General features: G+C 37.0%; 1 protein-coding gene across 1 annotated transcript; it reads left to right on the top strand.

The window, feature by feature from the left end:
* The first annotated feature begins 34,185 nt into the window (after positions 1-34,185).
* On the top strand, positions 34,186-68,181 carry LOC127678104 (vomeronasal type-2 receptor 26-like). The gene is made up of 6 exons (XM_052172907.1): positions 34,186-34,400; positions 35,559-35,856; positions 40,934-41,743; positions 54,669-54,893; positions 58,720-58,843; positions 67,289-68,181. Exons 1-6 carry the CDS (start codon positions 34,186-34,188, stop codon positions 68,179-68,181), a joined length of 2,565 nt encoding a protein of 854 aa, XP_052028867.1.
* Positions 68,182-72,089: the final 3,908 nt, after the last annotated feature.

Genomic DNA, 72,089 nt, shown 5'->3' with positions numbered 1-72,089 from the left:
GTTTCCCAGGACCACAGTAAGGACTTGCCCATGGATATCGGTCCTGGAACGTCATTCATTAACCCAGTGCCTGCCTCATTTACAGCGGGGATGGGGACTGATCCCTGGCGGGGCAGCCTTTATGGTTCCTTGGCTGAGGGTGTGATCGATCGGGTGCCTGCCTGGGAGTGCTGCACTCTCTAGCAAAGTGGCCGGGCTGTCCACATCAAAAGCATGTCTTGGTTTTGGGACAATTGGGGTCTCCTGTCTTTTGAAAGACAGCCCCAATGGCCAAACTGATGGATTTAGACACTTGCTGAGCAAAGGGATCCACCTCATTACAGAGCTTAATCATCCCAGAGTTATCTAGGTCCTTAATCATGCCCAGTAGCATGGCTCTACCTGCCGGATTGACATTCTCAAGGGCGAGTTGCCTAGTCAGAAGCCCCTTACTCTCATTTTGACCTAGGATCCTCTCTGCTGCTTCTTGCAGTCTTCCCACAAATTGAGCATATGGCTCTTGGACTCCCTGAATTATTTTGTTCAAGGAGGTTGTGACTACCCCTGCGCCAGGAACCACTGTCCAGGCAGATAAGGCAGCCTGCACTGTCTGAGCGAGGATACCAGGGGATTGTCTGTCCCTGTTGCTTTTCCTCGGAGGTGAATGTGCCCATTCCACATAGCGTATCTGCTGTCCAGTAGGCAGTTTTACTCAAACGGTTTTTCCTGCTGGTTCTGGCAGCAAGATTTTCTGCTCTGTCAATGAATTCTGATTTTCAAGTTAAATATTGTCCTCTGTTAAGGATGGATTGCACTACTTTAATCCATTCTCCAGGTATTAAATACCCGGACCCCGCGAGCCCCTCTAAAATGGACTGAGTAAAGGGAGCATTCATGCCATAGTTTTTCACTGCTGAATGTAATTCTTTAATGCTCTTAAATTGGAGTTTTTTTATACACAGGGTGTGAGGCCTCATAGTCTCCTCGATCAGACCCTTCTCTCTCAGAGTCCTCAGCAACCTCATTATAATCTTGTTCTTCCTCAGTTTCTTGGTCCTCATCGCTATCTCCCTGTTGATCAGGACTAGTGCTGTCTGGTTCAGATTCATTTCTGACTCGTCTAGCACTCGCCCTCGTCATGATTGGGAAAGCTAGCTTAAGTTGGTGTTTCTGTAAGGGGCCGGATGATCTTTTGTTTGGGGGGGACTTTGCCCCTTTCTCATAGTTTCCTGTAAATTCTGAATCTCTAAGGAAAGGTCTCCTAATTCATGTTGCAAATGTAAGACCTGTTTGAGCCCGATGATTTGCGCTTGAAGCGAGGCTTTTGTTTCCGTTAGTCCTTCTATTACTGCCATCAGTAGAGGCACAGAGGGGCCGCCGGCGTTGGACGTAAGTACGGTGGGGGCCAAGTGAATCCGCGCCTTTGAGTAAAGAAGATCGGCATTCTCGGGGTCCATGACCGTACCTCCCCTCCTCGTACCTTGCAGCCTCCTCCTCTAGTTCAGCCTCAGAAGCTGGGTCTAATTTTGAATCTAAAGAGTGGCACGGGTGGTGCCTGTTGGTAGTTTCATTGTGGATTTTTGAAATCTCCTTCAGAGAAGGGTTTATACTCTTAGGAATCTTGGGGTCCTCTTGGAACTGTATAGTTTTCGGAGGAGGGTCCTCCGTGTTCCCGGGCATGTCATTTCCCTAATTTCTTTCTCAGCCTGCTTATCCTTTTAGAATAGGAATGCTACTGATTTCCCTTGTTTATTTTATAAACTGCCACTTTGCTGAAGTTGTTCATCAGCTATAGGAGTTCTCTAGTGGAATCTTTTGAGTAACCTAGATAGATTATCATATCATCTGCAAATAGTGATAGTTTGACTTCTTCCTTTCCAATTTGTATCCCTTTCACCTCCTTATGTTGTCTAATTGCCCAAGCTAGTACCTCAAATACAATATTGAAAAGATAAGGAGAGAGGGGGTAGCCTTGTCTAGTCCCTGATTTAAGTGGGATTGCTTTATTTTTTAATATTTTTATTTTCTATATTCTTTGTTTACATTCCAAATGATTTCCCCTTTCCCGGATCCCCCCTGCCCATATGTCCCATAAACCTTCTTCTCTCCATCCATTCTCCAATCACCTCCCTCCTTTTTTCTCTGTCCTTATATTGCTTTAAGTTTCTCACCATTTAGTTTGATGTTGGCTACCAGTTTGCTATATATTGCTATGTTTAGGATGGGCCTTGAATTCCTGTTCTTTCCAAGACTTTAAGCATGAAAGGATGCTGAATTTTATCAAATGCTTTTTCAGCAGCCAATGAAATGACCATGTGGTTTTTTTCTTTCAGTTTGTTTATGTAGTGAATTGCATTGATGGATTTCCATATATTGAACCATCCCTGCATCCCTGGGATAAAGCCTACTTGATCATGGTGGATGATCATTTTTATGTGTTCTTGGATTCGGTTGGCAAGAATTTTATTGAGTATTTTTGCATCGATGTTCATAAGGGAATTTGTTCTGAAGTTCTCTTTCTTGGTTGGATCTTTGTGTGGTTTTGGTATCAGCATAATTGTGGCTGCATAGAAGGAGTTGGATAGTGTTCCTTACATTTATATTTTGTGGAATAGTTTGAAGAGTATTGGTGTTAGGTCTTCTTTTAAGGTCTGATAAAATTCTGCACTGAAACCATCTGGTCCTGTGCTTTTTTTTGGCTGGAAGACTTTCTATGACCCCTTTTATTTCTTTAGGGGTTATGGGACTGCTTAGATGATCTATTTGGTCCTGATATAATTTTAGTATTAGGTATCTGTCTAGGAAATTGTACATTTCCTCCAGATTCCCCAGTTGTGTTGAGTATAGGCTTTTGTAGCAGGATCTGATGATTTCTTTTGAATTTCCTCAGTTTCTGTTGTTATATCCCTCTTTTAATTTCTAATTTTGTTAATTTGGATACTTTCTCTGTGCCCTTTGGTCAGTCTGGCTAAGGGTTTATCTGTCTTGTTGATTTTCTCAAAGAACCAGCTCCTGGATTCATTGATTCTTTGTATGACTCTCTTTTTTCTCTTGATTGATTTAAGCCCTGAGTGGGACACCATAAAATTACAGTTTCTGTAAGGTATAGGACACCAACAAAAGGACAAATCGGCAACCAACAAATTGGGAAAAGATCTTCACCAACCTTATATCTGATAGAGGGCCAATATCCAACATATACAAAGAACTCAAGTAGTAAGACCCCAGAAAGACAAATAACCCTATTAAAAATGGGGTACAAAACTAAACAAAGAATTTTTACCCGAAGAACTTCAGATGGTTGAGAAGCATCTTAAAAAATGCTCATCTTCATTAGTCATTAGGGAAATGCAAATCAAAACAACCCTGAGATTTCACCTTACACCAGTCAGAATAGCTAAGATAAAAAATTCACAAGACAGCAGGTATTGGCGAGGATATGGAGAAAGAGGAACACTCCTCCACTGCTGGTGGGGTTGTAATTTGTACAACCACTCCGGAGATCAGTCTGGCGGATCCTCAGAAAACTGGGCATGTCACTTCCAGAGGATCCTGCTATACCACTCCACTGGGCATATACCCAGAGGATTCCCCAGCAGGTTATAAGGATACATGCTCCACTATGTTCATAGCAGCCCCATTTATAATAGCCAGAACCTGGAAAGAACCCAGGTATCCCTCAACAGAAGAATGGATACAAAAAAAATGTGGTATATATTCACAATGGAATACTATTCAGCCATTAGAAACAATGAATTCATGAAATTTTTAGACAAATGGATGGAGCTGGAGTACATCATACTAAGTGAGGTAACCCAGTCTCAAAAGATTAATCATGGTATGCACTCACTAATAGGTGGATATTAGCCTAGAAGATTGGAATATCCAGAACATAATCCACACATCAAATGATGTCCAAGAAGAACAGAGGAGTGCCCTGGTTCTGGAAATACTCAGTGTAGCAGTATAGGGTAAAACCAGAACAGGGAAGTGTGAATGGGTAGATGCGAGAACAGGGGGAGGGAAGAGGGCTTATGGGACTTTTTTGGAGTGGGGGCCAGAAAAGTGGAAGTCATTTGAAATGTAAATAAAACGTATCAAATAAAAAAAAAGAAAAACAAAACCAAGAAACAAACAAAAACATTGATCTCAACCTAGTCATTTTTGTTTATTTTTTTGTTTTATTTGCTATGCTGTGTGTATTGATCTCAAATTCCTGTGTTCCAGCAATCCTCCAGGCTGAGCCTCCTAGGTGACTATGACAACAGGAGTGTTCTCCTCTATGTGGTCCAGCTTTGTCTTCTGCACATCTGCTTTGAGTTTAAGTTTCTTTTCTTTGGTTCCCTGCTTTTCACTACTGGTTCTATTACAGCTATAGCAGTATTAATGGGTAAGGTTAGTGCTCTGTGTATATTGTAAACAGTTAGTGCTCCCATATCCTAATGTATGAGATGCATTATAGAGCATGACTTTATGTCATGCTTACAATAAATATTAATATAAGCAATAGTTTTTTAACATGGAAATTAGACTTCCAAGAAACCATATAAAGTGCTAAGGTCATAAAACCTAGAGTAAGTTGAGACAAAATACAGACTTGTCAAGTGAGAGCAACTGCTAAAAAGAATGTATCAGAGTGACATTGATGGTAGATACAGCAGTCCTTTTCTGGAACCTTGTGTCACTGGGACACTGGGACCCAAGGTTTACTTCCTATGGTGAATGGTAGCAAGTCCATAACTATTTGTTCATGATTAAATAAGTATTTCCTGTATGAAATAAAAGTTTCTGTTTGAAATACTTTATTCTTGAGGGAGCTTGTATTATGCATTCCTTGGTATGGTAAGGCAGCTTCAGGCCACAGTATGACTAACCACTGAGAGATCCCAGGGGATGAATAGGCTGTGAGTAATGTTGGGGGCTATGAGTGATGTTGGGGGCTGTAAGTGATGTGCAGGGCTGTGAGTGATGTGCAGGGCTGTGAGTGATGTGCAGGGCTGTGAGTGATGTGCAGGGAGGGCTGTGAATGATTTGCACGTTTACATTTACTGAAAATCAGGATTTTAATTGAGTGATATGATTCTAGTTTACTAAAAATTCTGAGAATAATATTTCTATCATCATCATATGTTTAACATATTTTTGTGCTGGGAATAGAACCTAAAGCCTTATATGCAGCTCTAGACTCAGCTGTATCCACAGATCATGCAATTGTCACCATAAACATTTTTCCAATGATAAACTTCTAATCAATGTTTAATCTAGGATATTAAGGAACTTGTCTAAAACACGAGTTTTTCACCCTAAGCAAAACTATTCACCTAAAATGTATTGGCTTCAGAATTATTTCTAGAACAATGATACATCCTTGGATAAAAACCAAAATGATAGAATCAAAAGAAAATATTACTGTTCCTAAACATAGATATCAGTAAATGCTAGAACGTTTTATTTTCTAGGTGTTCCTGTTAGAGAGCTGCTCTGACAGTCTAGTTCTCTCTTGGAGGTAGCTGAAGTGGTAAAGAGTTGAGTGGTGGTGGATGGAGAACAAGGCTTGGTCTTGTGAGATATTTATAGATGCTTTTCAATAATAAAACATTTACCTGACTTAAGTCTAAGTTAGTTTGCAGTAGTACCTGGCCTGCCTCTCAGTTCTTCTAGGGGCCAGAAACTGTAGCCTCTGGCACTTAGTACCTCATAATAAAACTGTTAGGGATTATGTAAAGCAGCCTTCCTTCTTATCTCTGCCTGAACTTGGAGGCTGAGACTCACAGCCTGCTAAGGAAAGTCTCTGGAAGGAAAAGGGACACTGTCCAAGTTCTCCAAATAATTCTCTACTACAAAAACTCTCTAAAAAATTCTTCCCAATTTCTAAGTTCCTTTTTAATCTCTAATACACTTATAATTTCTAAGTTATTCTACTGTGCTGTTCTTCTCCTTCCCATCTTGTTCTCACCTCTTGCTTTGATGTAGTATTGGCCTTCCTAGTGTTTTGCACTATTTCTAGGCAAATAGAGTACATGATTTTTTTCAACTAAGTCCTTTCTTACAGAAGTTCATTAAAGTACAAATATGAATTAAATTCTCCATTTGAATAACAAGTTTACAAGAGAGATGTTTACATAATATCCTTTAAAATGCAACATATTTTATCTGTCTTTAGCACTATAGGTTCATTGAAATTTAAAATGCATAATTTTTATTAGATATATTTTTTATTTTCATTTCAAATGTTGCCCCTTTCCTGTTTCCCCCCTCACTTGAAAATCCCATAAGCCATGCCCTCTTCTCCAATCAACCCTCCCCTGCTTCCTTGTACTGGTATTCCTCTACACTACTGCATTAAGTCTTTCCAGGACCAAGGGCCTCTCCTCCCTTTGGTATCTAACAAGACTATTCACTGCTGCCTACATCTGGAGTTGTGGGTAACTCCATTTGTATACTTTGGTTGATGGTGTTCTCCCTGGTTGCTCTGATAGTACTGGACGACTCATATTGTTATTCCTCCTGTGGCACTACAAACACCTTCAGGTCTTGGGTCATTTCTCTAGCTACTCCATTGGGGATCCTGTGCTCAATTCAATGGCTGGCTGAGAGTGTGCCTTTCTGTATTTGTCAGTCACTAGGAGAGCCTCCCAGGTGATATCTATATCTTGTTCAGATCAGTCAGCACTTGTGGGCAGCCACAATAGTGTCTCGGTTGTGTAACTGTATATAGGATGGATACCTGGGTGGGGTAGTCTCTGGATGGTCTTTCCCTCAAACTCTGCTCCAACTTTTGTCTCTGTATCTACTTCTGTGTGTATGTTTTCTTCTTTCTATAAAGGACCCAAAATTCCATACTTTGTTCTTCCTCCTTCCTGGGCATGATTTGATATGTGAAATGTGTCTTGGGTATTCCAAGCTTCTGGGCTAATATCCATTTATCAGTGAATGCAGACCATGAGTGTTCTTCTGTGATAGTGTTATGTCACTAAGGATGATACTTTCCAGTTCCATCCATTTGTTTAAGAATTTCATTAATTCATTGTTTTTAATGGCTGAATAGCACTCCATTGTGTATATTTACCACATTTTCTGTATCCATTCCTCTGTTTGGGGACAGCTTGGTTTTTTCCAGCTTCTTGCTATTATAAATAGGACTTCTATGCACATAGGAGAGCATGTGTTCTTATTACATGCTGTAGAATCCTCTGGGTATATGCCCAGGAGTGGTATAGCAGGGTCCTCCAGTAGTATTATGCCTAGTATTTTGAGTAACCACCAAACTAATTTCCAGAGTGGTAATACCACCTTGCAATCCCACCAACAGTGGAGGAGTGTTCCTTTTTCTCCACAACCTCTCCAGCACCTGCTGGTCCTGAGTTTTTGATCTTAACCACCTTGACCAGTGTGAGGTGAAATCTCAATGCTGTTTTGATTTGCATTTCCCCGATGAATAAGGATGTTGAACATTTATTTAGGTGCTTCTCAGCCATACAATATTCCTCAGTTGAAAATTCTTTGTTTAGCTCTTTACCCCATATTTTACCAGTGTTATTTGTTTCTCTGGACTAACATCTTGAATTCTTTGTATATATTAGATATTAGCCCTCTGTTGGGTGTAAGGTTGGTAAAGATCTTTGTTATTTTGGATACTGTCTCTGTGCCCTCTGATTAGTCTGGCTTACCATTTATCTATCTTTGTTGATTTTTTTCAAAGAGCCAGCTCCTAGTTTTGTTGATTCATTGTATCGTTCTTTTTGTTTAAACTTGGTTGATTTTGGCCCTGAGTTTGATGATTTCCTGTCTTCTACTCCTCTTCAGTGTATTAGCTTCTTTTTTTCCAGAACTTTCAGATGTGCCATTAAGAAGCTAGTGTATACTCTCTACAGTTTCTTTTTGGAGGCACTCTTGGTTATAGGTTTTCCTCTTAGCACTGCTTTCATTGTGTCCCATAAGTTTGGGAATGTTGTGCCTTCATTTTCATTAAATTCTGAAAAGTCTTTAATATCTAACCTTATTTCTTCCTTGACCAAGGTATAATTGAGTAGAGCATTGCTTATCTTCCATGTTTATATGGGCTTTCTGTTATTTTTGTTGCTGTTGAAGACAAGCCTTAATCTGTAGTTATCTGATAGGAGGCATGGAATTAGTTCAATCTTCTCATATCTGTTGAGGTCTGTTTTGTGACCAATTATATGTTCGATTTTGAAGAACATACCATGAGGTGGTGAGAAGAAGATATATTCTTATGATTTAGGTTGAAATGTTATATAGATATCTGTTAGATTCATTTGGCCCCAAACTTCAATCTGGTTCACTGTGTCTCTGAATAATTTGTGTTTCCTGATTGGTCCATTGAGGAGAGTGGAGTGTTAAAGTCATCCACAATCATTGTGTGAGGTACAATGTGTGCTTTGGGCTTTCCTAAAGTTTCTTTTATGACTGAGTTTGCCCTTTTGAGTATATATGTTCAGAATTGAGAGTTCTTCTTGGTAGACCTTTCCTTTGATGAGTATGAAGTGTCCTTCTGTGTCTTTTATGATGACTTTAGGTTGAAAGTTGATTTTATCTTGTATTAGAATGGCTACTCAAGCTTATTTACTCACACCATTTTCTTGGAAAATTATTTTCCAGCCTTCTACTCTGAGGTAGTGTTTTTCTTTGACAACATGGTCGTATTCCAGTATGCCTCAAAATTTGGGGTGCTGTTTAAGTCTCCAGTCTTTTAATCTACGTCTTTTTATTGGGGAATTGTGTCCATTGATTTTAAGAGATATTAAGGAATAGTGATGGTTGCTTCCTGTTATTTTTGATGTTATTTTTATGTTTGTGTGGTTATCTTCTTTAGGGTTTGTTGAAATTACATTACTATGTTGCTTTTTGTAGGGTGTAGTTGTCCTCCTTGTATTGGCATTTTCAATCTATTATCCTTTTTAAGGGCTGAATTTGTGGAAGGATATTGTGTAAATTTGGTTTTATCATGGAATATCTTGGTTTCTCCATCTATAGTGATTGAGAGTTTTGCTGGGTATAGTAGTCTGGGCTGGCATTTTTGTTCTTCTAGAGTTTGTGTGAGATCTGCCCAGGATCTTCTGGTTTTCATGGTCTCTGGTGAGAAGTCTGGTGTACTTCTGACAGGTCTTCCTTTATATGCTACTTGGCCTTTTTCTCTTACTGCTTTTAATATTCTTTCTTTCTTGAGTACATTTGGGGTTTTGATTTTTATTTGATGAGGGGTATTTCTGTTATGGTGCAGTCTGTTTTGAGTTCTGTAAGCTCCTTGTCTGCCCATGGGTTTCTATTTCTTTAGATTAGGGGAAAGTTCTTTAATTTTGTTGAAGATTTTTACTGACCCTTTAAGTTGTAACTCTTCATTGTCCTCTATACCTATAATCCTTAGGTTTGGTCTTCTCATTGTGTCTTGTGTTACAAGCTTTTTACATATTGCATTTTCTTTGACTGTTGAGTCAATATTTTCTGTGGGATCTTCAGCACCTCAGAATCTTTTCTCTATCTCTTGTGTTCTATTGTTGATGTTTGCATCCATGGTACCTGATTCCTTTCCAAGGTTTTGTATGTCCAAAGTTGTCTCCCTTTATCATTTCTTATTTGTTTCTACTTCCTTTTTAGATCCTGGATGGTTTTGCTCAGTTCCTTGATTTGTTTGTTTTCGTTTTCCTCTAATTCTTTAAGGGATTTTTGTGTTTCCTCTATCAGGACTTCTGCCTTTGACCCTTGTTCTCTTATATGTCTTTAAGTTATTTTTGTATTTACTCTTTATGGGCTTTTCTATCTATTGACCCATGTTCTCTTGTATTTCTTTAAGCAGTTTTTGTGTTTCCTTTTAAAGGGCTTCTACCTGTTGACTCATGTTCTCTCTTTTTTTTCTTTTTTTTCTTTTCCATATTCTTTGTTTACATTCCAAGTGATTTCCCCTTTCCTGCTTCCCCCCTCCCTATATATCCCATAAAGCTTATTCTTTCCAACCATTCTCCAATCACCTCCCTTCTTTTTCTCTGTCCTGGTACTCCCCTACAATGCATATCAAGTCTTTCCAGAATCAGGGCCCTCTCCTTACTTCTTCATGGGAGTCATTTGTTATGCTAAATGTGTTTTGGGTATTCAGAGCTTTTGAGCTAATTAATATCCACTTATCAGAGATTGCATTCCATGTGTATTCTTTTGTGATTGGGTTACCTCACTTAGGATGATATTTTTCTGTTTCAACCATTTGCCAAAAAATTTCATGAATTCATTGTTTTTAATTGCTGAGTGGTATTCCAATGTGTAAATATACCACATTTTCTGTTTCCATTCTTCCATTTAGGTACATCTGGGTTCTTTGCAGCTTCTGGCTACAATAAATGTGGCTGCTATGAACATAGTGGAGCATGTGTCCTTATTGCATTCTGGGGAATCCTCTGGGTATATGCCCAGGAAAGGTGTAGCAGGGTCCTCCGGGAAGTATCATGTCCAGTTTTCTGAGGAACCACCAGACTGATTTCCATAGTGTTTTACCATCTTACAATCCCACCAGCAGTGGAGGAGTGTTCCTCTTTCTCCACATCCTGGCCAAAACCTGCTGTCTCCTGAGATTTTAACCTTAGCCATTCTGACTGGTGTGTGTTGAAATCTCAGGATTTTGATTTGCGTTTCCCTTATGACTAATGATGTGGAACATTTCTTAAGGTGCTTCTCAGCCATCCATATTTCTTAAGGTGAAAATTCTTTGTTTAAATCTGTACCCCAATTTTAATAGGGTTATTTGACTCATGTTCTCCTGTACTTCTTTAATGGAATTATTTATGTCCTTCTTGAAATACTCTATCAGCATCATCTGTTTGTTCGTTTCAAATATGTGGTCCTGCTCATGCTATGGTAGATGGCTCTATATTGAAATGCATACAGGTAGCATGAAGTAAACTCAGTGGGGGAAAAAAATCCAAAATAGAATTAAAGTTTGGAGAAAGAATTATTTTAGGCACAGAGAGAAGGATTTGCAGTGGGAAGGAATTGGGGTAGATTTGAAAAAATACATGATATGCATATATGATATTCTCAAGTAATAAACAATATTTACTAAACAAATGGAACAAAGAGAAAAATATTAAACTTCAAAGTCAATTTTACTTTCTTTCATAAATAAATATAATTTTCATATTTTGTGATTTCCCCTCAACATTATTTCAACATTTCTCATTCTCTCACATTGTTCAAGTCTACTCATGTTCTGACTATATTATGTATACAGTATATCTGTATTTTTCTCTCAGAAAAAATACCTTATTCATTAATTCTTTTTCAATATCATGTTTCAGTGAATATAACCTCAGACATTTTCTAGAGAATTGAACAATTTCTCTGTGCAAGATATAGGTCTAATAGGTACATTTGGAAATTTATGGGTTGAATGTAATAAAACAATCTGCCTCATTTTCATGTATGGAACAATGCTTCAAATGTTCTGAAGATCAGTATCCAAATAAGTAGAAGAATCAATGTCTCCCTAAAATTATAGCATTTTTATCCCATGAAGATACTCTGGGAGTGGTTTTGGTCTCTGTGACCATTAGTTTATCTGCCATTTCAGCCATGATTTTAGGATTGTTCATTTGCTATTAGGACACACCCATTGTCAGAGCAAATAACAGAAATCTCAGTTATGTCCTCCTTGTTTCTTTAATCCTCTGTTTCTTTTGCTCATTGACATTCATTGGACCACCCAGAACAGTCACTTGTGTCTTGAGATAATAGGTTTTTGGGATTGCATTTTCTGTTGCTGTTTCTGCTATCTTAGCAAAGACCTTCATTGTGGTCATGGCCTTCAAAACCATCAAACCAGGAAGTACCTTACAAATGTGGATAGTTAACCGACTTTCAAATGCTATAGTCTGCTGTGGTTCCACCATTCAAGTGTGTATCTGTGCAGTCTGGCTGAGAACATATCCTCCCTTTCCTGATCCTGACATGCAGTCAGAGTATGGGCAAATCATCCTCTTGTGTGATGAGGGTTCCATCCTTGCTTTCTATTTTGTTCTGGGGTACTTGGGCTTTCTGGCCAGTCTCAGCTTGCTCATTGCTTTTCTGGCTAGAAGGCTACCTGACACCTTCAATGAGGCAAAAAAAAAATCACATTCAGCATGATGATTTTCTGTAGTGTGTGGATTTCTTTTATACCCATTTACCTGAGCTCCACAGGCAAAACCATGGTAGCTGTGGAAATCTTTTCAATTCTGGCCTCCAGTGCTGGTTTACTAGGATGTATGTTTCTTCCCAAATGCTATATGATCCTACTGAGGTCAGGTGGCCATTTCAGAAAAAAAGGTCTTTAAATGAATTCTTTAAGACAAAGGAATTTATTTTGATTTGTGTAAAATGAATCGTGTCAGAATATTCAAAAGAGTGGTGTGAAGCCAATGCATTTCACCAAAGAATGGTGTCTGCAATTTAATCACCTGTCCCTGCAGTCCTTTGAGTCAACTAGACACCATGAAGCCAGCCATCAAAGTTTAGATAGTTGCCTACTACTGGTGACTTTAGGTATGCTTACTAGATGTTTCTTTAAATCACAGTTTTTGTTTTTTTGTTTGTTTGTTTTGTTTTTTTAATTTATTAAACAATGTAACAGGACTGGGAATCTTAACTTTAAGAATGAGAGCTCCACTTATCAGTGAGTGCATACCCAGGACATAATCCACAAATTAAATGATGTCCAAAAAGAATGGAGGAGTGGCCCCTGGTTCTGGAAAGACTCAGTGCAAGTTATTACTTGATGGACATAGATACTTGGATTCAAAGTGTCTGAAACTGTCCACTCATGGGGTTTTACTCCCTTAAAGAGGAAGACATCCCACTCTGAAAAGCTGCCAGGCATATGGACACCATAAGTGTAAAGAAATCCCTGTTTCTTATAACCACTTCCTCTCTTGAAGCCATGTACCATAGTGTTGTAAGCCAAGCACAGCCCAGGGGCATTTCCAAGTGGATGGCAGGAATCTCACATCCTGGTTGAAGTTATCTGAAAGAATATGTAACTGTTCATCAAATATATGTTGCTAACTAAATCTTTAGACATTCAAGTATGTTATAAATTGTTACATTGTGTCAATCACTGTATGGTTAATGGAGACTACTCATCATCCAGTAATTTCTTAAAACCATATAAATTTACTGCTTGATTTTGACTTTTAAGTACATGGAGGAATAATGTATTAAAATCTCATAAATTCTTTAGAGAATTTTCATTATATAAACAATCATTTTGCACAACTTTCCATAGGAAATATTATAATGATTCCAGCCCACCTTTTCCCATCTTTAAACATGTTCCCTTACTTACAGTTCTCAAGAGGGAAGCCTCAGTGTAAGCTATGTGTTGATTCCTTTGCTATGCCTTAAGCAGTTATTTTCATGTCTACATTATCCATTGTACAATTGTCAGTTTTCAGTTCACATAAATATGGCATATTTTATGTATTCTCTGAATATGGGATATTTTATGTATTCTCTTATTTACAGCTTTTCTTTTTGTTCAGTTGACCATGATTATTTATTTTTATTGATTTATTTTTTTATTTACATTTCAAATGATTTCCCCCTTTTCTGGGTCCCCACTCCCCGCAAGTCCCATAAGCCCTCTTCCCTCCCCCTGTTCCTCCATCTACCCATTACCCCTTCCCTGTCCTGGAATTCCCCTATACTGTGGCACTGAGGCTTTCCAGAACCAGGGGCCACACCTCCATTCTTTTTGGACATCATTTGATATGTGGATTATGTCTTGGGTACTCAAAGTTTCTAGGCTAATATCCACTTATCAGTGAGTACATACAATGACTGACCTTTTGAGACTAGGTTACCTCACTTAGTATGATGTTCTCCAGCTCTATCCATTTGTCTAAGAATTTCATGAATTTATTGTTTCTAATGGCTGAATAATACACCATTGTGTAAATATACCACATTTTTTGTATCCATTCCTCTGTTGATGGACACCTAGGTTCTTTCCAGCTTCTGGCTACTACAAATAGGGCTTCTATGAACATAGTGGAGCATGTGTTCTTATTGCATGCTGAAGAATCCTCTGGCTATATGCCCAGGAGCGGTATAACAGGATGCTCAGGAAGTGTCATGCCCAGTTTTCTGAGGAATCGCTAGACTGATTTCCAAAGTGGTTGTACCATCTTGCAATCCCACCAGCAGTGGAGGAATGTTCCTCTTTCTCCACATCCTCACCAACACCTGCTGTATCCTGAGTCTTTGACCTTAGCCATTCTGACTGGTGTGAGGGGAAATCTCAGGGTTGTTTTGATTTGCATTTACCTAATGATTAATGATGTTGAACATTTCTTAAGGTGTTTCTCAGGCCTCCGGAAGTTCTTCGTGTGAAAATACTTTGTTTAGCTCCTTACCCCACTTTTTAATGAGGTCATTTGGTTCTCTGAGTTTTATGTTCTTGAGTTCTTTGTATGTATTAAATATTAGCGTTCTGCCAGATTTACGGTTGGTGAAGATCCTTTCCCAATCAGTTGGTTGATGTTTTGTCCTTTTGATAGTGTCCTTTGCCTTAGGGAAACTTTGTAGTTTTATAAGGTCCCATTTGTCAATTCTTGATCTTAGAGCATAAGCTATTGGTGTTCTATTCAGGAACTTTTCCCCTGTGCCCATGTCCTCACAGGTCTTCCCCAGTTTCTTTTCTGTTAGTTTCAGTTTATCAGGTTTTATGTGTAGGTCCTTGATCCATTTGGAGTTGAGCTTAGTACAAGGAAATAAGAATGGATCAACTTGCATTCTTCTGCATGCTGACCTCCAATTGAACCAGCACGATTTGTTGAAAAGACTATCTTTTTTACACTGGATGCTTTCAGCTCTTTTGTTGAAGATCAAGTGACCACAGGTGTGTTGGTTCGTTTCTGGGTCTTCAATCCTATTCCATTGATCCACTTGCCTGACATTGTACCAATACCATGCAGTTTTTATCACTATTGCTCAGTAGTAAAGTTTACAGTCTGGATACTGAATCCTCCTGAAGTTCTTTTAGTGTTGAGAATAGTTTTAGCTATTCTGGTATTTTTGTTATTCCAGATGAATTTGAGAATTGCTCTTTCTAGCTCTATGAAGATCTGGGTTGGGATTTTTATGGGGATAGCAGTGAATCTGTAGATTGCCTTTGGCAAGATGGCCATTTTAACTATATTAATCCTGCCAATCCACAAGAATGGAAGATTTTTCCATTTTCTGAGATATTCTTCAATTTCCTTCTTCAGAGGTCTCAAGTTCTTGTCATATAGGTCTTTCACTAGCTTGGTTAGAGCAAGCTAAGATACTTTATGCTGTTCGTAGCTATTGTGAAGGGAGTCATTTCCCTAATTTCTTTCTCAGTCTGCTTCTCCTTTGAGTATATACAGGCTATTGATTTGCTTCAGTTGGTTTTGTAGCCAGCCACTTTGCTGAAGTTGTTTATCAGCTGTAGGAGTTCTCTAGTAGAGTTTTTAGGGTCACTTAAGTCTATTATCATATCATCTGCAAATAGTGATAGTTTGACTTTTTCCTTTACAATTTGTATCCCTTTGACTTCCTTATGTTGTCTAATTGCTGTAGCTAGGACTTCAAGAACTATATTGAAAAGATATGAAGAGAGGGGGCAGCCTTGTCTAGTCCCTGATTTTAGTGGGATTGCTTCAAGTTTCTCTCCAATTAGTTTGATGTTGGCTACCAGTTTGCTGTATATTGCTTTTACTATGTTTAGATATGGGCCTTGAATTCCTGTCCTTTCCAAGACTTTTAGCATGAAAGGATGCTGAATTTTGTCAAATGCTTTTACAGCATCCAATGAAATGATCATGTGGTTTTTTTCTTTGAGTTTGTTAATGTAGTGGATAGGATTTATGGATTTCCTTATATTGAGCCATCCTTGCATCCCTGGGATGAAGCCTACTTGATCATAGTGCATGATCGTTTTTGATGTATTCTTGGATTTGGTGGGCAAGAATTTAATTTAGTATTTTTGCATCGATATTCATAAGGGAAATTGGCCTGAAATTCTGTTTCTTAGTTGGATCTTTGTGTGGTTTTTGTATCAGCGTAATAGTGGCATCGCAGAAAGAGTTGGGTAGAGTTCCTTCTGTTTCTATTTGGTGGTAAAGTTTGAAGAGAATTGGTGTTAAGTTTTCTTTGAAGGTCTGATAGAATTCTGCACTGAAACTATCAGGTCCTGTGCTTTTTTTGGTCTGAAGCCTATCTATGACCCCTTCTATTTCTTTAGGAGTTAAGGGTCTGTTTAGATGGTCTATTTGATCCTGGTTTAATCTTGGTAATTGGTATCTGTCTAAGAAAATGTCCATTTCCTTCAGATTCTCCAGATGTGTTGAGTACAGGCTTTTGTAGTAGGATCTGATGATTTTTTGAATTTCCTCGGTTTCTGTTATAATATCTCCATTTTCATTTCTAATTTTGCAAATTTGGATACTTTCTCTGTGCGCTTTGGTTCGTCTGGCTAAGGGTTTATCTATCTTGTTGATTTTTTCAAAGAACCAGCTTTTGGTTTTGTTGATTCTTTGTATGGTTCTCTTGCTTTCTACTTGATTGATTTCAGCTCTGTGTTTGATGATTTCCTGTCTTCTCCTCCTCCTGGGTGAATTAGTTTCTTTTTGTTCCAGGTCTTTCAGTTGTTCCATTAATCTTCTAGTGTATTCTCTCTCGAATTACTTTTTGGAGGCACTCAAAGCTATGAATTTTCCTCTTAGCACTGCTTTAATTTTTCCCATAAATCTGTGTATGTTGTACCTTCATTTTCATTAAATTCTAAGAAATCTTTGATTTCTTTCTTTATTTCTGCCTTCACCAAGGTATCATTGAGTAGAGTATTGTTCAGTTTCCATGTGTATGTGGACTTGCTGTTGTTTTTCTGTTATTAAAAAACAATTTTACTCCATAGTGATCTGATAGGAGGCATGGGATTATTTCAATCTTTTTATATTTGTTGAGGTCTGTCTTGTGACCAACTATATGATCAATTTTGGAGAAAGTACCATGAGGTGCTGAGAAAAAGGTAAATTCTTTTGCTTTGGGATGAAAAGTTCTATATATATATCTGTTAATTCCAATTGGTCCAAAAATTAAATTTGTTTCACTGTCTCCCTGTTTAGTTTCTGTTTTCCTGATCAGTCCATTGGTGAGAGTAGAGTGTTGAAGTCACCCACAATTATTGTGTTAGGTGCAATGTGTGCTTTGAGTTTTAGTAAAGTCTCTTTTATGAATGAGGGCACCCTTGTATTTGGGGTATAGATGTTCAGGATTGAGAGTTCTTCTTGTTGGATTTTTCCTTTGACCAGCACGAAGTGACCTTCCATGTCTCTTTTGATGACATTAGGTTGAAAGTCAATTTTATGTGATATTAGAATGGCAACTCTGGCTTGTTTCCTGGGACCATTTACTTGTAGAATTGTGTTCCAGCCTTTTACTCTAAGGTAGTTTTTGTCTTTGGCACTGAGGTGTGTTTCCTGTATGTAGCAAAATGTAGGGTCCTGTTTACATAACCAGTCTGTTAGTCTATGTCTTTTTATTGGGGAATTGAGTTCATTGATGCTAAGAGATATTAAGGTGTAGTGGTTATTGCTTCCTATCCTTTTTGATTTTAATTTATATGTGTGTGGTTATTTTCTTTGGGTTTTATGAAAGAAGCTTAATATCCTGCTTTTTCCAGAATATAGTTTCCCTCGTTGTAATGGTGTTTTCCCCCTATTATCTTTTGTAGGGCTGGGTTTGTGGAAAGATTGTGTAAATTTGGTGTCATGGAATATCTTGGTTTCTCCATCTATAGTAATTGAGAGTTTCACTGGATATAGTAGTCTCGACTGGCATTTGTGTTCTCTTAGAGTCTGCATGAGCTCAGCCCAGGTTCTTCTAGATTTCATGGTCTCTGGTGAGGAATCTGGTGTAATTCTGATAGGTCTTCCTTTATATGTTACTTGCCCTTTTTCTCTTACTGCCCTAAGTATTCTTTCATTGTTTAGTACATTTGGAATTTTGATTTTTATGTGACAGGAGGTATTTCTGTTCTGGTCCAGTCTGTTTGGAGTTCTGTAGACTTCTTGTATATTCATGGGCATCTCTCTCTTTAGGTTAGGGAAGTTTTCTTCCATAATTTTGTTGAAGATTTTTGCTGGCCCTTTAAGTTGTAAATCTTCACTCTCCTCAATGCGTATAATCCTTAAACTTGGTTTTCTCATTGTGTGCTGGATTTCCTGGATGTTTTGGGTTACAAGCTTGTTGCATTTTGCATATTCTTTAACTGTTGAGTCCATGGTTTCTATGGCATCTTCGGCATCTGAGTTTCTTTCTTCTCTCTTGTATTCTGTTGATATTTGCGTCTATGGTCCCTGATTTCTTCCCAAAGTTTTCTATCTCTAAAGTTGTCTCCCTTTGTGCTTTCTTAGTTGTTTCTACTTCTGTTTTTAGATGCCAGAAATTTTTGCTCAGTTCTGTCATTTGCTTGTTTGTGTTTTCCTCTAATTCTTTAAGATGTTTTTTGTGTTTCCTCTTTCACGACTTCTGCCTGTTGATCAAAGTTCTCCTGTATTTCTTTAAGTATTTTTTGCGTTTCGTCCTTATTGGCTTTTATATTCTTCTGAATTTCTTTCAATGACTTTTGTGTTTCCCTTGTAAGGGCTTCTAATTTTTGATTTATTTTTTCCCGAATTTCTTTAAGTATGTCCTTCATGTTTTCTTGTACCAGCATCATGACCAGTGATTGTAAATCCAAATCTTGTTTTTCTGGTGTGTTGGGGTATCCAGGACTTGCTATTGTTGGAGAATTGGGTTCAGATGCTGCCATAATGCCTTGGTTTCTGTTAGTAACGTTCCTACATTTGCCTTTAGCCATCTAGTTCTCCCAGATGTTAGATGGTCTTATTGTCACTGACTGGTGCATCAACCTACTATGGATCTTTAAGGTTATTTCTGAAACACTGGATGACTGGGTTTCCTCTGGCACAGATTACTGTTATGCTGCTTTCCTCTTTTGTGCCTTTGGAGCTCTGCTCAGTCTTGCCTCAAGCAATGTTATACTTATGTTGTCAAGGTCAACCAGGTGTTCTCTGTCTGCTCTATTATGGAGTGAAGATGGTGTGGTGGGGGTCACTCCCTCTGTTGATTCTCACCTAGGACACAGGTCCCTCTACAGACTGGCTTGCAGATAAACTGCCTATGTGTTCAGTTCCTGAGTGCAGGCAGACTCCTGGAGATTTGCACCCCCCAGAGATCTAAAGCTCAGGATGATCCAATACCTAGTGAATCTTTTCTGTCCCAGCAGGCAGCGATTATGGCCACAGGGAATCTCTTCCTCTGCTGCTCTCTGGGCAGGACCCAGGCTCCATGCCTGGCTGGCTGGCAGACAAACCACCTATGTGCTCAGTTCCTTGGTGCAGGCAGACTCCTGGTGGTTTGCACTACCAGAGATGTAATGCTCAGGGTGATACAGTACCTAATGACCCTTTTCTGTCCTGGCAGGCAGCGAATATGGCTGCAGGGCTTCTCTCCTTCTGCAGCTCTTTGGACACAGGCCTCACTCCTGGCGGGCTGGCAGACAAACTGCCTATGTGCTCAGTTCCTGAGTGCAGGCAGACCCTTGGAAGTTTGCACCAGCAGAGATCTAAAGCTGAGGGTGATACAGTACCTAGTGATCCTTTTCTGTCATAGCAGGCAGTGAATATGGCCACGGTGCTTCTCTCCTTATGCAGCTCTCTGGGCAGAACACAGGGCCCACTCCTGGCGGGCTGGCAGACAGACTGCCTATGTCGATTTGCAGCTTTTCTTAAGACAGCTTTAGGAGTTTACACATGTAATCATCTATAATGTAGCTATATTCAGTCTTTTCCACAGAGGACCAGTAAATCTCTGTACATAAAATTACTTCAAAAAGCACCAGATACTCTTCATGATGGAAATTGGTATGTTTATCATTTTCCCATCACAAGTAAAGTTTATCCTATTTCTCGATTAGTCTATTGGTATATACCTGTACAGATTATCTAGAATTTTACTTTTTAATCATTGTTGTAGTAAGAAATATTAATTTGTCATCACCTACCAAATTATTTCTAAATTGTAGTTGAATAATTTGGTCCCCAATAAAGTCTTTAAAAGATGCCATCCTTATTTAGTCATTGTTACAGTTAACTGCCTTCACATTGTGATTATAAAATGGTATTACAATTTATTTTAATTTATACTGAAATGGTGAACAATCAGATTGCAATTTATAACTTTTTGGGAAATTCTACTGGTGCACAATAATATGAAAATAATTATCTTTATTCATCACATCTATGATTTTCTGGGCTTCCTCAGTATCTCAAATAGTGTTCTCTTTTCATGGCTGTTCTCTGGCTTCATCCTTCAATGTTTTCTTTTCCTTTTTCTCCATCTCCTACCTCACAGGACACAATAATAAATAATATTATTCAATACTTAATGTTTCTTAAATTATACTTCATATTTTATTTGAAGGAAAGAGCATGATTATCTCTATGAATAACGTTAGCCTCCTAGTTTCTTAATACAGTTCTATTCTGAGTCCAAATAAAAGTGTTTGCAGAATATGACATGGTGTTTTTAAATGTCATCTTCTATTTTAGTGAGAAGCCATATGAATTTCAGTTGGAATTCAAGTACTGGGCATGTATGCTCTGTATTTCCATTGCTTTTTAACACTGAATTAGATGCAGGGTCCATTGCATCCCTTCTGTTTTTACAACATCAACATATAAGTACCTACTCCATGTTGAACATATCTTCCCTTCTCCTCCCATCAGTACTTTAGGTTTTTTTTGGGGGGGGCAGATATGACTCTACTTTCAACACTTAGGTTTTACAATTACCAAACTATTAATTTATATGCAATACTCATTTCTGTATTTTAGTATTACTTTTGTTTTAATATTGTTTATTCTAATGGTAAGCAGGATGCCACTGGAATTTGTATGGAGTTACACTGAGCCTGTAGATTGCTTTTGCTACAATAATTTTTTTACAACATTATTTCCTTGAATACACGAGTATAAGAGGTCTTTGCATATTCTGGTGCCTTCCTTAATTTCATTTCTTTCAATGCTTTAAAGTATTTATTATTGAACTCTTCCACTTTCTTGGCTAGGTACAGTCCAAGAAATGTTTTTTTAGGGGTTTATTTTTAAGGAATATTTTCCTGATTTACATTTTAACATATTTGTCATTGGTTATAGGTGATATCAATTTTTATAATATTAGGTTTGTATCTTGACACTTTTCTAGAATTATTTTTCTATATTCTTTGTTTACATTCCAAATGATTTCCCCTTTCCTGGTCCCCCCCGCATGCCCATAAGTCCCATAAGCCCTCTTCCCTTCATCCACACCCCAATCACTCCCCTCACATTTCTCTGTCCTGGTACTCCCATAAAATGCTACATCAAGCCTTTCCAGGACCAGGGCCTTCTCCTTTCTTCTTCTTGGGAATCATATGATATATTAATAGTGTCTGGAGTATTTAGATCTTCTGGGCTAACTAATATCCACTTCTCAGAGACTGCATTCCATGTGTATTCTTTTGTGATTGGGTTACCTCACTTAGGATAATATTTTCCAGTTCAAACAATTTGCCTAAAAATTTCATGAATTCATTGATTTTAATTGTTGAGTAGTACTGCATTGTGTAAATATACCACATTTTCTTTATCCATTCAGGCATTGAGGGTCATCTGTTTTCTTTCCAGCTTCTGACTATTAAAAATAAGGCTGCTATGAACACAGTGGAGCATAAGTCCTTATTGCATGCCAGGGAGTGGTGTAACAGGGTCCTCCAGAAGGGTTATGCCCAGTTTTCTGAGGAACCACGAGACTGATTTCCAGAGTGGTTGTACCAGCTTGCAATCCCACCAGTAGTGGAGGAGTTTTCCTCTTTTACCACATCCTCTCCAACACCTGCAGTCTCCTGAATTTGTAATCTTAGCCATTCTGACTTATGTGAGGTGAAATCTCAGGGTTGTTTTGATTTGCATTTTCCTAATGACTAATGATGTTGAACATTTCTTAAGGTGCTTCTCAGCCATTCAAAATTCTTCAGGTGAAAATTATTTGTTTAGCTCTGTACCAATTTTTAATAGGGTTAATTGGCTCTCTGGAGTCTATCTTCTTGAGTTCTTTATGTTGCATATTAGCCCTCTGTCGGATATAGTGTTGGTGAAGATCTTTTTCCAATTTGTTGGTTGCAGTTTTGTCTGCCTGACAGTGTCCTTTGCCTTACAGAAACTTTGTAATTTTATGAGGTCCAATTTGTCACTTCTTGATCTTAGAGGATAAGTTATTGGTATTCTGTTGAGGAACTTTTTCTCTGTGCCCATGTCCTCAAGGGTCTTCCACAGTTCCTTTTCTATTAGTTACAGTGTGTCTGGTTTTACGTGTAGGTCCTTGATCCACTTGGAGTTGAGCTTAGTACAAGGAGATAAGAATGGATCAATTTGCATTCTCCTGCATACTGACCTCCAGTTGAAGCAGCATCATTTTTTGAAAAGGCTATCTTTGTTTCCACTGGATGGTTGTAGCTCCTTTGTTGAAGATCAAGTGACCATAGGTGTGTGGGTTCATTTCTGGTTCTTCAATTCTATTCCATTGATCTTCCTGCCTGTCACTGTAACAATACCATGCAAATTTTAACACTATTGCTCTGTAGTACTGCTTGAGGTCCTGTATACCAATTCCCCTGATGTTCTTTTACTTTTGAGAATAGTTTTAGCTATTCTGGTTTTTTTTGTTATCCACATGAATTAGAGAATTGCTCTTTCTAACTCTATAAAGAAATGTGTTGGGATTTTGATGGTGATTGCATTAAATCTGTATATTGCTTTTGACAAGATGGCCATTTTTGCTAAATAAATCCTACCAATCCATGAGCACAGAAGATTTTTCTATTTTCTGAGTTCTTCTCTGATTTCCTTTTTCAGAGACTCGAAGTTCTTTCCATACAAATCTTTCATTTGTTTTGTTAGAGTAGCACCAAGATACATTATATTGTTCTTGCCTTTTGTGAAAGGTGTCATTTCTCTAATTTCTTTCTCAGCCTGCTTATGATTATAGAAAGGCTGCTGATTTGCTTGAGTTGATTTTATAACCAGCCACTTTGCTGAAGTTGTTCATCAGCTGTAGGAGTTCTCTGGTGGAATTCTCTGGCAGACATCCTATGTAACCTTGTGAAGTTGGGCTGAATGTACTTTTTCATTATGATATAGATATAGCTACAAGCCTGTAGGAGTCAAGGAGTAGCCTGTGGTAATTTAAATAAGAATAGCTGGCTGGCCTGAGGTGGCAGACCCCTTTAATCTCAGCACTTGGGAGGCAGAGGCAAGTAATCTCTGTGAGTTCAAGGCCAGCCTGGTCTACAGAGTGAATTCCAGGACAGCAAGGGTTCCCAGATAAACTCTGTCTCAAAAGACAAACAAACAAAACAACAACAAAACCAAAGAAAGCCCCTGCTATAGCCTAAAATATTAAATGCTTAAAAATTTTGGTCACTTAAGTATACGATCATATCATCTGTGAATAGTGATTGTTTGAATTCTTCCTCTCCAATTTGTATCCTTTTGACCTCCTTCTGTTGTCTAATTGCTCCAGCTAGAACTTGAAGTACTTTATTGAAAAGATATGGAGAGAAGGGGCAGACTTGTCTAGTCCCTGATTTTAGTGGGATTGCTTCAAGCTTCTGTTCATTAGGTTGATGTTGGCTACTTGTTTGATGTATATTGCTTTTACTATGTTTAGATATGGGCCTGAATTCCTCTTCTTTCCAAGACTTTTAGCATGAAGGGATGCAGAATTTTATCAAAAGCCATTTCAGCATCGAATGAAATGACCATGTGGTTTTTTTTCTTGGAATTTGTTTATGTAGTAGATTGCATTGATGGATTTCCATATATTGAACCATGCCTGCATCTCTTGGAAGAAGCCTACTTGACCATGGTGAATGGTTGTTTTAATGTGTTCTTGGATTCGGTTGGCAAGAATTTTTATTGAGTATTTTTGCATCGATATTCATGAAGGAAATTGGTCTGGAGTTCTCTTTCGTTGTTGGATGTTTGGGTGGTTTTGGTATCAGCATACTTGTGCTTCAACAGGTTGGTTAGTGTTCTTTCTGCTTCTATTTTGCTAGACTTCTTAGAAAATACATATGAGGTTGAGTTTTATGATCTGGCATTAAGAAAATCATGCCAGTTTTAAGTAAAGAAATGCTGACCTCTAACTTATGTATCTGTATTATTTTTATTGCTTTCTCTTGTCTTATTCATGAAGCTCTGTATTCAGTGGTAGTAGAGAAGACAGACACCCCTTTTTTTATTCCTGATTTTATAAGAAATACTTGAAGCTCCCCCATTCAGTATGATGCATAGATGATTAGTTTTGGGTTCATTATTCTTAGCCTTTACTTTGTTGAGAATTTTTCCTTCTTTTTAGAGTGTCTTCAGAGATTTTAGATTGAAGGATGTTGTATTTTTATGAGAACCTTTTTTAATCTAATCATTTTATTGTGGGATTTCTGTGCTTGAGTTCATTTATTCCAGTACCTTGGGATCTAACACCCTCTTTTCACGTCTGTGGGAACTGGAAAATGTATAGGCAAAACATACATAAACACACACACACACACACACACACACACACATACATACACACAAACTGAATTAAGATCATCAAGAAAAAAATATCAAGGCATAGTGGTGCATGTTTTACCCCAGAAGTTGGGCAGATGATATACATGGATCTCTATGAATTTATATCCAGCCTAATCTACATAGTGAGTTCTAGGACAGCCAAAGCTGCATATGAGTCAATGTGAGATATTTGGAAATCACCTACATTTTCTCATAGTTTTTTCTCAGTTTATTCCCTGCTACATAGCAAACAATGCCAGCGTGGAGACTGCTTGCTTTAAAGCTCATCAGTGTAGTTTTAAAAGGACAAAAAACATTTTTCAGACAATGTATTGCGATGGTGAGTATCTTCGGCTAGCCTGTAACTCACTATGTAGACCAAACTGGCCTTAAACTCACAGATACCTTCCTGCCTCTGCCTGACAAGTGTTGGAATTGAAGGCAGTTATTATGAAGAAAGAAAATGCCTAGAATCTTTAAATACTGCTATAAATATCTAATACAACAGAATAAAATGAAAATATCATAAAAATACCTAAAAGCCTAGTAATTGTGAAAGAAAATGCAGAATCATGTCTGTTATTAAATTATATAAATATTCATCTGAAAAATCCAATATAAACTGTGATATTGCACCCCATTGTTGAATGGGATACAAATTGTTAAGGAAGTCAAATATCTCTATTTCCACATGATATGATAGTATAAAATGCGAATTTCAAATATTCTCTGAGAGAACAGATATAGCTGATAAACAGTTCCAGCAAAGTGGGTGGAAACAAAGTTAAGTCTAAGATATACCTGGCCTTTTTTTTTATACAAATTATAAATTGGTTGAAAAGAAATTTGGGATACAACACAATTCGTGATAGTCAAAAATAACTGCTTTCATTGTGTCCCATAAATTTTGGTATGCTGTATGTTCATTTTCATTAAATTCTAAAAAGTCTTTATTTTCTTTCTTTATTTCACCCTTGAGCAAGCTACCATTGAGAAGAACATTGTTAAAAATCCATGTGTATGTGTTTTCCATTGTTTTTGTTTGAGCTTAAGACCAGCCTTAGGCCGTGGTGATCTGATAAGGTCCATGGAATAATTTCAATAATTCGTTATCTGGTGAGGCATGTTTTGTGACCAATTATATGCTAATTTTGGAGAAGGTACCATGAGGTACTGAGAAGAAGGTATATTCTTTTGCTTTAGGGTGGAATGTTCTATAAATATCTGTTAGATCCATTTGTTCCACAACTTCAGTAAGTTTCACTGTATATCTGTTTAGTTTCTGATTTGTCCCTTTTTGAGAGGGGGGTGTTGAAATCTCCCACTATTTTTGAGTGGGGTGCAATTTGTGCTTTGAGCTTTATTAATGTTTCTTTTATGAATGTGGGTGCCCTTGGATTTTGAGCATAGATGATCAGAATTGAGAGTTCATCTTGGTAAACTTTTCCTTTTACCAATATGAAGTGTCCCTCCTTCTCTTTTTGGACCACTTTTGATTGAAAGTCAATTTTTTCCTATATATAAGTGGCCACTCCAAACTGTTTATTGGGACAGTTTGCTTAGAAAATTGTTTTCCAACCTTTCACTGTGAAATAGTGACTGTCTTTGTCACTGATGTGGGTTTCTTGTCCACAGAAAAATGTTGGGTCCTGTTTACATATCCAGTCTGTTAGTTTATGCGTTTTTATAGGGAATTTGCGACCATTGATATTAAGAGATATTAAGGAAAAGTGATTGTTGCTTACTGTTATCTTCTTAATTAAAGGTGAAATTCTGTTTATGTAGCTACCTTCCATTGGGTTTTTTGAAAGATTACCTTATTGCTTTTTCTACAGTGTTTTTTCTTGCCTTCTGTTGGTATAATCCATACATTATCCTTTGTAGAGCTGCATTTCCGGAAAGGTATTGTGTAAATTTGCTTTTGTCATGGAATGTCTTGTTTTGTCCGTCTACAATAATTGAATGTTTTGCTGGGTATAGTAGTCTGGGCTGACATTTATGTTCTCTTAGGGTTTGTATAACATCTGTCCAGTAGCTTGTGGCTTTCTCAATGTTCTTCTCTCTGGTGAGAAGATTGGTGTAATTCTGATAGGTCTGCCTTTAAATGTTACTTGACCTTTTATTATTCTGCTTTTAATATTCTTTCTTTGTTTATTGCATACGTTTGGTGTTTTGATTATTATGTGACAGGAAGAATTTCTGCCCTGGTCCAGTCTCTTTGAAGTTCTTTAGGCTTTTTCTATGTTCATGAGCTTCTCTTTCTTTTGGTTAGGCAATTTTTCTTCTATAATTTGGTTGAAGATATTTACTTGACCTTTAAAATGTAAATCCTTGCTCTCTTCTATAACTACAACCCTTAGGTTTGGTCTTCTCATTAGGTTTGGTCCTGGATTTCCTTGATGTTTTGCCGTACAAGCTTTTTGCATTTTGGATTTTCTTTGACTGTTGAGTCAATGTTTTCTATGGCATCTTCAGTACCAGAGATTCTTTCTTCTATCTCTTGATTTCTGTTGTTGATACTTGCATCTATGACTCCAGAATTCTTTCCAAGAAATTTTGTTTTATCTCCAGAGATATTTCACTTGCAATTTCTTTATTGTTTCTATTTCCATTTTTAGATCCTGGATAGTTTTGTTCAGTTCCTTCATTTGTTTGTTTTTTCCTGAAATTCTTTAAGGGATTTTTGTGTTTCCTCTTTAAGGGTTTTTTCCTGTTGTCCCATGTTCTCCTGTGTTTCTTTTAGGGAGTTTTGTGTTGCCTCTTTAAGGTGTCCTACCTGTTGACCCATGGTCTCCCAAGTTTCTTTAAGGGATTTTTATGTTTTCCCAATAGGAGCTTCTACCTTTTTATCCATATTATCCTGTACTTCTTTAATGGATTTTTGTGTTTCCTCTTTAAGGCATTCTACCTGTTGATCCATGTTCTCCTGATTTCTTTAAGGGAGTTATTTATGTCCTCCATGAAGTCCTCCATCAGCATCATGAGATGTGATTTTAAATCTAGCTCTTGCTTTTCTGATGTGATGGAGTATCCATGATTTGCTGTTGTGGGAGAATTGGGTCCTGATGGTGCCATGCTGTTTTGGTTTCTATTGGTAAAAATCTTGTGTTTGCCTTTGGCAATCTAGTTACCTCTGGTATTAGCTGGCTTTACTCACTCTAACTTCTCTGACCTGCATGCCCGTGTGTGTTTCTATATTCCTGGGATTCACTTTCTCTCAAATGCCCTGCATACAGCTGGTTCTCCAGGAAGTATCAGGAGATGAGCTCTTCCCTGTGGCAGTCTTGGAAAGGGTTGAATGCCCTGCAGGCTGTTAGTTCTCAAATATCCTGCTGCTGGTGGTTCTTGAATGCCCTGCTCCTGCTTGTTCTCTAGAAAGTATCAGGAAGTGGGTTCTTTCCCATAGCAGAAGTGGCATGGGTCTACCAAATCTGAAGGAATGGGCAGTGGTGGGTGTCGGGGCAAGAGCAGCTCTGGGCCTCTAGAAGTACAGGGTGGTTCTTAAGGAATCCCCTGCTGCTGCCAGTTCTCTAGAAAGTACCAGGAAGTGGACTCTTCCCTGTGGCAGAAGTGGTATCAGTCAACCACATGTGAAGGAATAGGGCAGTGGCAGGGGTATTCTAAATTTTAATAGCCTCATCAGGGACTCTTCCTTTTAGTAATATGAAGAGACCCTTCTTATCTGTTGTGAGCAGTTTGGTTTGAGGTCCGTCTTATCAGATATTACATTAGCCATGCCTGCTTGATTCTTATTCCCATTTTTTTAAAAATAATTTCCCATCCTTTTACTCTAAGATGGTATCTATCTTTGGTTGTAAGACATATTTTTTTGTTCTATAAAGGGGATAAATACTGTTTTCTAAGCCATCCTGCTAGTCTCCATTTTTTTTTTTTTTTTGTTGGACAATTGAGACCGTTTAACTTTTAGTGATAGTAGTCGATAGTAGTTTATGTTCCTGTCATTTTTGATTTTGTATTGTTTTCTTGGACCTTTTCTTAGTAACTCTCCTGATAGTGTTCATTTATCTTTGGAGGCCTATTGTGTATGCTAATCATTCTCTTCAGATTTAAGCTTTACTTCTAGAATCCTGTATAGAAATATTTAGGTATCATAAATTCTTGGGTATTTTTATCATGGAATATTTGTATTTTTCTTTCAAATATAAGGCATAGTTTTACTATGCAAAATATGCAGATTGGCAGTTCCGGTCTTTCACAATTGGAATTCAAATTCAAAACTCCTCTGCTTTAAGTGTTTCTACTTAATGTACACTCTGTTATTTTTCAAATGGACATGTCTTATAACTGACGTTACTTGTAACTGTTACAGATTTTTAATGTCCTTTATTTTATATTCCAAGTATATTAGCTATGGTATGTCATGTGAAGTTTCTTTTCTGGTCCTGTCTGTTTTCTGTAAGCCTCTTCTACTTAATTGAACATCTCCTTCTGTAGATTTGGAGAATTTTCTGCTATTACATTATTGATAATTATTGCTATGCTTTTGTTTTGGTATTGTTCTCCTGCTTTGCATCTAAAATATACAGATTGGGTGTTATAATTGTGTTACAAAGTTCTCCTATTTTGATATTAGTATAGAAATGTGAGTGCTGTGGTGGGGTGTGTGGGAGCGGGGACTGAGATCTGGGGAAAATGTCTAGTCCATAGCCAGGGGGAAAATGGAGCTCTCATTGCTAGTAAAAGGGATTGCTTTTACCTTTGCAGAGGCAGGCTTGGTGGCTACTTGTTGCTAGAAGTGCAGATTGGCCTTCTAATGGAATTAGGCTGCTGATCTGTAGGCAAAGGTCTTCATGTCTCTCACAGCAGATCTTGGTGAAAGAAACAATTCCTGATTCTAATCAGTTTATTCTCATGTGTAAAATGCATTTGTAGAACCATATCTGACTTCTCAGGGTGGGCCTGAGATTAAATACTTGTTGCAGGGAAGAATATCTGGTAATGGAAACTTATTGGCTAAGCTCTCTGGGCCTCTAGGTGCCTCTTTTGCATGGGGAACTCTATCTTGAGCCTACCTGACCATATGACACTTTCTTCTATGTGAGAACGATGTCACATGTTAAAAGCCAGGAGTCTGGCAAGGCTTGGGAGTCACCTAAGACTCAGGTATGGGCCCACTGAGTCTCCTAGTTGTGATCTGCTCTACCTAACCAAACTTCTGGCATGGGTTAATGTCCCACATGCTACCATAGTTTTAACCATTCTTTTAAATATTTGCTTATATTCTTTGAAATCGTTCTAATTGGGAGTAATTACTCTAGAATATTTTCATTGGTGATTCTTTAAACTACCTTTCTATTTTTCAGTCAGGCATTTACAATGTTCAGAAAGTTCAGAGAGTTCAGTTAAGAGTGAGATCTTCTTTTCCTACCTGGGAACTGTATTTAAGAATCCAAAGTCTACCCCTAGTTTCTCTCTGAAGTCAGCTACTGTCTCGTGTCAGTTCTACCCTAATCCCTGGTTCATAGTTTGTGGCATTAATTATGGGTGTCATCATGCCTGTGTTTCTCCACTGCTTCAACTCTCAACTTTCCCATTGTCCACAGCTTCTGCTCTGATTTGTAAATCACTATGAATCTGTGTGTCTATACCTGGGTCAATTTCTCTTTTCTCCTTGTGTCCACAATTTCTGCCGTGTCTTATAGAACTCCACAGTCCTATACGTACATCTCTGAGTCAGCCTCAGTTTCCTCCCTGGCTCTGCACTCAACTGTGAGTTGTAGACCTTCCCATACCTCTGAAGTACTCACACTTGATCTACTCATTATCCTCTGGGTCTGTTGCTTTCTCTATCAATTTCGAACTCATCATACATAGATGCCTTACTCTGGCTCAGTTTTTTTTCTCCTCCCTAGGTTTGTAACTACTGCCATTTGTTACTGAATCCCACAACTCTGACACCTCTTCCCTTTACCTTAGGTCAGCACCCTTTCCTTACTTGAGATCATGGCTTCTGCCTCATACTGTGGAGATGCCCTCACATGACTCATCTATCCTGCATCAGCTCTGAATTCTCTTTGCATTGTGGAGCACACTTACCTGAGTCTTTGCCCGAGATGGTCTCTGGTGAATTCCCAGTCATTATAACTTTTCCAAAATTATGTTCATTGTATCTTATAGATTATGGAAATTCCATGTTCTTTTCATCTAGCTATCTTTATTGTATTCCTTTTCATGTTCTGTACTCATTTAATTATTTATTTCAGCTTCCTATTGTTGTCCTTATTAATTTCTTGGGGTACACTTATAATCATTCCTTAGAATTACTGGTCTAAAATTTTGCCTAAGTCATTTTCACCCTACTGGTGCTTTTGCATTGGGATTTTCGCACCTGAATAGGGTGTTTTGGCCAACCTTCATCATCTAGTGGCAGTTTGCAATGATTTTCAGTGAGAGCTATAGAGCTGAAGAAAAAGGAAAGCCCTAGCATTAGGAAGGGAGATGAAACTATCCTTATTTGTAGATGGCTTTATCTCATATAAAAAAAAAAACCCTTAAGTTTCCACAAAAATGAGCAAACAAACAAAGAAACAAAGAAATAAAGCCTCTAAGATCTGATAACCCATTAAGTTCTTAAGTCAGCATGCATATCAGTACCTTGTCAGTTATAATCATATTTGAGAGAGAAGTGAGGAAAACAATTTTATTCACAATTGTCTCAAAATAAACATGCCAAAATTTTTGTTATAAAGGAACTAGAAGCAATAAAAATTTGTAGATATTGTGTTTTGTTTAATCAATTTATTAAATATTCTACATCAATTTTCTCATCCTTTTTCTCCTCCAAGTTTACTCCAAATAATACCTCTCTCCACTCCTCCTTCATTTTTTATTAGAAAAGGGCAGGCCCTTCATGGTTATTAACAAGCCATGTCATATGAAGTACAGTAAGAATAGATACCTTCTTTTTTACTAAGGCTACACAAGACAATTCAGTAGGGGGAAAGGGTCCTATTTGTAGGGAACAGAGTCTAAGACATCTCCTGCTCCCAGTGTTAGGAGTCCATCGATGATGAAGCTACACAAATGGAACATATGCAGAGAGCCTAGGTCAGTTCCATGCTGGTTGCTTAGTTATTTGTTCAGTTGTTGCCTATGGCTACTATGTTAGTTTATTCTGTGAGTTTTTCATTATGGTATTCTTGTTTCCTCAAACTTGCCACCTTTTCTTCCCATCTTCTGCAGGATTCACCAAGCTCCTTTTAGGCATTGAATGTGGATCTCTGCATGTGTTTCCATTAGTTGCAAGGTAAAACCTCTCCCATAACAACTTAGATGTACATCTATCTATCTATCTATCTATCTATCTATCTATCTATCTATCTATCTATCTATCTATCTATCTTTCTATCTATCTATCTATCTATCTATCTATCTATCTATCTATCTATCTATCTATCTATCTATCTTTATATATATCCATTTAATATATCCAGTAAAATACTAATAGGTGAAGGAAATTAATAAGACATTTCAAAACCTGAAAATGGATGTAAAAACAATAAAAAATCCTCACACTATAGAAGAATCCTTGAAATGAAAAATATTATAAGAAAACTGGAATTACCGATGCAATCATTACCAATAGAATTCAACAAACCGAAGAGAGAATCTGAAGTATAGAAGCTATGATTTAAAAAATTGGTACATTTTTCGAAGGAAATGGTGAACATAACATGTTTCTCACATAAAACTTCCAGGAAATCTGGGAAAGAATGAAAAAACAAAACCTAAGAATAACAGGAAGAGAACATATAAAGATTCACAGATAAAATGTCCCAAAAATATGTACAATAACATCATGGAAGAAAATTCAGCTTACCTAAAGAAAGAGTTGTGTAAAAAGGTAAAGAAGCTTACAGAACACTAAATAGCTTGAGCGAGAAATTAAAATCTCTCTATCACTTAATAATGAAAGTATTAAATATACAGAAGAAGCAATATTAAAAGCTACGAAGAAAAATGATCATGTAACATATAAATTCCAAACTATTAGAATTATACTTTTCATCTTTACAGAGACTCTAAAAGACAGAATGGCCTGAAAAATTGTCATTGAGACTTTAAGAGATGACAGATGGTAGTTAAGGCTCCTATATCCAGCATAACTTTCAATCACCATAAATGGAGAAAAGAAAATATTTCATGAGAAATCTAAAACTAAACATCCATCCACAAATCCATCCTTACACAGAATACAAGAACAAAAACTCTAATCCAAGGACATTAACTACATGCACAAAAATGCAGGAAATAAAACATTGCATGGTAGCAAAGCCCAAAAATCTTGAAAGTGCACACACACACACACACACACACACACACACAGAAACACACACCACAGGTGCAAACACACACCCCATACCCAAACCTACACACTATCACCACATATATCAAAACAAGAATTAACAATTGATCACCAAATGCACACACTATGTGGATGCCATTAAGTTCATGCTGACGGGATCCTGATATAGCTGCTTCCTGATAGTCTCTGCCAGAACCTGACATGTATGGAGGCAGATATAGCCATCCATTCAACTGATCACGGTGTCCCTAATGAAGGAGTTCGAGAAATGACTGACAGAGCTGAAGATGTTTGCAACCCCTTAGGAAGAACAATAAAAACCAAGCAGACTCCCCAGAGCTCTCAGGGACAAAACCATCCAGCAAAGAATACTCATGGAGGGACTCATTGCTCCAGCTGCATATATAGCAGATGATGACATTGTCTGGCATTAATGGGGGAAAAGGCCCTTGGTCCAATGAATGCTTGATTGCCCAGTGTAGGAGAATGACAGGTCAGTGAGGTGGGAGTAGGTAGGTGGGTGGAGTCTCACACTCATAGAAGTATGGGGTGAGGGGATAGGATAGGACAGATCTGGAGAGGAATCCGGGAAAGGGGATAATATTTGAAATGTAAATACATAAAATATCCAATAAAAATGGGAGTTGATATTTGACCCAATATAATAAACAGAAATAATATATTCTAATGTAACACTATTTCTTTTCCTTAAAGAAATACTCTAAAATGATATTGATGTTAAATAACTCAGAGTCTAATTCTTGCCTAACAAACACTGTGCCCTTTGATGCCTCCTTCAGATGACTCTTCATGACTTAATTTTGTTTCCACTGGTTATTCTCATCTCAGTGAGTGTAAACACCCCACAGATGTTTTAGTGGACTTCACACATTTTCTTAATTGTGTGTTTTCCTACTGAGAATCAGGATTTCCAGGTGCCAAGTGAGAGATTTCTGAGCCCTTGGAGACTCACAGTGACTCTGTGAATGGGATATAATGTAGGGCTATAATGGTATTAAGCAGATTGGACTCCAGGGAACTGAGGGAGTATTTGGATACTGGTGGCCCTGAACCAGGACAAAACAATGCTTCATAACCTTGATTCACATGGATCAACCAGACATCTTTTACCAGTTTATTCATGTGCTCCCAGGGATGAATAGTCAAAGATTCTCAACTGAACAGATATCTGAGTTTTATCTATTATTTATCAATGTAATGAAATTCTGCATTGCTTTCTCTCTCCTGATTGTCCTCATTGAATTCCAGGAACAAATTTCTTGTTTCTCCTTAAGTATACCTGCTTCTCCTGGCTACTATCAAGATGGGCATTTTGTTATTGGAGGACTCTTTTCCCTCAGAGTGACTGCTAGAGACAATAGAATTAAATTTGGCTTTAATGATGCAATGGCTATACCGGAAGCTGTTATTGTGTAAGTGTTTGACTTCTCTCTTAAAAAAAATAGAGTTTCAGGATTTCATACATATAAATGAGACATATTGATCTGACTGTACTCTGCTATTTCCCTTGCAATGTCTCCTGACTTCAATTTTATTCGTTCTCTCTCTCTGTCTCTCTTTCTTTCTCTCAGTGTCTCTCCAATTTTAACGTTTATATAGGCATGCCTGTACTGCAGGAGTATATGGCATTATCTAGAGTCTAGGCAAGCTACTAGACAAACCTCCTAATGAAACTGACTGTCCCTTCCCCAGTAGCCACCAAAGGCCAATAACTACTCAGCCATGACTCTGTGTCTCTCTCACCTACCCATGCTGAATTCTCTTAAATATGTAAGAAGTTTTTGAAAGCACTTTGCTGTCAAAACCAAGTTGTCTTTTTAGTTATTTAGTGTAGTGTATTGAGAAGATTTTAGTGTTCCTTTTAAATTCACACTTGACACTATTTTTTTCAGTTGCTATTTTTGATCAAGCACTGTATATTTTCCTGAGGTTTATCTTAATCTTTGAAGTCTGCATGAAAACTAAGTTTTAATATTTGCTATTTCCCACATGCTTTACACTTCCATTATATTTCTCAGACACAAATTGTACAATAAATATTGAAAAATGTACATTTGATAGTATGTGGTGGTGCAAAAGTTTAATCCCAAAACTTGAGAAGCAGAAGGAGTGGATATTTGTGAGCCTGAGTTTAACCTAGACTACATAAGGAGTTTAAATTAAACCTTGGTTGAATAAGCAAGATGCTGTCTCAAAAAAATTCAAAAACAAAATAATAGATTTAATAACAAGTTGTATTATGAATATTATTTTTAGCACAATTATATCCAAATTTTTAATATTGAGTAGACTGCCTGTTTCTTGGAATATCATGTACAATTTTTATATGAATTAAGTTCTTATAAATAAAAATTCAGAATTTGAGAGGTAGAATGAGAGGAGCTACATAGAGAAAAGAGAGAGAGGTAAAGAACGTAATTATATTTTATTTATTACATTAAATATATAAATTCATATAAATAATAATATTTTACAAATTAATATAAAAGAACACGTATTAATTAAAATAATTAATTAATATTAATTAATATAAAAGAACACAAAAATGATCTTTCCAATTTTTCTCCCAGGAATCTCACCAAAAATTATCAGCACATGTTGGCAATGTTTTTTGCTATAGAAAAAATCAACAAGGACCCAAATATTTTATTCAATATGTCCCTGGGATTCTATCTCTTCAATGTTGATTTTTTTGAAACAAAGGCCATGGAAAGTTCTATGGCTTTGCTCTCAGGAGAAAGTCCCCTAATTCCTAATTATGGCTGTAGGCCTGAGAAGACTGATAAGCTGGTTGCAGTCATAGGAGGCATTTCAACAGGAATATCAACTCAGATCTCCCGAGTTCTAAGTCTCTACAATGTCCCACAGGTACACAAAGCATCTTGCTTCCTAGGTTAAAGATAGTAATATAGTAATAAATGCTAGTTAATCAAGTTATAGATTATTGATGTGTATGGGACTGTTTAATTTACTATTTTGTTATAAATTTTAGCTCTGAAATATGATATTTTCTTAACATGAGATAATATTAGTAAAATAAATTTAATTTCAAAACTTTAAAATTGAAAAAAATACAAGTAAAAGTAATGACAACCTGTATTCTTACCACTCCAAGAAAATTTCTTTTTCTATTTACCCTTATTAATACTGTCTTTCTTTTGTATCCAGTGTTAGAGCATCACAAAGCATGAAGGCTATAATAATTCTATGCACATATGTACACAGTAACTACTATGAACATATTTCTGATTATTTTACTGTGGTATCAGCTCAGATTGCCACATAAGATTCTTTTATACTAAGAAGCATGGGTCTGACTTACTCTGGCTGGACATTGGACTGTTTGTAATTTTCTCCTGTTGATAGGAAAGTGTTTACGTTTGTCTTTGTTTAAAAATCTTTCTGTTGATTAGTAATTATTTCTTATAAACAATGCTAGATAGGTAGCATTTATAAGATAACTGAATCTTAATTAGTCATAAACTTGGAAAGGTTTACTTAGAAAGTTTGCAAATAACAGTGATCCAGAATTTAATGTTTCCTTCTATCCTCAGTGAAGTAACTTAAATCTTAGTAAAATAAATAAGGCTGCCATGCTGTTTCATTTTTATTATCAATTTTTACCTATTTGTTTATTTTTAGATACATTCTTACTACGCAAATTTGCCCAGTCTTGAACTTCCTTTGTAGCCCAAGATATCATTAGGGAGATCCTCGTGCCTTTGCTTGCCCATGGCTGGGATTTTAATCATACTCCATCATGCTTGAATAGACTTTTATTTTTATAAGATTTTTATGACTTATTTTTTAAAAATAATTGTCATTTTATTTATTTACATTTCAAATGTTTCCTCCTTTCTCAGTCTAACCTCCCCAAATCCTCCATCCCATCCCCCTTCCCCTTTGACTCTAAGAGGGTAATTCTGCAACCACCCACCCCCTCTGGCCTCACTCCTCTAGCATCCTACTTTACTGGGACAACAAGCCTCCACAGGACCAAGTGCCTCCCCTCCCTTTAGTGCCAGATAAAGCATTCATCTGATACATATGTAGTAGGAGCCATGGAACCGCCCATGTATATAACTGTGTCCATTGGATCTCTGAGGTGTCCACTTAGTTGACACTGTTCTTCATAAGGTGTTGCCATCCCTTTCAGCTCCTTCAGTACTTCCCTTAACTCTTCCACTGGAGTCCCCAAGTTCACTAGAAACAGTTGGCAGAGAGATTCCTCCTCTGTCTTCTCTAGGTGCTGGCAGAACCTCTCAGATGACAGCTGTACTAGGTTGAGGGTAGTTTAGAGATGCCATCCCTCTACTTGGGGCCCTGACTCTTTGGCTAATTCTAATTCAAAAGAATTATGTAGTTTTTGGCTAATATCTACTTATCACTGAGTATATACCTTTTGAGTATGGTCTCTTGGGTCTGGGTTACCTCAACCAGGGTGATATTGTGTAGTTCTGTCCATCTTCCTGTAAAATTCATGCTATCCTCCTTTTTAATAGTTGAAATTCAAATTTTTCTCTTTCACCTATGGCTAGCTGGCTGCCTCTTGCTACTGAAATTTACGCACATAGCCTAACACAAGTTAAATATACTCACAATGTCCTGAGACATTTTAATCATTTCTTTTAGTAATCCCCTCACACTTCTTAAGCATGAACTGTGGAGCTGGCAGTGCTGAATTGTAGACCATATTTTATTCATGTTTCTTTGGTTTTATCATGTGGGCATTTTTGTTAGCATTTTTCTGTGTAGAATAAGTACACCATTTCTAGTGTATGTAAATGAATCCCTAATATATGCAAATCACTCCAACTTTACCTGTGACAGATAATCCCTTCTTTCAATTTTTCCTCCATCCTAAGTACTGTATGTCTGTTCTCATCTAGTTCTGTGTGTTAGGTCCTCTGTAAGCTGAATCTTACATCTTTCTTTCTTGATTAATTTTCACATTTTCAGAGCCCATTTTTCAGGTGAAGAAAATTTACAAAGGTTGTTCTGTTGCGGGTTTTCATTTGACTTACCTGGATAGTAATTCTCAGCAGGTTTATTTAGTTATCTATTTTTACTTTCAGGTTTTTTCTCCACATTTTAAAATTTCTACACTTAATGCCTGTTTGCTAAGTTCTATTTAGATTCAGAATTGATTCTCTTTTTGCATGTAGCTGCTTATGTGAGCATTGTTTATGATTTTTTGTGAATATTGGTTATTCTATGCAACATATGTATCTTGTGCCATTTTTCTTATTCTCTTTGATTTCTAATACTGAGGAATTATGGCATCATGGAGGTTCCATAGTTGTTTGTTCTCTCTCTCTCTCTGAGTCTCCCTCTCCCCCTTTCTGTCTCTATCTAAGTGTCTGTTCCTCTCTCTCTTTTTCAGTGTGTTTGCCTATGTGTTTGTGTATGTGCGCATGAGTGTGTGCTTGTGTTTGACCATGTTCATGTATGTGTGTATGTGTGTGTGTTTGTATGTGTGTGTGTGTTTATATGTGTGCATGCTCATATGGGTATGCATGAGAGTATGTGTGTTTGTGTGGTATGTGTCTCATATATGATGTATTTCAGGACTGTGTAGGTAGGTATCCGGACAACTGACATTTTTCCTTCATCACTTTCTCCACTGTTGTTTGAAATCAGAGTACTGAATCAGAAGCTTGAGATTTTGAGCTGATTGTTCAGAAAGCTCTAGGGATTAACCTGTCTCCACCCTGCTATGTTAGGGTAAAAGCACACATAGCCATATCTGACTTGTTATGGGGATTCTGAAGATTCTACTGTAGGCCCTTCTGCTTGTAAAGTAAGCAGTGAGCCACCATTCAGCATCATGATTATATATACAATATGTGTTTGTGTGTGTGTGTTTGCATGTGTGTTTACATATATGTTTACATATCCTACAATGTAATGGATTTGTCATAAAATCTTCATACATGTATAGCATTATTCCTTGTTCTTCAGTCTCCTCAGCTCTGGCTTTGGCCTACTGGACTCTACAGTTATAATTTGATGTTGGGGTTAGCTTCTATACATCAAAACAGTGAACTAAATCTTCTTTCTATAAACTACGTGAGCCAAACCTCTTCTTACCTAACTATTCAGTCTCTTGCCATTGTGACCTTCCATTTTGACCCCTTCCTCTGAGTCAGCCTCATCCAGGCCTGTTCACTTTCCTGCAGACTCTGTGAGGTGCTGTCACTCCACATTCTCAGCCACCAGAGAATGTCAGTGTTAGATGATCAGTTCTCTCCTGAGAAGACAGTCTGCCACAGCCTTCTGAGTCATAGGGAGTGACAAAGTATAGCTCTTCAGTTTTTTCAACCCCTGTCCCTGAGGAACAGCATCTTCCTGAGAGTCACACCTGGATTGGGGCCCAATGTAACCTGGATTTGTCCTGTAAGCAGGACAACAGGTCTTTCCAGAAGAGACCCTTGCCTTTTTGAATGTCATTTGCCACACTTCAGACATACTTATTTTCAGACATATTTCTTTATAGTTATGGTTTAAAAGCAGTTTATTCAGATTTTTAGTTATATGTTAAGTTAACATATTTTACTGATTAAGAAAACATAATTCAAAATATGTTTTATTAATTAATTTGTTTCATGGGTTTCACAAACTCTTTATCTGAGTTTATTGATATAAAATTGTATTATCATGTGTTATCTATTTAAATTTCCTACTTTTGTGCATTTACTAAATATTGAATATTTCTTTATACTACTGTTTCCTTCCTCAAAGTATTCATGTTTTCTTCATTTTGTGATTTCTTGTTTTGTATTACTTTTTCTTCTCCCCATCCACCTATTTCTTCCAATTAATTAACATAGACATTGAGTGTCTGTATTCAATTATCATGATTTTGGAGCCAATAAGTGAAATGTTTACTAAACATCTAAACTCAGATGTCTGGGGAGTAGTCAGTTCTTAGAATGAGGTCATGAACTGTGGTTTAGAGCATGACTTAATGGGCATCTGATTTTAGGAGATTAATTTTTAGGGAATTTGTGTGGAAAGGAGACCAAGTTCCAGGCTGAGCCATGGACACCAGGATATTCTGATACCAGCAGTGAACATAGAGTTAGAAGTTTCAGTAAGTCACAGTGATCATGTTGGCCAATCCTTGGAAATATATTCCCAGACTAAAGAAAGAATCCTGGAACTCATAAAAGAGCACATATTTAGAAAAGGGCTTTTTTTTTTGATAGTATTAGATTAAGGCAAGTGAGTTATTTCATATAGCAGATTAGGTAATTAATGCTCTATCCTGCTCCTTATCCAAAAGGTGATGCTCTAAAGTCTATAGGAATGACAGTGTAGATAACTCAATTGAGGTTTTCTGGTAAAAAGGATAGCAACATGATTGGGTGATGAGGAGTTCCTGTTAGCAGAGACTTTATAACAATCACTGAGGTAGAAAGCCAGCCTCCTAACCTAAGCAAGCTTATTTTAAGATAGTTGACTATGGATTAAAACAGACAAAAGACTTAGAAACTTCAATAGTGGATTGTACAATGCTCCATAGATTCTGTATTATTTTTTGTTGTTGTTGTTTATTTGATTTTGGTATTTGTTTTTTTTTTTATTTGTAACACCAAGTAAAAGGCCTTTAGTGTTAATGTTTCTCCACTTCTATTATCAGGAAGATGAAAGTTTTGAAGTAGCAGATTTGCAAATGGTTGTGTTTGACTGGTATTATCTAAATGGAGATCAAGAGATAGACGCTCTGTGGCCTTTTTTCATATGTTCTGTAAAAGGACAAAGGCAAAGGTACATTTTGTGTGTGCTGTAAAGAGTAAGTGACATAAGTGACAAATTGGTATTACTTAGTAAATTTATTTAACTATTCAATTTATCCTGAGTGCATAAGCAGAAAAGGTAAACCAAATCACTTGAAAATAAATCTAATTGTCGTGATTTATATAGGAAATTTCTTTCTGTTCAGATCAGCTATGCTCCTTTTGACGTGAGTCTTGGGACCAGAGGCCAGCTCCAGTCTCCTTACCAGTTTCCTGTGTACACTGCAACTCTGTACCAGGGAATTATTCAACTGCTACTCTACTTCACTTGGGTCTGGGTTGGTCTGCTTGTTCCAGCTGATAGGAGGGGAGAACTCTTCATTAAAGAAATCACAGAGGAGATGATCAACCATGGAATTTGTGTTGCATTTGCAGAAAAGGGTCCAGTATTTCCTTCTTTTGGTGACATAGTCTGGTACCAATTATTAGTACGTCTCACATTGACACGTGTTGTCATTGCATTTGGTGACACTCATGATTTTCTGACACTTGTCTCTCTCATCATTTCCGGTGCTACATTTGGTAATATCTGGATCACAACTTCTGATTGGTATACTACACTATTGGCCTTTAATCAAAATTTAATTTATACATACTTTGTTGGAGCATTATCATTTTCAGTTCACAAGGATGAAATTCTGGGATTCAAGGATTTTCAAAGAAGTGTTCACCCTAAAAAATACCCTCATGATATCTTTATCCAGCGTGTGTGGTCGATTTTATTTGAATGTTCACATTTGTATGAGCATGGAGTAAGGAAACTAAGTCAATGTGAGCAAAATGTCAGCCTGAGCACAAGATCTCTGAATGTTTGGGATATGAATACCTCACCCTTGAGCTACAAAGTCCATGCAGCTGTGTATGCCATTGCCCAGGCACTTCATGAGGAGCTGTCACTCAGAGTGAATGGAGACTCATTGGATCAAGGTGGACTCCAGGCTCCTCTCCCATGGAAGGTAACAATAGCTATGTTAATGCTCTCCTAAAGTATTGGGCCCTTGGTTTTAATTTCTGCATATTGATTCATGATCTGTCATAGTTAGTGTTAGATCAACATTTCTTATGCTAGCATGCTTCTTTATGTTACTATCTCCTTCTCAAGTATACATGTTTATTCAGTAGCATAAACTATCATAAAGAAATAGTTAGAAAAAAACATGTCATAGGGTTTAAAGTTGAGCTAACATTTCAATCAGAAAACAATATGTGCATGTTGTTGAAAAAATGATATTTCTTGTTTAAGCAAATTGAAACAATAATGGTTAAGTTATTTAATTTTCACATTTTTTATCACTTCTTTTAATGTTCTGTGAAGTAATAATAATACACAACAGAGGAGATTTGTACAAGTATAAATGTGGCATATTTTAAGGATTTTAGGTACATTTGATGCCAAAAGTTTATTTTGTTTTGATAAACAGACCCTAGAATAAGACATAACTTTTATGAGACTAGACATTATCATACACGACTGTTTTCCAGCCTACTTCTTTGACTTGTTGCTGTTGTTGTGGTCTATTATACTTGGTTCTACCTTAGTTCTCTGCACCACACAGCGTCATATTAGTTGCAATCCAGGCTGTGTCTTTCATAGGTTGCCTATCATGTCCTGAGCCTCAAATTAAACCAGTAATTCATTGGTTGATCAGTCCCACACATTCTGAGCAACCATTTCCCCAGTACATCTTGTAGTCAGGACAGATTGTGAGTTCAAGGTCTGATGAATGGGTTGGTGTCAGACATGTACCACTGGAAGCCTTGCCTGCTTACAGAAGGTGGACAATTCAGGTTCCATATCCTCCATTACTAAGTTCTCATTAAGGTAACCTTCATAGGTTTCAGGAAGCTCCATTACATAGTTTTAACATCTACTCTAAATGCCCTAGTATTCCATCTCTCTCTGTGTCTCTCTGCCCATATCCTCTCCCTGTGTATCACCCTCACAATTTTTTTCCTTCTTGTACCTATCTCCACACACCCTCTCATCTACCCAACAAATCTTTTGCATTCCCAGGGATATTCATTTGACCAGTCTACCCCTAACCACAAGAACTCACCTTGTTACTTACACTCTCCAGAGTAGTATTCCATTAAGTAAATGTACCACATTCTCTTTATCCATTCTTCCATTGAGAAACATCTTCTTTGCTTCTAGTTTCCTGATATTTTAAACAAAGACACTATGAAGTAATTGAGCAAGTGTCCTTTTGGTAAGATGTAGTGTCCTTTGGGTATATGCTCAAGAGTGGTATAGATGGATCATGAAGTAGATAGTTACCCAATTTTCTGGGGACCCATCATAATTATTTCTATAGTCACTGTACAAATTTGCACTCCCTTCATTAATGAAATTGTGTTCCCCTTGCTCCATTTCCTTACCATTATGAACTGTAACTTGTAACATTGATTTTAGCCATATTGACATGCGTCCAAGATAAGCTCAAAGTAGTTTTGATTTGCATTTCGCTAATGGATAAGCATGTTGAATATTATTTTTATATCTCACCACTTTGAGCTTTCTCTATTGAGAATTCTCTGTTTAACTCCATACCTAATTTTAAAAATTAGATTTGTGGTTTGTTGATGTCTTGTGTCTTCAGTTCTTTATATATTTTGTGTATTATATCTCTGTCAGATTTAGAATTGGTAAAAAATCCTTTTCCATTCTCTTGACTGCCATTTTGTCCTATTGATGTCCTTTGCATCTCAGAACCTTTTTGCTGTCATGAGAGTCTATCTGTGTTCTGTTTATAAAGTTTCTCCTGTGCTAGAATGTGTATAGTTAAATACATTTTGGCAGCACATTCCACACTATCTTCCCTAAAGGTCTGGGTTCTCAAATGAAAAACACACACTCAGTCTTTATAATTTAATATGCTTTAAACAGCTCAATGGTTGGCTACTTGCTAACCTCCATTTGGCTAATCCACCTCCCTCTGATAATCCAGAGTTATCATGTTCATTACCTTTTCTTCTATCAAAGGTTGGTTTCTAGCAGCTATGTGCATGTAAATTTTCTCATTTAAAGTGTTTTTTTCAGGAACACAATTACCATTGACATTACAAGAATTTATAAGTATTTTCAATGCTAATCCCTATTTATCTTCCATAAAGTTCCGTGTTCCATCAATTGTGTTTTAATGTTGTGATCAGAATTTAGCCTTGATTTTTGAACAGGGCTAATATGGATATAGTAGTATTCAACATGACGATAGCCAGTTAGATCAGCACCATTTCTGAATATGCTATCTTTTTTTTTCTATTGTGTGTTTATGGATCCTTTATAAAACTAAGGTGTCCATACATGTGTCAGTTTATTTCTGGATTTATAATTCAATTCCATTGCATACCATGTCTGTTTTTATGAGAATACTTTGTGGTTTTCATTACTATAGCACTGTGGTCCACTTTAATGTTAGGGTTGATGTTACCTCTGGAAGTTCTTTTACTGTTTATTATGTTATTCTCCTGATCCATGAGGGCAGGAGTTCTTTCCTTCTTCTGGTATATTCCTCAGTTTCCTTCCAAGATTTAAACTTTTTTTCATACTAGTCTTTTGCTTCCTTGATTTGGCTACCCCAAAGTACTTTATATTTTGTGGTTATTGTGAAGAGTGTTGTTTCCCTGATATATTTCTCAGTCTGTCATTTGTATATAGGAAGGGTACTAATTATTTCTTTGAGTTAATCTTTTATCTAGGCACACTGCTGAAAGTGATATCAGCCATACAAGTTCCCTGTAGAATTTTGGGGTTTGCTTATATATACTATCATATTATCTGTAATAATGATGTCTAGAATTTTTATTTTCTTGTCTGCATCCTTTGATCATTTTTTGGCTAACTTTCTATGTAAGGCCCAATTTATTAATAACATCTCTTAGCTCCAGCATTTATTGAGCTTTTATCAGGTTAACTCATGCATTGGTAATAGTGGGTGAGGTATTATAGTCTCCCACTACCAATATGTGAGATTGATGATGTGATATGAGATTTTCTGGTGTTCCTTTAACATACTTGGTTTTAGATGTTTGTTGTACAGTTGTTGTGAATTGGGATGTCATATTGGTGGGTTTGTAATTGATGAGTATGAATGTTCTTTCCCATCTCTTTTGAGTAATTTTCTTTTGAAGTCTATTTTATCAGATGTTAGAATATCTATTGTACATTGACTTTTAGGTCCATTTGCTTATAAATCCTTTCCCTAACCCTTTAGTCTGATGTAACTACTATGTTGAATTTGAGATGTGTTTCATATTTGCTTTGAAAGGTTGGATCGTGTTTTCATATGTTCTGATAGCTTGTATCTTTTTATTGAGGAATTAAGTCCATTGATATTGAGATATATCATTGACGCTTCTTGTTTATGTTGGGTGCCAGAAGTGGTTGTATGTTTGAGTATGAGTGCATGTGTGTTTGTTTTTCTTCATACTTCCCTCTTTTGGTTTTTCTGCTGTGACTTTATAAATTTCTTATGTTTTCATTGGTGTATTTTACCTTCTAGGGTTGGAGTTTTCATTTTAGCACCATCTATAGCAGTGAATTTGTGCACAGATATTGTTTCAATTTGTGTTTATCACAGAATTCTTGTTTTCTCCAGCAATGATGATTGAAAGTTTTGCTGGGTATAATGATCTGGGCATCTGTGGTATCTTAGAGTCTACAATGTAATTGCCTAGATGTTTCTAGTCTCCACTGAGATGTTTGTGCAATTTAAATACCTCAACCTGTATATGTTACTTGGCCTTTTCTACTTGAAGTGTTTATTATTCTATGTTCTATATGTTCAGTGTTCTGATTATTGTATAGAAAAGTGAGTTTATTTTCTGATCCAATCTATTTTATGTTCTATATACTTCTACATTTATAGGCATTTTTTCTTTTTTCCTTTTTCTTTTTTTTTTTTTTTTTTAGGAATTAGGCAATTTTTCTTTTTTGAGTGTGCTAAATATGGGACTTTGAGCTAGGATCGTCTCCTTGTTCTATTCCCATTATCTTGATTTTTATTTCTATTAAATTTGTTCTTTCTCAGTGCCCCATATTTTCTGCATGTTTTATGTCAGGGACACTGACTCTCCCTGTGGAATTTATGTTAACTAGTAAACCAGCAAGTCTTGACAGCTTTTTGTTTGTCTGGTTGAGTGTAGTATTTTACTCTAATTTGTTTCTGTTTTACTTTTTATTTTTTTGTAGGATATTTTTTATTATATATTTTTATTTTCTATATTCTTTGTTTACATTCCAAATGATTTCTCCTTTCCCAGTTCCCCCTTCCCCATATGTCCCATAAGCCTTCTTCTCTCCACCCATTCACCTCTCTCCTTTTTCTCTATCCTCATACTCCCCTCCAATGCTAGATCAAGCCTTTACAGGATCAGGACCCTCTCCTTACTTCTTCATGGGAGTCATGTGTTATGCTAATTATGCCTTGGGTTTTCAGAGCTTCTGGAAGAATTAATATTCACTTATCAGAGATTGCATTCCATGTGTATTCTTTTGTGATTGGATTACCTCACTTAGGATGATATTTTCCAGTTTCAACCCTTTGCCTAATAATTTAATGAATTCATTGTTTTTAATTGTTGAGTAGTATTCGATTGTGTAAATATACCACATTTTCTATATCCATTCCTCCATTGAGAAGCATCTGGGTTCATTCAAGCTTCTGGCTATTATAAATAAGGTTGCTATGAACATAGTGGAGCGTGTGTCCTTATTGCATGCTGGGGAATCCTCTGGGTATATGCCCAGGAGTAGTATAGCAGAGTCCTCCGAAAGTGTCATGCCCAGATTTCTGAGGAACTACCAGACTGATTTTCAAAGTGGTTGCACCCTCTTGCAATCCCACCAGAAGTGGAGGAGTGTTCCTCTTTCTCCACATCCTCACCAATACCTGCTGTCTCCTTTCTGACTGGTATGAGGTAAAATCTCAGGGTTGTTTTGATTTGCATTTCCCCAATGACTAATGATGTTCAGCATTTCTTAAGTGCTTCTAAGCCTTCTGAATTTCTTTGGGTGAAAATTCTTTGTTTGTTTTTAATAGGGTTATTTGGTTCCCAGGGGTCTAACTTCTTGAGTTCTTTGTATATATTAGATATTAGCCCTCTGTCAGATTTAGGGTTGTTGAAGATCGTTTCCCAATCTGTTGGTTGTCATTTTGTACTTTCGACAGTGTCCTTTACCTTACAGAAACTTTGTAGTTTTATGAGGTCCCATTTGCCAATTCTTCATCTTAGAGTGTAAGTTATTGGTATTCTGTTCAGGAAAATTTTCCCCTGTATCTATGTCCTCAAGGGTCTTCCCCAGTTTCTTTTCTATTAGTTTCAGTGAGTCAGGTTTTATGTGGAGGTCCTTGATCCACTTGGAGTTGAGCTTAGTACAAGGAAATACGAATGGATCATTTTGCATTCTGACCTACAATTGAACCAGCACCATTTGTTGAAAAGGCTATCTTTTTTCCACTGGATGTCTTCAGATCCTTTGCCAAAGATCAAGCAACCATAGGTGTGTGGGTTCCTTTCTGGGTCTTCAATCCTATTCCATTGATCCGCATGCCTGGCATTGTACCAATACCATGCAGTTTTTATCACTATTGCTCTGTAGTAATGTTTGAGGTCTAGGATACTGATTCCCCCAGAAGTTCTTTTACTGTTGAGAATAGGTTTAGCTATCCTGGGTATTTTGTTATTCCAGATGAATATGAGAATTGCTCTTCCTAGCTCTATGAAGAAATGAGTTGGGATTTTGATGAGGATTGCATTGAATCTGTAGATTGCTTTGGGCAAGGTGGCCGTTTTAACTATATTAATGCTGCCAGTCCACTAGCATGGAAGATTTTTCCATTTTCTGAGGTCTTCAATTTCCTTGTTCAGAGATCTGAAGTTTTTGTCATATAGGTTTTTCACTTGTTTAGTTAGAGTCACCCCAAGATAATTTATGCTATTTGTGGCTATTGTGAAGGGTATCATTTCCCTAATTTCTTTCTCAGTCTGCTTATCCTTTGAGTACAGAAAGGCTACTGATTTGCTTGAGTTGATTTTGTAACCAGTCACTTTGCTGAAGTTGCTTATCAGCTGTAGGAGTTCTCTGGTGGAATTTTTGGGTCACTTAAGTATACTATCATATCATCTGCAAATAGTGATAATTTGACTGCTTCCTTTCCAATTTGTATCCATTTGACCACCTTATGTTGTCTAAATGCTCTAGCTAGAACTTCAAGTACTATATTGAAAAGATATGGAGAGAGAGAACAGCCTTGTCTAGTCTCGGATTTTAGCTTCAAGTTTCTCTCCATTTAGTTTGATGTTGGCTACCGGTTTGCTCTCTATTGTTTTAACTATGTTTAGGTATGGACCTTGAATTCCTGTTCTTTCCAAGAATTTTAGCATGAAAGGATGTTGAATTTTGTCAAATGCTTTTTTAGCACCTAATGAAATGATCATATGGCTTTTTGCTTTGAGTTTTTTTTTATGTAGTGGATTGCATTGATGGAGTTCCTTATATTGAACCATCCCTGCATCCCTGGGATGAAGCCTACTCGATCCTGGTGGATGATTGTTTTGATGTGTTTTTGGATTCGGCTGGCAAGAATTTTATTAAGTATTTTTGCATCAACATTCATAAGGGAAATTGGCCTGAGGTTCTCTTTCTTTGTTGGATCATTGTCTGGTTTTCGTATCAGCATTATTTGGCTTCATAGAACAAGTTCACTAGTGTTCCTTTTTTTTCTATTTTGTGGAATAGTTTGAAGAGTATTGGGGTTAGTTCTTCTATGATGGTCTGAAAGAATTCTGCACTGAAGCCATCTGGTCTTGTGCTTTGTTTGGTTGGGATATTTTCTATGACCCCTTTTATTTCTTTAGTGGTTATGGGACTGTTTAGATAATCTATTTCATCATGATTTAATTTTGTTGTCTGATATATTTCTAGGGAACTGTCCATTTCTTCCAGATTCTGGAGTTGTGTTGAGTATAGGCTTTTGTAGTACGATCTGAAGATTTTTTGAATTTCCTCAGTTTCTATTGTTATATCTCCCTTTTCATTTCTAATTTTGTCAATCTGGATTTTGTCTCTGTGCCCTTTGGTTTGTCTGGCTAAGCGTTTATCTATCTTGTTTTTTTTCTCAAACAACCAGTTCCTGGTTTTGTTGATTCTTTGTATAGTTCTTTGTTTCTACTTGATTGATTGCAGCCCTGAATTTGATGCTTTCCTGCCTTCTATTTCTCCTATTTCAAATAGCTTCTTTTTGTTCCAGGGCTTTCTGGTGTGTCATTAAGCTGCTAGTGTTTGCTCTCTCCATTTTCTTCTTTTTTTATTATTTATTTATTTATTTATTTATTTATTTATTTATTTGGATTCACTCAGGGCTATGAGTTTTCCTCTTAGCACTGCTTTCATTGTGTTCCATAGATTTGGGTATGTTGTGTCTTAATATTCATTAAATTCAAAAAAGTCTTTGATCTATTTCTTTATTTCTTCCTTTTCAAAGGTATCATTGAGTAGAATATTGTTCAGTTTCCACGTGTATGTGGACTATCTTTAGTTTTTGTTGCTATTGAAGACCACTTTAACTCCATAGTGATCTGATAGGAGGCATGGGATTATTTTGATCTTTTTATATTTGTTGAGGTCTGTCTTGTGACTAATTATATGATTGATATTGGAGAAGGTACCATGAGGTGCTGAGAAAACGGTATATTCTTTTGCTTTAGGATAAAATGTTATATATATATATATATATATATATATATATATATATATATATATATATATATATATATATATATAAAATCTATATGGTCCAAAGCTTCAATTAGTTTCACTGTGTCCCTGTTTAGTTTCTGTATTCCTGGTCAGTCCATTGAGGAAAGTGCAGTGTTGAAGTCAAACACAATTATTGTGTTAGGTGCAATGTGTGCTTTGAACTTTAGTAAAGTTTCTTTTATGAAGGCAGGTGGCCTTATATTTGGAGCATATATGTTCAGGATCGAGAGTTATTCTTGGTGTATTTTTCCTTTGACCAGCAAGAAGTGTCCCTCAGAGTCTCTTTGATGACTTCGGGTTGAAAGTCAATTTTATCTGATATTAGAATGGCTACTCCTGCTTGTTTCCTGAGACCATTTGCTTGTAAAATTGTCTTCCAGCCTTTTACTCTAAGGTAGTGTTTGTCTTTGACACTGAGGAGTGTTTCCTGTAAGCAGCAAAATGTAGGGTCCTTTACATATCCAGTCTGTTAGTCTATGTCTTTTTACTGGGGATTTGAGTCCATTGATGATAAGAGATATTAAGGAGTAGTGATTATTACTTCTTGTCATTTCTGATGTTATTTTTTAAATTTGATTATTTAACTTCTTTTGTGTTTGAGTTAAGAAGGTTACTATCTAGTTTTTTCTAGGGTGAGGATTCCCTCCTTGTATTGATGTTTTCCTCCTATTATCCTTTGTAGGGCTGGGTTTGTGGAAAGATGTTGGGTAAACTTGGTTTTGTCATGGAATATCTTAGTTTCTCCATCTATGGTGATTGCGAGTTTTGCTGGGTTTAGTAGTCTTAGCTGGCATTTGTGTTCTCTTAGAGTCTCTTAGACTCCCCAGGATCTTTTAGCTTTCATAGTCTCTGGTGAGAAGTCTGGTGTAATTCTGGTAGGACTTCCTTTATATGTTAATTGGCCTTTTTCTCTTACTGCCTTTAATATTCTTGCTTTGTTTAGTACATTTGGGGTTTTGATTATTATGTGATGGGAGGTATTTCTGTTCTGGTCCAGTCTTGGAGTTCTGTAGGCTTCTTTTATATTCATGGGCATCTCTTTCTTTAGGTTAGGGATGTTTTCTTCCATAATTTTATTGAAGATGTTTGCTGGCCCTTTAAGTTGCAAAGGCCACTCTTCACTCTCATCTATGCCTAAATCCTTAGGTTTGGTCTTCTCATTGTGTCCTGGATTTCCTGGATGTTTTGGGTTACCAGCTTTTTGCATTTTGCATTTTCTTTAACTGTTGAGTCCATGGTTTCTATGGTATCTTCAGCATCTGAGATTCTTTCTTCTAGCTCTTGTATTCTGTTGTTTATATTTGCATTTATGGCCCCAGGTTTCTTCCCAAGGTTTTCTATCTCCAACGTTGATTCCCATTGAGATTTCATAGTTTTTTCTACTTCTGATTTTAGATCCTGGATGACTTAGCTCCTGCACTTGCTTGTTTGTGTTTTCTTGTAATTCTTTAAGAGATTTTTGTGTTTCCTCTTTCATGACCTCAGCCTGTTGACCAAAGTTCAACTATATTTCAAGTGTTTTTGAGTTTCCTCCTTATTGTATTCTGTATTCTCCTGAATTTCTTTCAATGATTTTTGTGTTTTCCTTGTAAAGGTTTCTAACTTTTGATCCATTTTCTCCTGAATTTTTTAAAGTGATTTATTTATGTCCTTCATATGATCCTCTAACAACCTCATGACCAGCGATTTAAAATCCAAATCTTGTTTGTCTGGTGTGTTGGTGTATCCAGGACATGGTGTTAATGGATAATTGTTTTCAGATGCTGCCATATTGCCTTGATTTCTGTTAGTAACATTCCTATGTTTGCCTTTTGCCATCTCATTCTCACTGGTATTAGTTGGTCTTGTTGTCAACTCCCCAGTGCAAGCTGCCTCTTCACAGCTGGCCTCTGGGTGCACAGCTGGCCTCCTGCACTGCCTGAAGACAGGTTCCAGATCCTGAGGTGGAGTCAGGAAGGCTCCCATCAGAGGCCTCAGGACTGGATCCACTTCTCTGCAGGGCTGGACTTACCAGAGCACACTGCCTCCTCCCAGCCTGCCTCTGGGTGAACAACTGCCCTCTTGCACTTCCTGGAGATGGGGTCCCTTGGCCCAATCTGTTCCCAGTCCTGAAGCGGAGACCAGAAGCCTGCTGCCAGAGACCTCAGGACTGGATCCTCAGCTCTGCAGGGCCGGACTCACCAGAGCTTGCTGCTTCCTCCTAGCCAGCCTCTGGGTGCAGAGCTGGCATTTTGCACGGCCTGGTGACGGGGTTCTGTGGCCCAGGGTATTCCCAATCCCAAGGCAGAGACAGGAAGTTTCCTGCCCGAGGCCTTAGGACTGGAATCTGTAGCCCAGGCTGTTCCAGATCCCGAAGCAGAGACCAGAAGGTGCCCACCAGAGGCCTCAGGACTGGATCCTCAGCTTTGTAGGGCCAGATTCACCAGAGCACACTGTTTCTTCCCAGCCAGCCTCCAGGTGCACAGCTGGCCTCTTCAGCCTAGAGATGGGGTGCTATGTATTGTTTCTGTTTTAAATTCATGCATTCATTGTACTTACCTTAAATTCACTATTATTCTTTCTTAAAAATGTCTATCATGTGATAATTTTCTATATGGAGCAGTTGACCCCTTTAGTTCATCTTTTTATCTGACTTCTTTAGATTCAATTGAATATCTTCCATTCGAATTTTTCTCTAAGAATATCAGTTATACATAAAATATTCTGGTGGTTTTCAAACATGCTCAAGACTTATTAGCAAGTAATGCTAATCAGTAATGCTGATGTATTTGGGAACTCTTCTGCTTTGACTTTTCTGTCTGTTGTAGCAGTGTTGTAAAGTCTTTCATTCCTCTAAAGAAATACCCAGGTAGTGTTGCATTCACTTTGTAGTTTTCAGCAGATTATAGCCTACCACAAAGATAAAGAAGATACAATGCTCAATTTAACTGTGTTATTCTGCTTCTTTGTTGTTCTTGACTGTATGTCTGTTTCATTTTCTAGATAACACAAATTTCCTTTTCTTTGAAAGTTTATTTTAACTTTTCTACAAGGCTGGAACATGAATAAAATTTTACTCCTGAGTATTTTTAAATGTGATCATATTCATTTTCCCTTCACTTTAAGAGGAGAGAATTTTACTGATTCAACCTTAAAAGTTGAATCCTCTCTCAGGAATGGATATTTTTCACTTAATTCTTCAGAGAATTGGGTTTTTTGTTTGCTTTTATTTTAAATTATAAGGTCAGGTGTAGTTTTTTGGTATATCTACCATATATAGTCTATTAAAACAATGTATTCTCTGACAGGTACAACAAGCATACAAATAGAAAATGCTTTTCTTCATCCCCATTTCTCTAAGTCTCTTAGCTCTCTGCATACTCACAGATCCTCCAGTCTCTCACTATCTCCCTATTCTATATTCATGTCTTTTGACTTGTTTTTTTCTTTCATGACCCACTAGAGGTATGACCTACAGGCCTTTCCATAAGGGCATGAATATGCAGTTATCCAATGAGGCAGAAGGAATACAAAAATGTTGGTATTTCTAATGACAATGACTTCCTCTCCTTTAGAATCTTTTAAATTTTTACATTGCGCATGTGATGAGCTTGTCTTTATAAACTTCATCCCTCCTCTGAAGTTAAACATTTTTATGGGCTCAATATTGTTCTGTTTCTATACAGGCAGACTTAGCTACAATAAGCTCCTGAGTGACATGACCATGTCACACCTAAAAGACAGTATTTCATGTACCTCCTAACCAGCATCTGATTTGTTCATTCTCTCAATCCCCTCTTTCCCAATGGTTTCTATGATTTGGGAATCCTCTCATGACTGTCCTATTTCAATATGACCAATCAATATTCATGCCATAGAGAAATTCTCTGATATAATCTGACAATAGCAGTATATCATGTATATAAATATTCAGGAGGAAATTCAATAATGTATCCTCTTTGCCAAACAGAAGTAGTAGGCACACCCATAGGACTTCTGATCTCCCAAGACATTGACCTAAAATAGGTTTGTAGTAACAGGCATGAGTCTGTCTTGTAAGGACATCCACAAAAATACCATGAGCAATAAGTTGTTTATTCCCATAACAGTTGTGCCAGTATTTCACCAGTATGCATATCAAGTTTGGAATGTGGGTATTATAGAATGCAAGGTCTACAGTTGGGAAAAGCCTCTGCTGACTTTACTTCCTCAACAGCTTGTAGTTTAGCTTCTACCAGAGTGAAATATGCCAGACAGACAGACAAGCAGAATATACAACAGGGAGAAAGTTTTCAAATTAGTTCTGGCCTCACTGCTATTTTCTGCAGCAAAGTGTGTGGTGTCTTCAGCATTAGGGTTTTACCCTCTGGTTTGTATGTGTAACCAAAGGCAATGATCATAACCTGCATAGTCTTGGGGTCTTTTGGAGGCTTCTTAACTGCCATGAGGATATTTTATATATAATAAACTGTAATACCTCTGTTTAAATTCTTTTGAAATTGCATTTTACTTTGTAACTAGCTTAAAGTTGTAGCTATATATGACTTCATCATCTTCAGGTTTGATTAACTTACCCTACTCTATTCTATCTGAGTCCAATCCACCTTTGCAGGTCTCCATCACATGTTCCTATACATTTCTGTACCACAGTTGTTCTTCTTTTGCCTCCTTCCGTATATACAAATTTCACATTTTAAAATCTGAAAATTTTATTTTATATGAACTTTCTAGAGTTATGTATAGTGGTGAAACAATGTGGCTTTTCTGAAAAACTCTTATGCAAAAGTTTAAACAACCTTATTCAAATCATTTTTATTTTTCATAATTTTTCAAATAGTAAATTTCAAAATTTAGAATCTGTCTGCCAGAGTCATTACTGAGTGACTGAGAAAAGTTCAGAAATAAAACCTGAATAGTGGTGATAGATTTGGTGAAAAGCATATATCTATGTTAATGTCTTTGTATAGTCCTACATGTACTAGTCTTATGATAAATATTTGATAAACAAATCAATAAACCACAAACAAAATCAAAGCCACATGGACATACAGTTTGTGAAAGAGAGTGCAATTATAGTAACCAGGTTTGTTTGCATCCCAGTGAGCTATACTGCAATTTCTGACAGTTATTTATTCTTTAAGCTCCATCCATTCTTACAAAAGGGCAAACTTGGGAGAAACGTCAATGAGGAGAACATTGTGAACCAGGAAGATTCAACAACCAAGCTTGACATCTTTAATTACCATCCTCTGCAGAGTGGTACCAAAGTTCAAGTGAAAGTTGGCGAGTTTCTGTTTGAATCTAACAGTGTTCACTGTCTTTCCCTAAATGACAAACTCATAAATTTGGGTGTATACAACAATCAGGTGAGTATCTTTAAAGTCAGCACTTGTGGAGAAAAACGAGGAGGAGAGTGTGCGGGTGATGGTGGCAGGAGTTCCTTCATAGGAGAGCTCTGGCATGCAGATCCTGAGGGGATAGGAACACTAGCAGGACTAAACATATGGAAGGTTGACAGGACAGGAGCTGCAGGGCTAGTGGGCAGGGCCATTAGCACAGCCCTGAATAACTGCTATAGGTGAAGCTGTTTAGCTGTGAGGGGGCTCAGGAGGCTGAGTGGAGACCAGCTTGGATGACCTTGGCCATGTGAAAGAGAGAATGGAAAAGAGATGAGAGAGAGAGAGAGAGAGAGAGAGAGAGAGAGAGAGAGAGAGAGAGAGAGAGAGAGAGAGGAGAGAGAAAGAGAGAGAGAGAGACTGAGAGGAGAAAGATAAAAGAGAACTTTGAGGGGCAGGAAGTATCCATTTATAATAAGCTGGGTTACATGGTATTGCCAGGTAACTAAGGGGCAGGGAAAGCCTGCTTGTTGCCAGGTGACTGCAGAGGTGGAGACCAGTCAGAACACTAGGGAATGGGGCATGCCACATGTGACTGATGGCCAGAGGATTATGGAGTTGAGTCTCCAGAGTGGTCCCATGGTCCCACAAACACTGTGTGCTGTGCTCAGAGTGGAATTCCTCAGAGAACAGGGTTAAGGGAAGGTTGAGTGCCATCAGTTTGTCCTTTCTAATGCTGAATACCAGAACTTTGTGCCTACAAATCATTGTAAGTATTGCTGATTCATTTTGGATTAATTCTTCAGATGGTTTCATTCTTGTAATGATCAGATACACATATGGCTTACCTAGAAAGAAAAAGGAAAAAAGAAAAAAGAAACCACATCTTGGGCACCTATTTGGATGGATCATAGTGGTGAAGGCTTTAGTGGAAGTAACTGCCTTCAGTAAATAAATAAAATAAACACATGTCTATGAAACCATTCTCCCCCAAATAAGGACTTTTAAATATAACATTCACTTTATGAAGTTAATTATTATCTCTGACGCTTACTGCCTTCACCTGCTATCCTAATTCTACTTCAGTATGCTTCTAGACTCCTATAGTCTATTCTAGTTTTAGAACATTAATAGCCTTTGAGACTTAAAGCTGAAGAAGCTCCCCATCTCAACCTCTTTCTGAGTTCTGGCTGACTGGTTTAACTCAGTTATTCTGGCTCAATGTCTTCTTCAAGCTGACTGTTTCAATCTGACTTCTCTCAGTTTCTGACTGAATTTGTTCTGCTTTGCTTCATAGTAAGTTTGGCAATATATTCTAATCTTTTGGCTCCTTATCAAGTTCTCCTGGTTCTGTCATTACCTCTGTCTAGCTTGTACTCTTTACAACCTGTCTCTATACAGGTTGTGCATTAAAACTCATTGATCCCCAACCCTCATCCTCTTTATGTTTATAGCAGAAGTCATCTAGGAAATGCTATTACAAGTGAGTAAAATTTGTGGAGATAGTCCACAGTTTTGAGTCGCTGTAATGTGTGTACTTTGAGAGTATGTGTGTGAACCCAGATACTTTGACTTAGATATTGCCCCTCTTTCCTGACAGTATTATGTAGCTTAATTTCCTGTGTATTTACTCATTTTATTGGGTACATTTCCTTCAGAATCAATATGAAGATATACTTTCATGTAATAAAGCTGTTTTGATGAATTGATGATTTTCTAATTGCTGATCATGATTTTAAAGAGCTCCTAAATTGATACAAGTATTCTCAAGGACACTTTAAAATAAAAGTTGCAAATAGAGTTCTTTATACCTTCATGTTTCTTGGATTAATTGTGCTAGGGAAAAATAAAACAAATGGAAAAATTAATGATCAATGAGAAAACATTTATTCAATTATAGATCTAAGAAACATCCCATAGGTATTCACTGTGGAAAACCAAGGCCATATGAAACTGTTGCTTTGAACTTATAATGAACTGATACAATGAAGCATTGCTTTGAATTTATATCCTTTCTGCTGTAATGCCTTTTGTTTTTGAACATTTTGTGTATGAGGTAATATTTTTTACATAGATTTTTGTAACAGAAAATCTATAAAAACACTGAAAGCAATAATAAAGACTTGGAGTAGCATCTTTCTGCTTCTCCCAATGTGTGTTTGTTTTTCTGTGGCTTACTTTGACTTTCTTAATTTCTTTTCTTTTCTTCCTTTCCTTTTTTCTTTTCTTTTCTTCCTTCCTTCATCAATTCTTTCCTATTTTCCTTCCTTTTTGCTTCCTTTTTCCTTCATTCCTTCCACCCCCTCTCCCTCTTCCCTTTCCTCCCTCTTCCCCTCTCTCCCTCTGTTCTTTCTTTCTTTCTTTCTTTCTTTCTTTCTTTCTTTCTTTCTTTCTTTCTTTCTTTCTTTCTTTCTTTCTTTCTTTCTTTCTTTCTTTCTTCCTTCCTTCCTTCCTTCCTTCCTTCCTTCCCTCCTTCCCTCCTTCCTTCCATCCCTCCTTCCTTCCTTCCTTCCCATCTTTCTTTTTATTTCCTTCTTTCTGTCTTGGAAAGTTTTATTCAAATTTGAGCCTCTTGCCTGCCAGCAAGAGGTCCCTGAGTCAGTGTCTAAAGAGTCCAAGTAACTAAGTTTCTTTTCTTAATCAAATCCTGCTGCAGAAGGTGTAAACTGCAAGAAGACATCGGCTTTTCACCCAGGATAAGCAAAACCAAGTTAATTGTCCAAAGTCCTCAGCTTCTACCACCAGAATAGAGATAATTAAATAGTCAGAAGCCATCAGTTTCTGGTCCCCAGAACAATAAGAGGGTGTTAATGGCCAGAGGCCTTCATCCTTTGTCCTTCATCTGTCACTGTGTACCACCTTAGTACCTGATTGTAGAAGCTAGCACCCTAGCAAATTGCTTTTCTTTCCTGTCTACTCTAATGAGAGTTGGGTGTTTCCTATCTGTGACTCATTCTTTCAAATCTTTCTCTGATTTGTCACTTTTATTGACCCTAAGTTAGAATTAACTTTCAATCATGGGTGCTTTATTCTATAAAGTAACTTACCTTCTTTAATTGGGATTAAGGATATATTCTGGGATTGAGCCTTACCACAACTAGAAATAGATTTTTCAGTAAATAATATAATCTCAGGGTTCACAGTGTGATTAAATATCATGTGACAGACATTTCTGTATTTCAATGTAAAATTATATGCACACTCATATGCTTATTGATGTAACTGTTCACAATGAACATCTCTGTGATGTGATAAAAATAGGTGATATGTAGTAATGTGGAACATTATGGTCATCAGGAGACCTGATAATTTTTTTCCAATGTAAAACAATGAGTACATCAAGCACCCCAAGGCAGGTCTCATATCCAGGAGTAGTTGGGCAGCACAAGAAGGGAATCCACAATACATCCATACTTTTATTTGGTTACAGTTTTGTTTTTATTTCTTTTGCTTTTTGTGCTGTTGTATTTTATTTTCAAGGTTTTGATGCTTAGTTATTTTGGGGGACTTTAGTCTGTTTTTTTTTTTTTTGAGAAAAAACTCAAATTTTGGCAGGTTGAGAGGGGGAGGACCTGGACAGAGATGGGGGAAAAGAAGGATATGATCAAAATATATGAAATAAATAAAATGAAATAAATGAAAGCAAGAAAATCAATTAAACAATGAAATAAAATAAAGCAACAGTTCAAAAAGAGAATTAGGATAGGAAGAAATAGGCAATTTGGCTTCACACTCTCTAAAAGACTGGTACTTCTTTCTTATAGTACACGGATGTCCTGCTGAAATTTACCATCTCGATTCTAATAATGAATGTCATGAGCTGACTGCCTTTGCTCCACTCATGTCTCCTATACAGATTCCTTTTTCTAATTGCAAACGAAGTTGTCCTCTTGGATTTAAGAAAACAGAGGACTGTTGGTTTTCATTCTGTTGTTGTGATTGTGTCCCATGTCCAACTGGAGAGATTACAAATGAAACAGGTATTTATAAAATGGTTCCAAATGTTGAAATTTGTAGAAATGGTTCTGAATGTGGAAATGATGTACCACTAGATAGGGGTGAAAACACAACACCTGAAGACACAGTTATATTTATGTAGCTGACTCTCAATACTTTAAAACAAGATAATGCTGGGTGGAGGTGGCAAAGTTCTTAAGGCCAACTCTCAGTATGTTGATCTCTGAGTTCAAGGCAATTCTGATCCACAGAGTACCATGACAGCCATGGCTGAACAGAGAAACCCTGTCTTGAAAAAAAGCAATTCTTGATCTTAGAGCATACTCTGTTGGTGTTCTGTTCAGGAACTTTTCCCCTGTACTGATGTCCTCAAGGGTCTTCCCCAGTTTCTTTTCTATTACCTTCTGAGTGTCTATCTTTATGTGGAAGTCCTTGAACCATTTGGGGTTGAGTTTAGTACAAGGAGCTAAGATGGATCCATTCGCTTTCTTCTGCATGCTTACCTCCAGTTGAACCAGCACCATTTGTTGAAAAGGCTATCTTTTTTCCACTGGATATTTTCAGTCCCTTTATCGAGTATCAAGTGGCCATAGGTGGTGTGGGTACATTTCTGGATCTTCAATCCTATTCCATTGATGAACTGCCTGTCATTGTACCAACACCATGTAGTTTTTAACACTATTGCTCTGTAGTATTGCTTGATGTCAGGGATACTGATTCCCCCAGAATTTCTTTTTTTGTTATGAATAGTTTTAGTTATCCTGGGTTTTTTGTTATTCCAGATGAATTTGAGAATTGCTCTTTCTAACTTTGTGAGTAACTGAGTTGGGATTTTGATGGTTATTTCATTGAATCTGTATATTGCTTTTGGCCAAATGGCCATTTTAACTAAATTAATCCTGCCAATCTATGAGCATGGGAGATTTTTTTCATTTTCTGAGGTATTCTTCCATTTCCTTCTTCAGAGTCTTGAAGATCTTGTCATATATATCTTTCACTTGTTTGGTCAGAGTCACACCAAGGTACTTTATAATGTTTGTGGCTATTGTGAAGGGTATCACTTCCCTCATTTCTTTCTCAGCCTGCTTATCCTTTCACTATAGGAAGGCTACTTATTTGCTTGAGTTGAGATAAACTTGTCACTTTGCTGAAGTTGTTTATCAGCTGTAGGAGTTCTCTAGTGGAGTTTTTGGGTCACGTAGGTAGACTATCTTATCATCTGCAAATAGTGATAGTTTGACTTCTTCCTTTCCAGTTTGTATCCCTTTGACCTCCTTATGTTGTCTAATTGCGCAAGCTAGTACCTCAAGTGCAATATTGAAAAGATAAAGAGAGAGGGTGCAGCCTTGTCAAATCTCTGATTTTAGTGGGATTGTTTTAGTTTCTCTCAATTTAGTATGATGTTGGCTACCAGTTTGCTGTATATTGCTTTTAGAATGTTTAGGTATGGGCCTTGAATTCCTGTTCTTTCCAAGACTTTAAGCATGAAAGGATGCTGAATTTTATCAAATGCTTTTTCAGCATCCAATGGTATTAAGCCTACTTGATCATGGTGGATGATAGTTTTTATGTGTTCTTGGATTTGATTCGCAAGAATTTTATTGAGTATTTTTGCATCGATGTTCATAAGGGAAATTGGTCTGAAGTTCTCTTTCTTAGTTGGATCTTCGTGTGGTTTTGTTATCAGCATAATTGTGGCTTCGTAGAAGGAGTTGGGTAGTGTTTCTTCCATTTCTATTTTGTAGAATAGTTTGAAAAGTATTAGTGTTAAGTCTTCTTTGAAGGTCTAATAGGATTCTACACTTAACCCATCTGGTCCTGTGATTTTTTTTGGTTGGAAGACTTTCTATGGCTCCTTCTATTTCTTTAGGGGTTATGGGACTGTTTAGATGATCTATTTGATACTGATTTAATTTTGGTATTTGGTATCTGTCTAGGAAATTGTCCATTTCCTCCAGATTCTCCAGTTGTGTTGAATATAGGCTCTTGTAGAAGGTTCTGATGATTTTTTTGAATTTCCTCAGTTTCTGTTGCTATATCCCCCTTTTCATTTCTAATTTTGTTAATCTGGATACTGTCTCTGTGCCCTTTGGTCAGTCTGGCTAAGGGTTTATCTATCTTGTTGATTTTCTCAAAGAACAAGCTCCTGGATTTATTGATTCTTTGTATGGTTCTCTTCATTTCCACTTGATTGATTCCAGCCCTGAGTGTGACCTCATAAACTTCAAAAAGTTTCTGTACGGCAAAGTATACCATCAAAAGTACAAATTGGCAAACAACAAATAGGGATAAGATCTTCATCAACCTATATCAAATAGAGGACTAATATCCAATATATACAAAGAACTCAAGAAATTAAACCCCAGAAATCCAAATTACCCTATTAAAAATGGGCTACAGAGCTACACAAAGAATTGTGTACAAATTGGCAAACAACAAATAGGGATAAGATCTTCATCAACCTATATCAAATAGAGGACTAATATCCAATATATACAAAGAACTCAAGAAATTAAACCCCAGAAATCCAAATTACCCTATTAAAAATGGGCTACAGAGCTACACAAAGAATTTTCACTGGAAGAACTTCGGATGACTGACTTAGAAGTATCTTAAAAAAAAATGCTCAACTTCTTTAGTCTTTAGGGAAATGCAAATCAAAACAACCCTGAGATTTCACCTTACACCAGTCAGAATGGCTAAGATTTAAAATTCAGGAGACAGCACTGTTGACTAGGATGTGTAGAAAGAGGAATACTCCTCCACTGCTGGTGGGGTTGCAAATTGTTAAAATCAGTCTGGCGTTTCCTCAGAAAACTGGGCAAGTCACTTTTGTAGGATCTTGCAATACCACTCCTGGGCATATACCCAGCGGATTCCCCAGCAGGTATTAAAGATTAAAAAAAAAAAAAAAAAAAAAGATACATGTTCCACTATGTTCATAGCAGCCCTGTTTATAATAGCCAGAACATGGAAAGAACCCAGGTATCCCTCAATGGAAGAATGGATGCAAAACATGTGGTATATACACACAATGGAGTACTATTCAGCCATTAGAAACAATGAATTCAGGAAATTCTTAGACAAATGAATGGAGCTAGAGAACATCATACTAAGTGAGGTAACCCAGGCTCAAAAGATTAATCATGGTATGCACTCACTAATAAGTGGATATTAGCCAAGAAAATTGGAATACCCAAACATAATCTACACATTAAATGATGTAAAAGAAGTACAGAGGAGTAGCCTGGTTCTGGAAAGACTCAGTGTAGCAGTATAGGGCAAAAGCAGAACAGGGAAGTGAGAAGGGGTGGATGGGAGAACAGGAGGAGGGAAAAGGGCTTATGGGACTTTCAGGGAGTCTCTGGATGGTCTTTCCGTCAGACTCTGCTCCAAATTTTGTCTCTTTATCTCCTTCTGTGGGTATGTTTTCTTCTTTCTATAAAGGACCCAATAATCCATACGTTGTTCTTGCTCCTTCTTGGGCATGATTTGATATGGGAAATGTGTCTTGGGTATTCCAAGCTTCTGGGCTAATATCCATTTATCAGTGAATGCATACCATGAGTGTTCTTCTGTGATTGGGTTACGTCACTAAGGATGATATTTTCCAGTTCCATCCGTTTGTTTATGAATTTCATGGATTCATTGTTTTTAATGTCTGAATAGCACTCCATTGTGTATATATACCACATTTTCTGTATCCATTCCTCTTGTTGGGGAACAGCTTGGTTCCTTCCAGCTTCTGGCTATTATAAATAGGACTTCTATGAACATAGTGGCGCATGTTTTCTTATTACAGGCTGTAGAATCCTCTGGGTATATGCCCAGGAGTAGAGAGGCCTCCAGTAGTATTATGCCCAGTTTATTGAGTAACCACCAAACTAATTTCCAGAGTGGTAATACCACCTTGCAATCCCACCAACAGTGGAGGAGTGTTCCTTTTTCTCCACAACCTCTCCAGCACCTGCTGGCCCTGAGTTTTTGATCTTAACCACCTTGACCAATGTGAGGTGAAATCTCAATGCTGTTTTGATTTGCATTTCCCTGATGAATAAGAATGTTAAACATTTATTTAGGTGCTTCTCAGCCATACACTATTCCTCAGTTGAAAATTCTTTGTTTAGCTCTTTACCCCATTTTTTACCAGTGTTGTTTGGTTCTCTGGACTTGAGTTCTTGTATATTTTGGATATTAGCCCTCTGTCGGATGTAAGGTTGGTAAAGATCTTTGTTAATTTGGATACTGTCTCTTTGCACTCTGATTAGTCTGGCTTACCATTTACCTATCTCTGTTGATTTTTTTCAAAGAGCCAGCTCCTAGTTTTTTGATTAATTGTATGTCTCTTTTTTGTTTAAATTTAGTTGATTTTGGCCACGAGTTGGATGATTTCCTGCCTTCTACTCCTCTTCAGTGTACTAGCTTCTTTCTTTTCCAGAGCTTTCAGGTGTGCCATTAAGAAGCTAGTGTATACTCTCTACAGTTTCTTTTTGGAGGCCCTCAGAGTTATAGGTTTTCCTCTTAGCACTGCTTTCATTGTGTGCCATAAGTTTGGGAATGCTATGCCTTCATTGTCATTAAATTCTGAAAAGTCTTTAATATCTAAACTTATTTCTTCCCTGAGAAAGGTATAATTGAGTAGAGCATTCATCCCAACCAACGGAACTTAGTAATTCGGGGAGCCGAGGAGGACCCAAGCCTGAAAGAGAAAATGGGAGGGAAAGGAAAGCAAGGTCAAGCAAACAGGGTGTCTTTGTCAACACCTCTTTAATGAAATGCAAAACACCTGCTTTTGAACCCACATTAAGAGGAAGTAGGGAGTGGCTGAAGGGAATGTTAGAGTCACAGAAAGAGAAAAGGACATCCAGGGCAGATGTTGACTCTGGCTTGAGGCATCTACAGTTTTCCTGGAATGCTGGTTCTGCCCAGGCCATCCCAGGTGTTCAGCCAAGTAAAGAACCGGTTGGTCAGCCTTGTGTAAAGAATAGGGGGAGTTCAGCTGTAAACAGCAAGGTCAGTGAACTTTCAAGGTGAGGGCTGTTGAAAGTCTGGTTTTCTAGAATTTGGTTTCCGACAAGCATTGTTCATCTTCCATGTTTATATGGGCTTTCTGTTATTTTTGTTGCTATTGAAAACCAGTCTTAATCTGTAGTTATCTGATAAGAGGCATGGAATTACTTCCGTCTTCTCATATCTGTTGAGGTCTGTTTTGTGTTGATTTTGAAGAAGATACCATGAGGTGGTTAAAAGATATATTCTTATGATTTAGGTTGAAATGTTATATAGATATCTGTTAAATCCATTTGGTGAAAAACTTCAATTTGTTTGACTGGATCTCTGATTAGTTTGTGTTCCCTGATTGGTCCATTGAGGAGAGTGGAATGTTAAAGTCACCCACAATCATTGTGTGAGGTGCAATGTGTGATTTGGGCTTTAGTAAAGTTTCTTTTATGACTGAGTGTACACTTTTGAGTATATATGTTCAGAATTGAGAGTTCTTCTTGGCAGATATTTCCTTTGATGATTATAAAGTGTCCTTCCGTGTCTTTTATGATGTCTTTAGGTGGAAAGTTGATGTTTTCCCTGTATTATAATGGCTACTCAAGCTTATTTCCTTAGACCATTTTCTTGGAAAATTATCTTCCAGCCTTCTACTCTGAGGCAGTGTTTTTCTTTGAATACATGGTATGTTTCCTGTATGCCACAAAATTGGGGATCCTGTTTAAGTAGCCAGTCTTTTAGTCTATGTCTTTTTATTGGGGAATTGAGTCCATTGATTTTAAGAGATAGTGATTTTTGCATCCTGTTATTTTTGATGTTATTTTAATGGTTGTGTAGTTTTCTTCTTTAGGGTTTGTTGAAATTAGATTACTAAATTACGTTTTGTAGAGTGTAGTTGCCCTCTTTGTATGGGCATTTTTGATTTATTATCCTTTTTAAGAGCTGGATTTGTGGAAAGGTATTGTGTAAATTTGGTTTTATCATGGAATATCTTGGTTTCTCCATCTATAGTGATTGAGAGTTCTGCTGGGTATGTAGTCTGGGCTGGCATTTGTGTTCTTCTAGAGTCTGTGTGAGATCTGCCCAGGATATTCTGGGTTTCATGGTCTGTGGAGAGATGTCTGGTGTAATTCTGATAGGTCTTCCTTTATATGCTACTTGGCCTTTTTCTCTTACTGCTTTCAATATTCTTTGTTTAGCATATTTGGGGTTTTGATTTTTATGTGATGGAAGGTATTTCTGTCCTTGTGCAGTCTGCTTCAAGTTCCATAAGCTCCTTGTGTGCCCAGGGGTTTTTCTTTCTTTAGATTAGGGAAGAGTTCTTTAATTTTGTTGAAGATTTTTACTGGCCCTTTAAGTTGTAAATCTTCACTCTCCTCTATACCTATAATCCTTAGGTTTGGTCTTCTCATTGTGTCCTGGATGTCCTGGATGTTTTGGGTTACAAGCTTTTAACATTTTGCATTTTCTTGGACTGTTGAGTCAATGTTTTCGGTGGGATCTTCAGCACCTCAGATTCGTTCCTCTATCTCTTGTAATTTATTGTTGTTGTTTGCATCTATGGCACCTGATTTCTTTTCAAGGTTTTATATCTACAAATTTGTCTCCATTTATAATTTCTTAGTTGTTTCTACTTCCTTTACAGATCCTGGATGGTTTTTCTCAGTTCCTTGATTTGTTTGTTTGCATTTTCCTCTAATTCTTTAAGGGATTTTTGTGTTTCCTCTATCAGGACTTCTGCCTGTTGACCCTTGTTCTCTTGAATGTCTTTAAGTGATTTTTGTATTTCCTCTTTATGGCCTTCTATCTATTAACCCATGTTTTCTTGTATTTCTTTAAGCAGTTTTTGTGTTTCCTTTTAAAGGGCTTCAACCTGTTGACTCATGTTCTCTCTGTAGGATTTTTTTATTATATATTTTTATTTTCTATATTCTTTGTTTACATTCCAAATGATTTCCCTCTTCCCAGTTCCCCCCTCCCCATATGTCCCATAAGGATACTTCTCTCCAACCATTCTCCAAGCATTTCCCTCCTTTTTCTCAGTCCTGGTACTCCCCTTCAATGCTAGATCAAGCCTTTCCAGAATCAGGGCCCTCTCCTTACTTCTTCAAGGGATTCATTTGTTATGCTAATTGTGTTTTGGGTATTCAGAGCTTCTGGGCTAATTAATATCCACTTATCAGAGATTGCATTGCATGTGTATTCTTTTGTGATTGGGTTACCTCACTTAGATTGATATTTTCCAGTTTCAACCATTTCCCTAAAAAAATTCATGAATTCATTGTTTTTAGTTGTTGATCAGTATTCCATTGTGTAAATATATCACTATTTCTGTATCCATTCCTCCATTGAGGGACATCTGGGTTCTTTCCAAATTTTGGCTATTATAAATAAGGCTGCTATAAACATAATGGAGTATGTGTCCTTATTGCATGCTGGAGAATCCTCTGGGTATATGCCCAGGAGAGGTGTAGCAGGGTCCTCCGGAAGTGTCATGTCCAGTTTTCTGAGGAACTGCCAGACTGATTTCCATAGTGGTTGTACCATCTTACAATTCCACCAGCAGTTGAGGAGTGTTCCTCTTTCTCCACATCACTGGCAACACCTGCTGTCTCCTGAGTTTTTAACCTTAGCCGTTCTGACTGGTGTGAGGTGAAATCTCAGTGTTGTTTTGATTTGCATTTCCCTAATGATTAATGATGTTGAACATTTCTTAAGGAGCTTCTCAGCCATCCGAGGTTTTTCAGGTGAAAATTCTTTGTTTAGCTCTTTACCCCATTTTAATAGTGTTATTTGATTCATGTTGTCCTAAACTTCTTTAATGGAGTTATTTATGTTCTTCTTGAAATCCTCTATCAGGATCATCTGTTTGTTTCAAATATGTTTTTCTGCTCATGCTATGGTTGATGTCTCTATATTGATATGCATACAGGTAGCATGAAGTGAACTCAGTGGGTAAAAAAAAAAAACAAAATAGAAATAAAGTTGGGAGAAAGAATTATTGGAGGGACAGAGAGAAGGAGTTGCAGGGGGAAGGAATTGGAGTAGATTTGAAAAAATGCATGATATTCATATATGATGTTCTCAAGTAATAAACAATATTTGCTAAACAAATTGAACAAAAGGAAAATCTTAAACTCTCAAAGTCAACTTTAACTTTCTTTCATAAACAAATATAATTTTTATATTGTCTGATTCCCCTCAACATCATTTCTACATTTCTCATTCCCTCATATTGTTCAAGTCCACTCATGTTCTGAATATGTTATGTATACAGTATATATGTATTTTTCTCTCAGAAATAAATAATGTATTCATTAATTGTCTTTCAATATCATATTTCAGTGAATATATCCACAGAAATTTTCTAAAGACTTCAACAATTTCTCTATGCAAGATATAGGTCTTATAGGTACATTTGGAAATTTATGGGTTGAATGTAATAGAACAATCTGCCTCATTTTCAGGAATGGATCAATGCTTCAAATGTCCAGAAGACCAGTATCCAAATAAGCAGAGGAATCAATGTCTCCCTAAAATTATAGCATTTTTATCCCATGAAGATCCTCTGGGAGTGGTTTTGGTCTCTGTGACCATTAGTTTAACTGCCATTTCAGCCATGATTTTAGGATTATTCATTCGCTATCGGGACACACCCATTGTCAGAGCAAATAACAGAAACCTCAGTTATGTCCTCCTTGTTTCTTTAATGCTATGTTTCTTTTGCTCATTGACATTCATTGGGCAACCCACAACAGTCACTTGTGTCTTGAGACAAATGATTTTTGGGATTGTATTTTCTGTTGCTGTTTCTGCTATTTTGGCAAAGACATTCATTGTGGTCATGGCCTTCAAAACCATCAAACCAGGAAGCACCTTACAAATGTGGATGGTGACCCGACTCTCAAATGCTATAGTCTGCTGTGGTTCCATCATTCAAGTGTGCATCTGTGCAGTCTGGCTGGGAACATATCCTCCCTTCCCTGATGTTGACATGCAGTCAGAGCATGGACAAATCATCCTCTTATGCAATGAGGGTTCCACCCTTGCTTTCTATTGTGTTCTGGGGTACTTGGGCTTTCTGGCCAGTCTCAGCTTGCTTATTGCTTTTCTGGCTAGAAGGCTACCTGACACCTTCAATGAGGCAAAAACAATCACATTCAGCATGATGGTTTTCTGTAGTGTGTGGATTTCTTTTATACCCACTTACCTGAGCTCCACGGGCAAAACCATGGTAGCTGTGGAAATCTTTTCAATTCTGGCTTCCAGTGCTGGTTTACTAGGATGTATGTTTCTTCCCAAATGCTATATGATCCTACTGAGATCAGGTGGCCATTTCAGAAAGAAGGTCTTTACATGAATTCTTTAAGACAAAGGAATTTATTGTGATTTCTGTAAAATGAATCATGTCAGAATATTCAAAAGAGTGGTGTGAAGCCAATGCATTTCATCAAATAATGGCATCTGCAATTTAATCACCTGTCCCTGCAATCATTTGAGCCAACTAGACACCATGAAGTCAGCCATCTAAGTTTAGATAGTTGCCTACTAGTGGTGACTTTAGGGATGCTTACTAGATGTTTCTTTAAATCACAGGTTTTTTTTTTTTTTTTTTTTTTTTTTAATTTTTTAAACAATGTAACAGGACTGGGAATGTTAATTTTAAGAATGAGAGCACATCATTTGTATAGAATAAAAGTAACAGATGTTTTAAAATGTGACTCTTCTCTGTTAGTCATATGCAGCCTTAGTCTTTATATACAATACAGGTTAATTTCAATGTAGTCATGAGTTCTGTAACAGAAATTTCATGGTTGCTGTTTCTCACTTCTGAAGGGCCTGACAAAGAACATAGTTTATCACGTAAGTTTCACAATATTGGGATGTTTTTGTGGTGTTCTTTATACTCCGGTGAAACCACATAGATGCAAGATTAGGAAGAGTCCCGGGGGAAAAAACTTAGAGTATTATCCTGAGGATATCCAAAAGATCAGTGGATAGAGTCTCCTGAGAGATTAAGCAGTCACCATGGGAAGTGCTTTTCTCTTTCAAAGTTACGAGTTTCACATTGTCTTCACAGAGTGAAAGCTGATATCATTTATAATCATTGGAATCTACTCTCAACGAGAGATTATATTATGGTAAATGTGTGCTTGGACAAGAGGTATTTAGGCCAGGGATTCAACAGGACTTGGAGAATCATAGAATTTTATACCTAGACCATGTAATTTTCAGGTATTTTCCTTTATCTAGCAAAGGATTTATTTTAAACATGATTACCAGACCAAGCCCAGTTCAAACTCAAGTTGGACCTTGCAACACTGAGAGGGATTATTGCTCAACCATCTTCAAAAACCAGCACAGAAAAGAGTACTTGGCCAAAGTGGTTTTCATCATGTTCTGGAACAAAGCTTATTTATGTCTTCCTTAGTTTTTAAATCAAGAGTGTGTTTGCACTCTGTAATGTTGGATACATTACCATCTTAAGATCAAGAAACATTTAGGGTATTTCAAGTCTAGCGTTTCTCTCAGTTATTGCTTATCTTTCGCGTGGCAAATTTATGTCATACTAGACTGAGTTGCTTTTATTTGGCCATAAAAGCAGCACAGAAGATCCCATGGGAATCTTGTTTGATAGCGGTATAGTAAAATTTGTTCCAAAGATATTACTTAATGGACATAGACACTTGGATTCAAAGTGTCTGAAACTGTCCACTCATAGGGTTTTACTAACTTAAAGAGGAAGACATCCCACTCTGAACATATGGACACCATAAGTGTAAAGAAATCCCTGTTTCCTATAACCACATCCTCCCTTGAAGCCATGTATCATAGTGTTGTAAGCCAAGCACAGCCCAGGGGCATTTCCAAGTGGATGGCAGGAATCTCATATCTGGTTGAAATTATTTGAAAGAATATGTAACTCTTCATGAAATATATGTTGCTAACTAAATCTTTAGACATTCAAGTATGTTGTAAATTGCTACATTTTGTCAATCACTGTATGGTTAATGGACACTACTCATCATCCAGGAATTTCTTAAAACCGATATAAATTTACTGCTTGATTTTGACTTTTAAGTACATGGAGGAATAATGTATTAAAATTTCATAAATTCTTTAGAGAATTTCCACTATGTTCATAGCAGCCCTATTTGTAGTAGCCAGAAGCTGGAAAGAACCTAGGTGTCCTTCAACGGAGGAATGGATACAAAAAATGTGATATATTTACACAATGGAGTACTATTCAGCCATTAGAAACAATGAATTCATGAAATTCTTAGACAAATGGATGGAGCTGGAGAACATCATACTAAGTGAGGTAACCCAGTCTCAAAAGATCGATCATGGTATGCACTCACTGATAAGTGGCTATTAGCCTAGAAACTTTGAATACCCAGGACACATTATAATGATTCCAGGCAATTTTTCCCTTCTTCAAGCATCTTCCCTTACTTGCAGTTCTCTAGAGTGAAGCGTCAGTGTAAGCTTTATGTTGATTCCTTTGTAGTCCCTTAAGCAGTTATTTTCATGTCTACATTATACATTGTACAATTGTCAGTTTTCAGTTCATGTAAATATGGCATACTTTATGTATTCTCTGATTTACAGCTATTCTGAAGACAGCTTTAGGTGTTTAAACATGTAATCATCTATAATGTAGCTATATTCAGTCTTTTCCACTGAGGAGTATTAAATCTCCGTACAAAATATTATTTCAATAAGCACCAGATAACTCTTCATGATAGAAATCAGAACTTTTATCATTTTTTCAATACAAGTAAAGGTTATTCTATTTCTACATTAGTCTATTGGTATATACCCATGCATATTATCTAGAATTTTTCTTTGTAATCATAGTTGTAGTGAGAAATATTAATTTGTCATCGCCTACCAAATTATTTTCTAAATTTTATTTGAATAGTTCAGTCCTCAATAAAATCTTTAAAAGATGCAATACTTACTTAGTCATTGTTACAGTTAACTTCCTTCACATTGCGATTATAAAAGGGTAATACATTTTGTTTTAATTTGTACTGAAATGGTAAACAATCAGATTGCAATTTATAACTTTTTAGGAAATTATACAGGTGCACAATGATATGAAAATAGTTTTCTTTATTCATCACATCTATGAGTTTCTGGGCTTCCTCAATATCTCAAATAGTGATCTCTTTTTGTGTCTGTTCTCTGGCTTCATCCCTCAACATTTTCTTTTTCTTTCTCTCTATTGCCTACCTCACAGGATATAACAATAAATAGTATTATTCAATGCTTAATGTCTCTTAAATTATACTTTATATTTTATTTGAGGGAAAGAGCATGATTATCTCTGTGAATAACCTCCTAGTTTCTTAATACAGTTATATACTGAGTTCAAATAAAAGTGTTTAAAAAATATGACATGGTGTTTTTAAAAGTCATCTTCTATTTTAGTGGGAGCCATATGAATTTCAGTTGGAGTTCAAGTACCGGGCATGTATGCTCTGTATTTCCATTGCTTTTTAGCACTGAATTAGAGACAGTGTTCACTGCATCCCTTCTGTTTTTACAACATCAACATATAAGTACCTACTCCATGTTTAATGTATCTTACCTTCTCCTCCCATCAGCCTTTTAGTTTTTTGGGGAACCAGATATGACTTTACTTTCACCATTTAGGTTTTATAATTACCAAACTATTAATGTATACACAATACTAATTTCTGTATTTTAATATTACTTTTATTTTAATGTTATTTATTCTAATGGTAAGCAGGATGCCACTGGAATTTGTATGGAGTTACACACAGCCTGTAGATTGCCTTTGCTACAATATATATATACATATATTTTACAATAGTTTTTCCTTGAATACATGAGTATAAGAGGTCTTTGCCTATTCTGGTGCCTTCTTTAATTTCATTTCTTCCAGTGTTTTAAAGTATTTATTATTGAACTCTTCCACTTTTTTGGCTAGGTACAGTCCAAGAAATGTGTTTTTATTAGTTTATTTTTAAGGAATGTTTTCCTGATTTACATTTTAGTATATTTGTTATTGGTTTCAGGAGATATCAATTTTTACAATATTATTTGTGTAGCTTGACACTTTTCTATACTTATTTTTCTATATTCTTTGTTTACATTTCAAATGATTTCCCCTTTCCTGGCCCCCCCCACCCCCATAAGTCCCATAAGCCCTCTTCCATCTGACCAATTCCCCAATCACCCCCCTCACATTTATCTGTTCTGTTACTCCAATAAAATGCTATATGAAGCCTTTCTAGG

The sequence above is a fragment of the Apodemus sylvaticus genome, chromosome 2, assembly GCF_947179515.1.
Source record: "Apodemus sylvaticus chromosome 2, mApoSyl1.1, whole genome shotgun sequence".
Taxonomy (NCBI): Eukaryota; Metazoa; Chordata; class Mammalia; order Rodentia; family Muridae; genus Apodemus; species Apodemus sylvaticus.
Note: the sequence above shows the minus strand (reverse complement) of the source record. Positions and strands in the feature narration are given on the sequence as shown.

Coding starts and splice junctions, on each gene's coding strand:
- LOC127678104 (XM_052172907.1), top strand. CDS start 34,186: ATGAAATTCTGCATTGCTTTCTCTCTCCTGATTGTCCTCATTGAATTC. Junction 34,401..35,558: donor ATACCGGAAGCTGTTATTGT/GTAAGTGTTTGA, acceptor TTTTTCTCCCAG/GAATCTCACCAAAAATTATC. Junction 54,894..58,719: donor TGGGTGTATACAACAATCAG/GTGAGTATCTTT, acceptor TCTCCTATACAG/ATTCCTTTTTCTAATTGCAA.